The sequence below is a fragment of the Mus musculus genome, chromosome 12, assembly GCF_000001635.26.
Source record: "Mus musculus strain C57BL/6J chromosome 12, GRCm38.p6 C57BL/6J".
Classification (NCBI taxonomy): domain Eukaryota; kingdom Metazoa; phylum Chordata; class Mammalia; order Rodentia; family Muridae; genus Mus; species Mus musculus.
This window is the reverse complement of record NC_000078.6, coordinates 68,908,440-68,980,528: the sequence shown is the minus strand read 5'-3', so window position 1 is coordinate 68,980,528 and position 72,089 is coordinate 68,908,440.

The following is a 72,089-nucleotide window of genomic DNA, read 5'->3' as shown; positions in this document are numbered from 1 at the left end:
TCAGAGAACAGAAAAATAAGTTGCTATTTCAGATGGCCACTTAATCGCGTTTCTATTTTAAGGCAGTGTTTCTCAACCTCAACAGTATTGACTTTAGATCTAGATAAATCTTTGTGGTGGGCAGCTGTCCTGTGCTGTACAGGTTGCTAAGCAGCAGCCATGGTTTCTACTTGCCTGGTACCAGCAGCACTCTTTTGCCTCTCTATGACATCAGAAATGCCCCCAGATGTTGCCTAAAGTCTGCAAGAGAAGGGGTGGAGTCACTCCCATCTGAAAGCGACTGGTTAGACTGCTCTTCACTACTACCTTTGTTTTCTCTAAGACTTAAAAGGGCATTTAACACATGGTAGATACTTAGTAAATATTTCTTAGTAAATAATTCAATTAGTGGGTTGTATTTTAATTTCAACTGGGGGGTGCAACTCATCTTGAAGGGGGAAGTGAGGGAAAACTCTTGTTTGCTTTCCTTAAACACAGTTTCTGCCTTTTCTGTAGGTTCACTGTGCAGTGAGTGAATGCTCAGGCTAGTTACTGCTAGGGAGGAATTCTAAGGAGATTCTGAGCCCTGTCACTCAGCCTCTGTGGTGATTAACACAAAGTTGGCCAGCACAGAAAGAACATTTATGAGAAGGAACAACACGATAAATAATTTATATGCCGGAGACAAAATCCTGAGAGGTCAGGAGTCACCTGTAGATCTCTGCCATAGTCATGCTCCTTGCGTTGAGTGCTGGAGTGATTAGCAAGAGTGGAAAGGGATGAACAGGCAGGCGAAATGCCCCCATGGTAATAAAGTCACACATGCAACCATGCACCTTGGAAGACCTTTCTACAATGAGAGGAGCTTTCCTATGAAAGAAGAGGTTATCTCCACAACCCCCCTTAGTAGGAGTGGAGATTCCACACTAGCCAAGGAAAGAGATTGTACTTTTTTTTTTTCTGAGTCCTGTATGTCTGCATGTTAGAGGTAGGGAAGAAATTTGCAGCCATGTTGCTATTTATGTCTTATAGGAAATTAATCCTACCTCTTAGACACAATGGCAACCCAATTATGAAGGCAGACAGGCTAGCTGGGGATTAGCATGGCTTGTGTTCGGTGCCTCTCATTGTCTGGTTAAAGCGGAGGGAGGCACTTTTATCTTTAGACACACAACAGATAGCCTGTCATCTCAGGCTTTTAGAAATTTAAATATGCAAGCACTTGGCAGAACAGGTATCTCTGCAACCTTTCTTAATAACAACAGGCTGCAGTTCTGTGCCTGCGGTACAATTTAGCAGGTACATCTCATTTTGGCATATGTGTGAAAAGGAAAACCCTATGTAGTAGGATTACTTTACCAATATGATGTTTCAGAAATAGCTAAGATTTAAATTGCCATGGGGCTGTATTATTAAAGTGAGAGATTTATGCAGTGTACACTACAAATCCCTGGAGAGATAAATGTGCTTATATTATAGGTAAAATCCGAAAGGTAAATAGCAAGTCTGGATACCATTTTCTTTTAAGTGGTATTTTAGTTGTGTGAGGATTTCTTAAGGGCAAAAACAGACAGAGTAATGTTTAATCAGAATGTGAAAAATTAGACTCAGAGGGAGCCGAGAATTTTTAAAAGGAGATTATGTTTTTTTTTCCAGGCAGTAAGTTATAACTGCTGACCCTTGAATAGATAACTTTCTTACTGAAGAAGTTTTTAAGAGGTCTCTGTCTAGTTGTGTTGATGCTTTGACGACCGACCTCTTGGTTCCTTTTCTTGTGGTCATTATCACTATCAGTGAGGATCCCCCAGCCCAGGAATACTTAATTTCCAAAGGTATTAGTGGGTTCAACATGTCCCACATGAGTCTTCTTTTCAATTCTCACTGCCATGTGGAAACATTCTCTCTCCTGAGTCTCTCTACCCTGACTAGGCTCCAAGTCTATGGCACATACATGGGACAGTGGTTTGAGGGTGTACGGGCTGGAAAAATGCCGTGTGGAGTTTTCATTAAACCAAGAAAAGAGATGGTTGCAGGGTAGCTGTGAAACCTGCGATTGTGTACTGGAAAAGCATGTTTCTAGTCGTGGTATGGCTCAGACCTGGCACACACCTTTAATCCAAGAGCCTTCTGTTTATTGTAAATAGGATCGAATAAAGTCAACCATAGGTTAAGAGGCAGAGCAAGCAACCGGTTGACAGGGAAGGGACATAGGGAAAAAACCATAGAGAGTGAGAGGAAGTCAGAAGGATGGATAGAGAGATACCCAGGAAGTAAAAAAGGAGGGATGTTCAGTTGAAAGGGTTTTTAAGTCAGCGTGGAATGTGAGAACTGTTTTTTTCCCCTTTCTAGGCCATCAGTTGAGGAGGAAGGTCAGCTGGGGGCCTTCTTTGCCCTTAAGCTAGCAGGCTTTCACAACAGGGTCTGCTTCTCGAGTCTTCATGAAGACTGGTTTGGGAATTTTTTTTTTAACAAGAGATAGGGAAATATGTAAACTTACTCATAACTTTCACAAATAGTCCTTGTGTTTTTCCTATATAGTAAAGACAGAGCTCACAGGATGAGGTCGCCCAGCAGTATCTAGTCAGTGAGCTTAAGTCCAGAATCTGGGGTGCTTAAGGCATTTGCACAGATCTGACAATACTTAGGGGTGACCTGCCAAAGTGTCACCACTCTGGAGCAGCCTAGGGTTTCTTCCCTAGGGCCAAGATTATCCTCTAACAACTCGCAAACCCAATTGCTTAGCAGAGTGTGCTGTGCGCTGTTGATGTAATGCCTGACATCTCAGTGAGGGTACAAACAGCAGGATGTGCCCGGGGGCTGCCATTGCTGGCCATTCCATGGATGGAAAGTAGCAAACACCTTCAGCTTAATGACCTAAGTTGCAAGAGCATAGGTCCCTCCTGCAGACAGTGTACTCCCTGCTTCATCTGCACCTATCACATTCCTACCGTTAGCATATCATGCACATTCTTTTATTTCTAATCACTCCTCCAAGACAGACGTATCAAATTCCTTTTTTTTTTTTTTAAATAAAAAGGCAATTTGAGCTCTCTGGAACAGTTCCTTATTCTTCCTGCCAAGTATGTCCTAAGTCCACAGCAGGAAGTTCAATTAGCAAATCCATGAATCAGGGTTTTAATTATACATTTATCTGAAAGGAAAATACTGGCTTCACTTCTGTCCTATCCCTTGTTTTCGGGAACCTCAGCATGACTTTGACTGAGCCTGGATCCCTGTGGTGGAATGTGAGGTAGCAAAAGGCAAACGTGTTAGTGGAAATTCGTTCGCATCTGTCCAGGGGCATTTCTATATTTAGTAAGCAGCAAGACTTCTTAATTGTATGGAACAAAAAGTCAGAATTGATTCTAGAAGGTTAAGGAGGTACCCTAATTAAGAGGTTAGCTGATTGTCATTCCCTGCTGTGTCTATAGGTTGTATCTGATTTTTAAGTCATGACTAAGCATTTGAACAGCACACCTTGTTGAACACGTTCTCTCCTAGTCTTTTGCCTCCCCTGTTATATGTCTTGATTGCTGAGACTGGGATATATTTTTCTTCCCGTTCTCCCTCTTCCATTACCTTTCTTTCCTTGCTTTCTTTCGCCACTGAAGGTTTTGAGCCTAGAGGTCACCCCAATCAGTATCTCTCATCAGTATGTTGGGAAGAACTTGGCTTTTGACAGATCTGTAATTTGATATATCCAGGGTAGAGTGGAAGCCTTGGCAAAAGGCCTGGATGTGGGTGCTATAAGGTTGTGGCTCATACTGTCCTGGGTAGACACAGAAGCTCAATCAACTCTCAGAGACTGGGGGTGGTTCAGAGAATTACAGGCTTCTTAATGTATAGTAATTTCCTAAGCCCTTTTCAGCCACTAATAAACCTTTTCTTAAAAAATTGTCAATATTGTTGTGGCATATGAGATGCATAATAACCTTGACATTTTGGTTCTGTAATGTTTAATCTTATGGACAATCCCAAACCATGATTAGACTTCTTCAATCCTCATTTAAATAAAAAAGTCAGATTGTCTGTGTGGTAGGTGGGGGTGGAATATGGATATTACTGTCCTGTTGCCCTTTTTCTTCATTTACAAATATAGCTGGGCTGGAGGTTTGTTGGCAGATTGTTTTTGCCCTAAGGAAGAGCGTGAGCAAAGGAAATCTATTAATGGATGTCTGGCTACCCCGGCTGTTCTTTCCTGTGAGCTTCAGACATGCGTGGGAAAGAAGTGCAGTGAGCTGGGGGCTCTGGGTTTATAATTAATTTTATTTTACTATGGTAAGTAATAATACACCTCCATGTTGTCTAAGCATATCTATGGTAGGAAAGGATTTTGGGGCCACTGAAGAATTAGAATTACCATTTATAAAATGTGAGTCTGAGATGTTTAAGTAGAAATAAAAAGACACAGGAATTATAAAGTAATTTTAGGTGCAGCTCGGGGATAAGATTTAATCAAGACATTGTGAACCTTTAAGATATTTCTATTAAGGGCATTCAATATAGGCTCAAGGAAGTATACTGAAAAGAACGACCAAAAAAGCTTTGGAATTGGCTCAGGGTGTCTTCAAGCATTTTCTTCTTGTATTTTTAAAACATTAAAAGCATTCCTTCTCTTATTTTAAGTTCTGAAAAAAGTTTCATGCGTGTGGTATTTGTATGTGTTTGTGGGCATATGTACATGTGTGCTTATGGAGAGGCCAAAGATTGACAACTGGTATCTTCCTCAAATACTCTCTACCTTCCTTTTGAGACAGGTCTCTCACTTGAACTTGGGGTTCACTAATTTCTCTGATCTGGCTGACCACTGATCTGCTGGTCCCTTGCCTCCACCCCCACAGCACTGGAGTGACAGATGTGTGACATGGCATCCTACATTTCAAATGGGTGCTGAGTAATAAACTCAGGTGCTCATGTTTGCACAGCAGGGACTTTAAAGATAGAGCCATTGTGTTCCTAGCCCTAACTTACAGAAATTATACTATAGATTTAAATAGCTGAAATAATGTATATGTTGGTCAGTTTGGACTGTTTTTACAAAATACCATATGCAATCTGGGTGGTTTGACCAAGAGACATCAGGTCTGGAGTTTAAGGTCAAGGTAGATAAACATTTGTCAAGCTCATTACTTCCCGAAGGCTTATCTTCAAAAGCGCCAAGGACACAACCTTTTAATCTAGAGCATTGTAATGTACAACATATGTAAACATGAAAAATTTGAAATTAAACTATTACATTCCTGTTGTTAAATTATTTTATTACAACTCTTTTAAATGTACCTAGTAAGTTTGAGTCTAAATATCACGGCAACTTACACCAAAACTCAGTTGTCTTAACGTTTTTTCTTATTAGAAATCTCAAAATGTTATCACAGTTTTTAAAATACAGATATTCATTATAAGTTGGGCTAATTTATTAGATATTAAAAATAAAATTAGTGCCCCCCCAAAGCTCCCAGGGACTAAACCACCAAACAAAGAGTATACAGGAGGTACCCATGGCTCCAGCTGGTTATGTAGCAGAGGATGGCCTTATTGGCATCACTGGGAGGTGAGCCCTCTGGTCTTGTGGAGGCTTGATGACCCAGGATAAGGGAATGCTAGGCTGCTGAGGCAGGAGTGGGTGGGTGGGTAGGGGAGCACCCTTATAGAGGCAGTGGGAGGGAGGAGGGGATAGGAGTCTTGTGGAGGGGAAACTGGGAAGGGGATTGACATTTGAAATGTAAACAAATAACCAATAAAAATAAAAATAAAATCAGCTGGAAAATTTTTTGTCTTGTCACTCTGGATGACTATATATTATCACTTATATAGTTACTACAGATATTGTTTCACAGTGTTGGATTGAAGCCAGAGTTTCACACATGCTCCACAAACTCTGTACCACTAAGTCTCATGCCTGGTCTAGAACCACAGTGTCAGTATCTCATCCTTTTTATTTTTATGTTTGCAAGCACCCTGCCCACAGCCCAGTCATTGTTACTAGTCCCAGTCAGATTTCCAGAGATTACCCATAATCCTTCAGTGGAGCACAACTAAGAGTCTGCCTTCCTTCCTTCCTTCCTTCCTTCCTTCCTTCCTTCCTTCCTTCCTTCCTTCCTTCCTTTCCTTTTTTCTTTCTCTGTTCTTTCTCTCTCTTTCTCTGCTTTCTTTATTTCTTAATACCCCTCTCTCTGCCTTCTGTCTCCCTCCCTCCCTCCCTCCCTCCCTCCCTCCCTCCCTCCCTCCCTCCCTTTCTCCCCCCAGTGGATTCACTCTATTTTTACTTACCTAGAATAAAGCAACAGATTGGAAATCATTTGTCTTAGAAACGGTATGTGGCCAGTCAGACACTTTCTCAACAGCAGTGTTTGAAGTGCCTTTGTTTCCAGAGGTTTCTGCATTGCATAGTAGTGCAGGGTGTGAGATCCAGCAGGGATGGGGTCTGCCTTTCTTTCTGTCAGCTGGAAAAGGGCTTCTGTGAAAGGGGAGGAGGAAACAGAGACCAGAACCATTGGCCTGAGTGTAGTTGTTCTGGGGGGGGGGGTGTCAATTCAAGAAAGAGACCCTAAGGCACCAGAGGACTTAGAAACTGACTCCCCTGGGATTTTCAGAGAGCTGAGGGTAAAGTTTTATACACAGGCTACTTAGAAGACCACTCATTTAGAACAAGTTAAGTAGATATGATTATACTATTGGAAACAGACTCCTGGAATACAAATTTAAAGTTTTTTTTTTTTTTTTTTCAGTTATTTGTGAGAAAAGAGGAGAGACAGCATAAATGAGATGGTAGTATGGACGGTGGTGAGCAATTTCTCTTCATTTCATTGAAAACATAGGAAGAACCAGTGTCATGGATGTATAGGACCAAATCCTAAAATGTTCATTGGGATGTACCATCAGATCTATTTTGGACAGTGTGGAAAATTGCTAACTGGCTTTATGATTAAAATATTTAAAATTGAGAGGATAGTAATGATATACTTTCCTTTCTTTGATCAAGGTTGAGTTAGGAAAAAAGACATGAATAGGGTAAATATGTTTTTAATACATTCTTTTCTTGATTTAACTGTATGGAGAAAGGCTTTCTTGCTGGTGATAGCTACACAATGGGCTCTGTTTTCAGATAAGTTTGCTTTGGTCAGGTCCAGGTTGGACAGCCCTAGGAAATTAATTCTTCTCTAACATGTGAATGATGGCACATATTCCAAATGTCCCACAGGTGAGAATTACCAGCCAAAGACAACAGATTTTTAATGCAAGAGCCCCAGTTACTAGGGTCTATATGAAAGTAATGTTAGCCTTTGGCAACCTGTAAGTTTTCACATTTTAGTCAACTATCAATTATCTGGTGATTTTTTCCACATACAGGAGTGGATGTCATGGATATGGTGCTGAAACACACAGTAATGACCCGGTGACACTCAAAACCTCTTAAAGATTGCTGAGGATGTGTCACACTGGAGAGAGTGGTGGCGTGGTCATCGAGAGTCTGGTTCTGTCTTTTGTCAGGGACCAGGAATGGGTCATACTCAGGCCATTGGTCTCTTTGGATGTTAGTTCCATTTGCTAAGAAATGAAGCTTTTGGTCAAACCCAGCTGAGTGTGAAAGGCATAAGCTTAGTGTAAAAGTGCGAGGTTGTAGAATTTGGTAGTCGATGCCCTGGACACAGCCTTCAGAAAGCCTGAGCTTGGGCATTCATGTAGACAAAACACCTGTACACATAAACTAAATACATAAAAGGAACATGACCCCTGAGATGCTTTTCATTCTTAAAAGGAAAATAAAACCAACTGGATTTCATGTCCTCCTACATCTTAACCAACCAACCAATGTGAGAAAGAAGACAACTAAATATAAAAAGTAACAAGCTGTGTCAGCATGGTGGTTTGAAAAGGAATGGCCCCTATGCTCATAGAGACCAGGTCACCAGGGATTGGCATCATTAGGAAGTATGGCCTTGTTGGAGGAAGTGTGTCACTGAGGGTGGGCTTTGGGGGTTCACATTCTCAAGCCAGGCTCTCTGTCTCTCTGTCTCTCTGTCTCTCTGTCTCTCTCTCTGTCTCTCTGTCTCTGTCTCTCTCTCTGTCTCTCTCTCTCTCTCTCTCTCTCTCTCTCTGTCTCTCTTTCTGTCTCTCTCTGTCTCCCCTGCTGCACCAGATACAGAACTCTCGGCTCCTTCTCCAGTACTGTGTTTGCCTGTGTGCCACTGTGCTTATGGCGATAATGGACTAAACCTCTGAGCCTGTAAGCCATCCCCAATGAAATGTTTTCTTTTTAAGAGTTGCTGTGGTCATGATGTCTCTTCACAGTCATAGAAACCATAATCAAGACAGTCAGAAAAGGAATTAAAAAGATGCAGACAGCACTCTTTTTTTTTTTCTTCATTTTATGGGGAGATGAATCTTTCTAAAAGACAAAAATGGTTACATGAAGTCAACATTCAGAAAAACCAAGCCAGGCAGAAGGTGTTTATCACACTGTCAGAAGCCAGAGATGGAGCTCAGGGGTAGAGGGCATGTCTAGCAAGTTCCTAGGCTGTGGTTATAGCCAGAAGAACTGATGTGATCCTTTGGGATACAAATTTGCATTTGTTGAAGAAGCACTTCTTCAAGAATTCCATAGCATTCTGGTCTCTCTGTCCTCATTTTGACAGCTTATAGACCTGAGCCAAAGCAGGGACTACTAATTAGCACAGACACAAATCTTCACTGTATAACTCTCTCTGCTTAGAATCTTTGGAAGAATAAACTCAGGTCTTGGAATTCTACAGAATAATGTTACTACCTATTTTTTGTCAATAAAAAGTGGCTTAAGTTATCTTTCTGTTTCCTTGGAAATCCAAGTCATGGTTCAAGCAGCTGCCATCCTTTTGTACTGAGTGCTGGGTAAGATCGGCTGCCTCCAGTATGTTCTAGTTTTGTAGTGTAGAACACTGCCAAACCATCACAGCTCATCTAATGCCACATTAGAAAGCTGTAGTTTCCCTCACAGGGCAAAAGAGGAAGAGATGTGCTCATTAATCACTACACATGGCCTTTGACAATTAACTATATTCCAGAGGCAGGATAAACCTTTCCATGGGAAAATTGGGGGGTACATGTGCCTTATTAGCCAGGGTTAAATTATTTGGTATCAAATGGGAATCCAGACAGGTATTCCAATTATAATTCAAAAATGTTTTCCATTTTATATGGCAATAAAAATAACACTCTGTGGTGAACAGATCAGATATCGAAGAGCTTCAGGAAATGCAATGGGGACAATTACCAAGAAGCAAGAAGAAAGTTTTAAGTGGACGGGTGAAACCTGACCGGAATCAGCATTGCCTTCCTCTCCATAAATTGCCATGGAGATGGTTGTCATGAAGGCAGTGACACCTTTAGCCTTGTAAGTTGTGAACATTCCAGGAATGGCCCAGTTTTTATGACATTCATTTAATTGTGACTAGGGTAAGAGGGGACATTAAATCCTCTCTTAATTTACAGCATTAAAGGAAGTAAACTCTTAACTGATGTTAGCATAATGAAAATATTTCTTGAGGGCTTAACTTTATATAATAAAAACTGATGGCTTGGGATTTAGCAAGAGGAATACAAAATTACTCACACACTGGACACCATGTTACTCAAAAGTAGCCAGGAAGGCTAGAAGAATCCATTTACTGAGTAATAGAGTCCAGAGGTAGAGAAAGTAAAGTTGATCACATGTGGCCAACATGTATGAAAAGTCTCGGTATTTATAGAACACACACACACACACACACACACAAGTTCTTTATAAATATATATATAGCCACTTTAGAAATATAAGAAGAAGCTGTCTTAGTTAGGGTTTCCATTGCTGTGAAGAGATATCATGACCAAGGCAATTCTTATAAGAAACGTTTAATTGGGGCTGGCTTACAGATTCTGAGGTTCAGTCCAGTATCATCAAGGCAGGAAGCATGGCAGCATCCAGGCAGGCATGATGCTGGAGGAGGTGAGAGTTCTACATCTTCATCCAAAGGAAGCCAGGAGCAGACTTTTCTCAGGCATCTAGGAGGAGGGTTTCAAAGTCCACCCCTATAGTGACACACTTCCTCCAACAAGGTCACCCCTATTCCAACAAAGCCACACCTCCTAAAAATGCCCAGGCCAAGCATATTAAAACCACCACACAAGCAAATCCTTATTTATTTTTTCTTAGTATTCCAGTCTGGCCTCAAACTTACTGTATAGCTGAGGATGCCCTTGAACTTCTGATCTTCCTGCCTCCACTTCCCAATGCTGGGATTACAGATGGGTTCCATCATACTCATTTTATGTGGTACTTGGGATTGAACCCAGGGCTTTGTATACACTAGGCAAGCACTCTTCTAACTGAGCTACAATCCCAGTCCCATAAGTAGTATGTTTAATCTCACCAAACATATCAAGAATGCTATCAGCATCTGATCAATATAGAGTTGTTAATGAAATACCTTATATTGGTGGTAGGTATCGTCTTCCAAATCAGGTTTGTGTTTTACACATGGGCACTTATGTGTAATAGCTGTGCTGTGGCTTGTGGCCCCCTTGCTTGACAGCACAGCTCCCACCTAGGCTGCTGAGGTCAATAGCCTGCTGGCATGATCTGTTTGCCCACGGTATGGTGAGAGTCAAGCCTTGCTTATGCGGTTATGCTTAGGCTTGTGGGTTTTCTAGGAATTCAAGTTTCCAGTGAACAAATTCATTCCCTTCTAGAAGATTTGTGTGAGGAAATTAACCCAGTTTTAAAATTATTATTATTTTTTAATTCTTTTAAACTTTTTATTGATTCTTTGTGAATTTCACATCATGTATCCCAATCCAATTCATCTCTCTGTCCCTCCATATCTGCTCACCACCCTTGCAATCTCCTTTCTAAGAAAACAAACAAACAAGCAACAAACAACAAACAGAAGAATAATAAAAAAGAGGAGAAAGAGAAAAAAGTAACATTAAAATATTTGGCTGTGGAAGCTTCAGTGTCACAGTGTGTCCCACAGAGTGTCACAGTGTTGTCCCACAGGGTGTCACAGTGTGTCCCATAGAGTGTTACATTGTGTCCCACAGAGTGTCACAGTGTGTCCCACAGTATGCCCCTTTGCCCACACAGCTTTACTTGCAAATGTTCAATCTAATGATTCATTGATCTGGTTCGAGATATCTGACTTCTGCTACATCATCAATACTGAACCAGGACTCCTCTCAGTTGTCTTGTTGCCCTGTGTCATAGAGGTCCTGCAGCTTTGGTTCTGCAGTTTTTTTGCTTCAGCAGTTCATAGGTGTGGTAGATACTGGGGTGGGTCAACTCGAGGCCTGGACCTGAGCCTGGCTGGTGGCTGTGTTGTTCAGGCTGCCAGTGCTCTTGAACCCATGCCACTAGGGCCAGCTCCCTGATTTGTGCAGGTGAGGGGTGGGGTCAGTTTTCCTGCCTGTGGCAGCAGGCAAGAGACAGAACTGGCTCTCTTGCACTCATATATCCGGGTCAGCTCTCCAGCACTGCCTAGGTGAGGGGACTGGGCCAGTTCTCTCACATGCCACAGGCAGGGGGTTGGAAGATCTCTCCCACACTCCTGTTACCAAATGGCCAGCAGGGAGGAGGCCTCAGCTCGCCCACCCTCATGACCTCTTCAGTCAGCTTTCCCACTCTCATGACCTCTTCAGTCAGCTTTCCCACCCTCATGACCTCTTCAGTTAGCTTTCCCACCCTCATGAATTCTGCAATCAGCTCTCCCACTCTCATGACCTTTTCAGTCAGCTCTCCCACCCTCATGACCTCTTCAGTCAGTTCTCCCACCCTCATGACTTCTGCAGTCAGCTCTCCCACCCTCATGATCTCTTCAGTCAGCTCTCTCACCCTCATAACCTCTTCAGTCAGCTCTCCCATGTTGCCCAGGTAAAGGACAGGGCCAGCTCTCCTCTCATCCACTCTCTACATTGCCCAGGTAGGGAGGCTAGATTTTAAACTTTGAATCCAGCTTTTGTGCAGTGGTTGGTCTATTGCAAGGCTATCACCATTATCTCAGGCTCAATCCTTAGTGTAAGTAAGATGACCAGGTTTACTGCCCAGCCCACTTCACATCTTTGAGGCTTCTTCTAGGACTCATAATTTTAACTTTCTCCCTTTAGGAACTCAATATATTTTTAAAGTGACATGAGGAAGGTATTTGGATTTGATGGATTCCACAAACACTTACCAAGTTAGGTACAACCCCTGTGCTTAAGGAGCTCACAGCCCGGTGTTGGGTCCGAGAAAATGAATAATCAATAAAGTAATCTTGATTCTGTGTGTGGGAGACCAGCCAGGAGCAGGGGGACTAGCAAGGAGCACCAGGTAGAGGAAGGGTCTTGATGTACAGGGAGCGTCTTAGAGGGTGTCTCTCTGATGAGACCTAGGCAATACAGAACAGGAAAGGGTGTCCTGGCAAAGTGGGTTGTTTTCAAGGGATGGTAGAAATGAATTCACTAAGCTTTGGAGATGTCAGTTAAAGCCTACTAATGATTACGGTTGATAATGAACTATGCCCTTATGTAATTACTACAACATCAACTACTCTCTTTGTTTTGGATCAGGTTACCTATTTGTTTATTAGTTTGTGAAGACAAGGTCTACAGCTCAGGCTGGCTTGGTACTGACTGTGTAGCTCAGGTTTGCTCTGGACCCACATTAATCCTCCTTCTCCAGCCTGAGTGTTGGGATTACAGGTGTGAATCATCACCCAGGTGGCTCATGGCATTTGCTAATGATAGGGATGCCCAGCCATGAATATAAAAATCTTTCCTTTTGGGAGATAGTATGGAAGCTCATGACAATTCTGTCTCACAGGTGGCATCTGCAGTCATTGAACTCTGATTTTTTTTGTTAATTCCATTGTTTCCTAATCAGATGATGTTCTCTGTCAGGAGAGAAGTGACAGTGGGACATGGCAAATATGCAGAAATATGGTTTAGATCTTAAGTGGTATATACATACAATTACACTTCAGTATAATGACTATAATTTATGAAACTGGTTATTGAAGTTGTAGGACCTGAGAAGACTATTCAGGCAAGGACATGACCACTCATATATTTTCCAATCCAGGTATGGCCGACATTATTTAGATGTCCTTATCACATGCTTGGAGCACTCCTATACATTCCTACACACTAGCTTATTTAATTTACATCCTCTCCCAAGGGTGTTAGCTCTCTATTGCTGCTACAATGAATAATCACTAATATTGGTTAAACATACACACACCATCAAGTTGTGGATGCCAGAACTCCTCTAGGTTGGTCTTGCTAAAAGTCAAGGATTTTTGTGATTATACTGAGCCCATCCAGGTGATCCAGGATAATCCCCTATTTTAAGATCAGCCAGTTAGCAACATTAATTGCACCCATGACGTTAATTTACCTTTATCATGTGAGATATAACAGTTACCAGTTTAAGGAATTAGGATGTGGATATATATCTAGGTGTGTTATTCTACCACAGTAATAAGCAGTGTGGTTTCTTTTTTTTTTTATTAGGTATTTAGCTCATTTACATTTCCAATGCTATACCAAAAGTCCCCCATACCCACCCACCCCCACTCCCCTACCCGCCCACTCCCCCTTTTTGGCCCTGGCGTTCCCCTGTACTGGGGCATATAAAGTTTGCGTGTCCAATGGGCCTCTCTTTTCAGTGATGGCCGACTAGGCCATCTTTTGATATATATGCAGCTAGAGTCAAGAGCTCCGGGGTACTGGTTAGTTCATAATGTTGATCCACCTATAGGGTTGCAGATCCCTTTAGCTCCTTGGGTACTTTCACTAGCTCCTCCATTGGGAGCCCTGTGATCCATCTATTAGCTGACTGTGGGCATCCACTTCTGTGTTTGCTAGGATCCGGCATAGTCTCACAAGAGACAGCTACATCTGGGTCCTTTCGATAAAATCTTGCTAGTGTATGCAATGGTGTCAGCATTTGGATGCTGATTATGGGGTGGATCCCTGGATATGGCAGTCTCTACATGGTCCATCCTTTTATCTCAGCTCCAAACTTTGTCTCTGTAACTCCTTCCAAGGGTGTTTTGTTCCCACTTCTAAGGAAGGGCATAGTGTCCACACTTCAGTCTTCATTTTTCTTGAGTTTCATGTGTTTAGGAAATTGTATCTTATATCTTGGGTATCCTAGGTTTTGGGCTAATATCCACTTATCAATGAGTACATATTGTGTGAGTTCCTTTGTGAATGTGTTACCTCACTCAGGATGATGCCCTCCAGGTCCATCCATTTGGCTAGGAATTTCATAAATTCATTCTTTTTAATAGCTGAGTAGTACTCCATTGTGTAGATGTACCACATTTTCTGTATCCATTCTTCTGTTGAGGGGCATCTGGGTTCTTTCCAGCTTCTGGCTATTATAAATAAGGCTGCTATGAACATAGTGGAGCATGTGTCCTTCTTACCAGTTGGGGCATCTTCTGGATATATGCCCAGGAGAGGTATTGCTGGATCCTCCGGTAGTACTATGTCCAATTTTCTGAGGAACCGCCAGACGGATTTCTAGAGTGGTTGTACAAGCCTGCAATCCCACCAACAATGGAGGAGTGTTCCTCTTTCTCCACATCCTCGCCAGCATCTGCTGTCACCTGAATTTTTGATCTTAGCCATTCTGACTGCTGTGAGGTGGAATCTCAGGGTTGTTTTGATTTGCATTTCCCTGATGATTAAGGATGTTGAACATTTTTTCAGGTGCTTCTCTGCCATTCGGTATTCCTCAGGTGAGAATTCTTTGTTCAGTTCTGAGCCCCATTTTTTAATGGGGTTATTTGATTTTCTGAAGTCCACCTTCTTGAGTTCTTTATATATGTTGGATATTAGTCCCCTATCTGATTTAGGATAGGTAAAGATCCTTTCCCAATCTGTTGGTGGTCTCTTTGTCTTATTGACGGTGTCTTTTGCCTTGCAGAAACTTTGGAGTTTCATTAGGTCCCATTTGTCAATTCTTGATCTTACAGCACAAGCCATTGCTGTTCTGTTCAGGAATTTTTCCCCTGTGCCCATATCTTCAAGGCTTTTCCCCACTTTCTCCTCTATAAGTTTGAGTGTCTCTGGTTTTATGTGAAGTTCTTTGATCCACTTAGATTTGACCTTAGTACAAGGAGATAAGTATGGATCGATTTGCATTCTTCTACATGATAACAACCAGTTGTGCCAGCACCAATTGTTGAAAATGCTGTCTTTCTTCCACTGGATGGTTTTAGCGCCCTTGTTGAAGATCAAGTGACCATAGGTGTGTGGGTTCATTTCTGGGTCTTCAATTCTATTCCATTGGTCTACTTGTCTGTCTCTATACCAGTACCATGCAGTTTTTACCACAATTGCTCTGTAGTAAAGCTTTAGGTCAGGCATGGTGATTCCACCAGAGGTTCTTTTATCCTTGAGAAGAGTTTTTGCTATTCTAGGTTTTTTGTTATTCCAGATGAATTTGCAAATTGCTCCTTCTAATTCGTTGAAGAATTGAGTTGGAATTTTGATGGGTATTGCATTGAATCTGTAGATTGCTTTTGGCAAGATAGCCATTTTTACAATGTTGATCCTGCCAATCCATGAGCATGGGAGATCTTTCCATCTTCTGAGATCTTCTTTAATTTCTTTCTTCAGAGACTTGAAGTTTTTTTTTTTTCCTTTCCATTTTTTATTAGCTCATTTACATTTCCAATGCTATACCAAAAGTCCCCCATACCCACCCACCCTCAATCCCCTACCTGCCCACTCCCCCTTTTTGGCCCTGGCGTTCCCCTGTTCTGGGGCATATAAAGTTTGTGGGTCCAATGGGCCTCTCTTTCCAGTGATGGCCGACTAGGCCATCTTTTGATACATATGCAGCTAGAGTCAAGAGCTCCGGGGTACTGGTTAGTTCATAATGTTGATCCACCTATAGGGTTGCAGATCCCTTTAGCTCCTTGGGTACTTTCACTAGCTCCTCCATTGGGAGCCCTGTGATCCATCCATTAGCTGACTGTGGGCATCCACTTCTGTGTTTGCTAGGCCCCGGCATAGTCTCACAAGAGACAGCTACATCTGGGTCCTTTCGATAAAATCTTGCTAGTGTATGCAATGGTGTCATCGTTTGGATGCTGATTATGGGGTGGATCCCTGGATAAGGCAGTCTCTACATGGTCCATCCTTTCATCTCAGCTCCAAACTTTGTCTCTGTAACTCCTTCCAAGGGTGTTTTGTTCCCACTTCTAAGGAGGGGCATAGTGTCTACACTTCAGTCTTCATTTTTCTTGAGTTTCATGTGTTTAGGAAATTGTATCTTATATCTTGGGTATCCTAAGTTTTGGGCTAATATCCACTTATCAGTGAGTACATATTGTGTGAGTTCCTTTGTGAATGTGTTACCTCACTCAGGATGATGCCCTCCAGGTCCATCCATTTGGCTAGGAATTTCATAAATTCATTCTTTTTAATAGCTGAGTAGTACTCCATTGTGTAGATGTACCACATTTTCTGTATCCATTCCTCTGTTGAGGGGCATCTGGGTTCTTTCCAGCTTCTGGCTATTATAAATAAGGCTGCTATGAACATAGTGGAGCATGTGTCCTTCTTACCAGTTGGGGCATCTTCTGGATATATGCCCAGGAGAGGTATTGCTGGATCCTCCGGTAGTACTATGTCCAATTTTGTGAGGAACGGCCAGACGGATTTCCAGAGTGGTTGTACAAGCCTGCAATCCCACCAACAATGGAGGAGTGTTCCTCTTTCTCCACATCCTCATCAGCATCTGCTGTCACCTGAATTTTTGATCTTAGCCATTCTGACTGGTGTGAGGTGGATCTCAGGGTTGTTTTGATTTGCATTTCCCTGATGATTAAGGATGTTGAACATTTTTTCAGGTGCTTCTCTGCCATTCGGTATTCCTCAGGTGAGAATTCTTTGTTCAGTTCTGAGCCCCATTTTTTAATGGGGTTATTTGATTTTCTGAAGTCTACCTTCTTGAGTTCTTTATATATGTTGGATATTAGTCCCCTATCTGATTTAGGATAGGTAAAGATCCTTTCCCAATCTGTTGGTGGTCTCTTTCTCTTATTGACGGTGTCTTTTTCCTTGCAGAAACTTTGGAGTTTCATTAGGTCCCATTTGTCAATTCTCGATCTTACAGCACAAGCCATTGCTGTTCTGTTCAGGAATTTTTCCCCTGTGCCCATATCTTCAAGGCTTTTCCCCACTTTCTCCTCTATAAGTTTCAGTGTCTCTGGTTTTATGTGAAGTTCTTTGATCCATTTAGATTTGACCTTAGTACAAGGAGATAAGTATGGATCGATTTGCATTCTTCTACATGATAACAACCAGTTGTGCCAGCACCAATTGTTGAAAATGCTGTCTTTCTTCCACTGGATGGTTTTAGCTCCCTTGTCGAAGATCAAGTGACCATAGGTGTGTGGGTTCATTTCTGGGTCTTCAATTCTATTCCATTGGTCTACTTGTCTGTCTCTATACCAGTACCATGCAGTTTTTACCAGAATTGCTCTGTAGTAAAGCTTTAGGTCAGGCATGGTGATTCCACCAGAGGTTCTTTTATCCTTGAGAAGAGTTTTTGCTATCCTAGGTTTTTTGTTATTCCAGATGAATTTGCAAATTACTCCTTCTAATTCATTGAAGAATTGAGTTGGAATTTTGATGGGTATTGCATTGAATCTGTAGATTGCTTTTGGCAAGATAGCCATTTTTACAATGTTGATCCTGCCAATCCATGAGCATGGGAGATCTTTCCATCTTCTGAGATCTTCTTTAATTTCTTTCTTCAGAGACTTGAAGTTTTTATCATACAGATCTTTCACTTCCTTAGTTAGAGTCACGCCGAGATATTTTATATTATTTGTGACTATTGAGAAGGGTGTTGTTTCCCTAATTTCTTTCTCAGCCTGTTTATTCTTTGTGTAGAGAAAGGCCATCGACTTGTTTGAGTTAATTTTATATCCAGCTACTTCACCGAAGCTGTTTATCAGGTTTAGGAGTTCTCTGGTGGAATTTTTAGGGTCACTTATATATACTATCATATCATCTGCAAAAAGTGATATTTTGACTTCCTCCTTTCCAGTTTGTATCCCCTTGATCTCCTTTTGTTGTCGAATTGCTCTGGCTAATACTTCACGGACTATGTTGAAAAGCTAGGGAGAAAGTGGGCAGCCTTGTCTAGTCCCTGATTTTAGTGGGATTGCTTCCAGCTTCTCTCCATGTACTTTGATGTTGGCTACTGGTTTGCTGTAGATTGCTTTTATCATGTTTAGGTATGGGCCTTGAATTCCTGATCTTTCCAGAACTTTTATCATGAATGGGTGTTGGATCTTGTAAAATGCTTTTTCTGCATCTAACGAGATGATCATGTGGTTTTTGTCTTTGAGTTTGTTTATATAATGGATTACATTGATGGATTTTCGTATATTAAACCATCTCTGCATCCCTGGAATAAAACCTACTTGGTCAGGATGGATGATTGCTTTAATGTGTTCTTGGATTTGGTTAGCGAGAATTTTATTGAGGATTTTTGCATCGATATTCATAAGAGAAATTCGTCTGAAGTTCTCTATTTTTGTTGCATCTTTCTGTGGTTTAGGTATCAGAATAATAGTGGCTTCATAAAATGAGTTGAGTAGAGTACCTTCTACTTCTATCTTGTGAAAAAGTTTGTGCATAACTGGAATTAGATCTTCTTTGAAGGTCTGATAGAACTCTGCACTAAACCCGTCTGGTCCTGGGCTTTTTTTGGCTGGGAGACTATTTATAACTTCTTCTATTTCTTTAGGGGATATGGGACTGTTTAGAAGGTCAACTTGATCCTGATTCAACTTTGGTACCTGGTATATGTCCAGAAATTTGTCCATTTCGTCCAGGTTTTCCAGTTTTGTTGAGTATAGCCTTTTGTAGAAGGATCTGATGGTGTTTTGGATTTCTTCAGGATCTGTTGTTATGTCTCCCTTTTTAGTTCTGATTTTGTTAATTAGGATTTTGTCTCTGTGCCCTCTAGTGAGTCTAGCTAAGGGTTTATCTATCTTGTTGATTTTCTCAAAGAACCAACTCCTCGTTTGGTTAATTCTTTGAATAGTTCTTCTTGTTTCCACTTGGTTGATTTCACCCCTGAGTTTGATTATTTCCTGCTGTCTACTCCTCTTGGGTGAATTTGCTTCCTTTTTTTCTAGAGCTTTTAGATGTGTTGTCAAGCTGCTAGTATGTGCTCTCTCCCGTTTCTTCTTGGAGGCACTCAGAGCTATGAGTTTCCCTCTTAGAAATGCTTTCATTGTGTCCCAAAGGTTTGGGTACGTTGTGGCTTCATTTTCATTAAACTCTAAAAAGTCTTTAATTTCTTTCTTTATTCCTTCCTTGACCAAGGTATCATTGAGAAGAGTGTTGTTCAGTTTCCACGTGAGTGTTGGCTTTCTGTTATTTTTTTTTTGTTATTGAAGATCAGCCTTAGTGCATGGTGATCTGATAGGATACATGGGACAATTTCAATATTTTTGAATCTGTTGAGGCCTGTTTTGTGACCTATTATGTGGTCAATTTTGGAGAAGGTACCATGAGGTGCTGAGAAGAAGGTATATCCTTTTGTTTTAGGATAAAATGTTCTGTAGATATCTGTCAGATCCATTTGTTTCATCACTTCTGTTAGTTTCAGTGTGTCCCTGTTTAGTTTCTGTTTCCATGATCTGTCCATTGGTGAAAGTGGTGTGTTGAAGTCTCCCACTATTGTGTGAGGTGCAATGTGTGGTTTGAGCTTTACTAAAGTTTCTGTAATGAATGTGGCTGCCCTTGTATTTGGCGCATAGATATTCAGAATTGAGAGTTCCTCTTGGAGGATTTTACCTTTGATGAGAACGAAGTGCCCCTCCTTGTCCTTTTTGATGACTTTGTGTTGGAAGTCAATCTTATCAGATATTAGGATGGCTACTCCAGCTTGTTTCTTCATACCATTTGCTTGGAAAATTGTTTTCCAGCCTTTTATTCTGAGGTAGTGTCTATCTTTTTCTCTGAGATGTGTCTCCTGTAAACAGCAAAATGTTGGGTCTTGTTTGTGTAGCCAGTTTGTTAGTCTGTGTCTTTTTATTGGGGAGTTGAGACCATTGATGTTAAGAGATATTAAGGAAAAGTAATTGTTGCTTCCTGTTATTTTTGTTGTTAAAGTTGGCATTCTGTTCTTGTGGCTGTCTTCTTTTAGGTTTGTTGAGGGATTACCTTCTTGTTTTCTCTAGGGCATTGTTCCCGTTCTTGTATTGGTTTTTTTCTGTTATTAACCTTTGAAGGGCTGGATTCGTGGAGAGATAATGTGTGAATTTGGTTTTGTCGTGGAATACTTTGGTTTCTCCATCTATGGTAATTGAGAGTTTGGCTGGGTATAGTAGCCTGGGCTGGAATTTGTGTTCTCTTAGTGTCTGTATAACATCTGTCCAGGCTCTTCTGGCTTTCATAGTCTCTGGTGAAAAATCTGGTGTAATTCTGATAGGCTTGCCTTTGTATGTTACTTGACCTTTTTCCCTTACTGCTTTTAGTATTCTATCTTTATTTAGTGCATTTGTTGTTCTGATTATTATGTGTCGGGAGGAATTTCTTTTCTGGTCCAGTCTATTTGGAGTTCTGTAGGCTTCTTGTATGTTCATAGGTATCTCTTTCTTTATATTTGGGAAGTTTTCTTCAATAATTTTGTTGAAGATGTTTGCTGGTCCTTTGAGTTGAAAATCTTCATTCTCATCCACTCCTATTATGCGTAGGTTTGGTCTTCTCATTGTGTCCTGGATTTCCTGGATATTTTGAGTTAGGATCTTTTTGCATTTTCCATTTTCTTTGATTGTTGTGCCGATGTTCTCTATGGAATCTTCTGCACCTGAGATTCTCTCTTCTATCTCTTGTATTCTGTTGCTGATGCTCAAATCTATGGTTCCAGATTTCTTTCCTAGGGTTTCTATCTCCAGTGTTGCCTCACTTTGAGTTTTCTTTATTGTGTCTACTTTCCTTTTTAGGTCTAGTATGGTTTTGTTCATTTCCATCACCTGTTTGTATGTTTTTTCCTCTTTTTCTGTAAGGACTTCTACCTGTTTGATTGTGTTTTCCTGTTTTTCTTTAAGGACTTGTAACTCTTTAGCAGTGTTCTCCTGTATTTCTTTAAGTGATTTATTAAAGTCCTTCTTGATGTCCTCTACCATCATCATGAGATATGCTTTTAAATCTAGGTCTAGGTTTTCGGGTGTGTTGGGGTGCCCTGGACTGGGCGAAGTGGGAGTGCTGGGTTCTGATGATGGTGAGTGGTCTTGGTTCCTGTTAGTAGGATTCCTACGTTTACCTTTCGCCATCTGGTAATCTCTGGAGTTAGTAGTTATAGTTGACTCTGTTTAGAGATTGTTCTTCTGGTGATTCTGTTACCGTCTCTCAGCAGACCTGGGAGACAGATTCTCTCCTCTGAGTTTCAGTGCTCAGAGCACTCTCTGCTGGCAAGCTCTCTTACAGGGAAGGTGCGCAGATATCTTGTTTTTGGACCTCCTCATGGTCGAAGAAGAAGGCCCAAAACAGGGCCTTTCTCAGAAGCTGTGTTGCTTTGGCAGTTCCCAGAAGCTGTCAGCTTCTGTGGTGCAGACTCTCACCTGTGCAGACTAAATTCCTAAGCTCCAGGGAGTCCTGGAATTAAGATGGCGACCGCTGCTCCTGAGGCTGAGGCCTTTGGATTGGGGCAGGCGGACACCAAATAAAATATAAATTCCACCAGAGAACTCCTAAGCCTGATAAACAGCTTCAATGAAGTAGCTGGATATAAAATTAACTCAAACAAGTCAATGGCCTTTCTCTACACAAAGGATAAACAGGCTGAGAAAGAAATTAGGGAAACAACACCCTTCTCAATAGTCACAAATAATATAAAATATCTTGGCGTGACTCTAACTAAGGAAGTGAAAGATCTGTATGATAAGAACTTCAAGTCTCTAAAGAAAGAAATTAAAGAAGATCTCAGAAGATGGAAAGATCTCCCATGCTCATGGATTGGCAGGATCAACATTGTAAAAATGGCTATCTTGCCAAAAGCAATGTACAGATTCAATGCAATACCCATCAAAATTCCAACTCAATTCTTCAATGAATTAGAAAGGGCAATCGGCAGATTCATCTGGAATAACAAAAAACCTAGGATAGCTAAAACTCTTCTCAAGGATAAGAAAACCTCTGGTGGAATCACCATGCCTGACCTAAAGCTGTACTACAGAGCAATTGTGATAAAAACTGCATGGTATTGGTATAGTGACAGACAAGTAGACCAATGGAACAGAATTGAAGACCCAGAGATGAACCCACACACATATGGTCACTTGATCTTTGACAAGGGAGCTAAAACCATCCAGTGAAAAAAAGACAGCATTTTCAACAAATGGTGCTGGCACAACTGGTGGTTATCATGTAGAAAAATGCGAATTGATCCATTCCTATCTCCTTGTACTAAGGTCAAATCTAAGTGGATTAAGGAACTCCACATAAAACCAGAGACACTGAAACTTATACAGGAGAAAGTAGGGAAAAGCCTTGAAGATATGGGTACAGGGAAAAATTCCTAAATAGAACAGCAATGGCTTGTGCTGTAAGATCGAGAATCGATAAATGGGACCTCATAAAATTGTAAAGCTTCTGCAAGGCAAAAGACACCGTCAATAAGACAAAAAGGCCACCAACAGATTGGGAAAGGATATTTACCTATCCCAAATCGGATAGGGCACTAATATCCAATATATATAAAGAACTCTAGAAGGTGGACTCCAGAAAATCAAATAACCCCATTAAAAATGGGGCTCAGAGCTGAACAAAGAATTCTCACCTGAGGAATACCGAATGGCTGAGAAGCACCTGAAAAAATGTTCAACATCCTTAATCATCAGGGAAATGCAAATCAAAACAACCCTGAGATTCCACTTCACTCCAGTCAGAATGGCTAAGATCAAAAATTCAGGTGACAGCAGATGCTGGCGAGGATGTGGAGAAAGAGGAACACTCCTCCATTGTTGGTCGGATTGCAAGCTTGTACAACCACTCTGGAAATCAGTCTGGCGGTTCCTCAGAAAATTGGATATAGTACTACTGGAAGATCCAGCAATACCTCTTCTGGGCATATATCCAGAAGATGCCCCAACCGGTAAGAAGGACACATGCTCCACTATGTTCATAGCAGCCTTATTTATAATAGCCAGATGCTGGAAAGAACCCAGATGGCCCTCAACCGAGGAATGGATACAGAAAATGTGGTACATTTACACAATGGAATACTCCTCAGCTATTCAAAAAATGAATTTATGAAATTCCTAGGCAAATGGATGGACCTGGAGGGCATCATCCTGAGTGAGATAACCCAAACACAAAGGAACTCGCACAATATGTCCTCACTGATAAGTGGATATTAGCCCAGAAACTTAGGATAAGATACAATTTGCTAAACACATGAAATTCAAGAAGAACGAAGACCAAAGTGTGGACACTTTGCCCCTTCTCAGAAATGGGAACTATACACCCATTGAAGGAGTTACAGAGACAAAATTTGGAGCTGTGACGAAAGGATGGACCATCTAGTGATTTCCATATGCAGGGATCCATCCCATAATCAGCTCCCAAATGCTGACACCATTGCATACAGTAGCAAGATTTTGCTGAAAGGACCCAGATATAGCTGTCTCTTGTGAGACTATGCCGGGGCCTAGCAAACACAGAAGTGGATGATCACAGTCAGCTATTTGATGGGTCACACGGCCCCCAATGGAGGAGCTAGAGAAATTACCCAAGGAGCTAAAGGGATCTGCAACCCTATAGGTGGAACAACATTATGAACTAACCAATACCCCGGAGCTCTTGACTCTAGCTGCATATGTATCAAAAGATGGCCTAGTCAGTCGGCCATCAGTGGAAAGAGAGGCCCATTGGACTTGCAAACTGTATATGCCCCAGTACAGAGGAACCCCAGGGCCCAAACGTGGGAGTGGGTGGGTAGTGGATTGAGGTGGTGGGTATGGCGGACTTTTGGGATAGCATTGAAAATGTAAACGAGGAAAATACCTAATAAAAATAAAATAAAATTAAAAAAAAAAGAAAAGTAACTAATCATAGCAGTGAAAATTAACTATTACCAAATCGGTGTAGCATAACACATGATATTAAAACTAAGAAAAAACAATGTGACAAATAACAAATATTTTAGGTAAAATATTATGCTAACTTAATTTTTTATTGGATAATTTCCTAATTTACATTTCAAATGTTTCCCCTTTCCAGGTCTCCCCTTCGGAAATCCCCTACCCCAATCTTCCTCCACTACGTCTATGAGGGTGCTTCCCCACCCACCTACCCACTCCCATCCTCCTGCCCTGACATTCCCCTACACTGGGATATCAAACACCCTCAGGCCCAAGGGCCTCTCCTCCCACCGTTGTCCAACAAGGACACCCTTTGCCACATGTGCAGCCATAGTCATGGGTCTCTCCATGTGTATTCTTTGGTTGGTGTTCCAGTCCCCGGGAGCTCTGGGGGATCCGGCCTGTTGACATTGTTGCTCCCTCCATGAGACTGCAACCCCTCTCAGCTCTTTCAGTCCTTTCTCCAACTCCTCCATCGGGGACTTCTGCACTCAGACCAATGGTTGGTTGCAAGCATCTGCCTCTGTATTTGTCAGGCTCTGGCAGAGCCTCTCAGGAGACAGCCATACCAGGCTTCCATAAACAAGCACTTTCCAGCATCCACAATAGTGTCCAGGTTTGGCGACTGTATATGGCCTGGATCCCCAGGTGGGGCAGTCTCTGGATGGCCTTTCCTTTAGTCTCTGCTCTGCACTTTTTGTCCATATTTCCTCCTGTACATATTTTGTTCATCTTTTTAAGAAGCACTGAAGCATCCATATTTTGTAAAAGACAGCATTTTTAACAAATGGTGCTCATCCAACTGGTGGTCAACATGTAGAAGAATGCAAATTGATTCATTCTTATCTCCTTGTACATAGCTCAAGTCCAAGGGGATCAAGGACTTCTAATAAAACCAGATACACTGAATCTAATAGAAGAGAAAGTGGGGGAAAGCCTCTAACACATGGGCACATGAGAAAAGTTCCAATGGCTTATGCTCTAAGATTAAGAATCGGCAAATGGGATCTCATAAAATTGAAAAGTTTCTGTAAGGCACAGGACACTGTCAGTAGGACAAAAAGGCAACCAACAGATTAGGAAAAGATCCTTACCAATCCTACATCTGATAGAGGGCTAATATCCAATATATACAAAGAACTCAAGAAGTTAGACTCCAGAGAACCAAATAACACTATTAAAAAGTGGGGAACAGAGATAAACAGAGAATTCTCAACTGAGGAACATCAAATGGCCAAGAAGCACCTAAAGAGATGTTTAACATCCTTAGTCATCAGGGAAATGCAAATCAAAATGACCCTGAGATTCCACCTCACACCAGTCAGAATGGCTAAGATCAAAAACTCAGGTGACAATAGATGCTGGTGAGGATATGGAGAAAGAGGAACACTCCTCCATTTCTGGTAGGATTGCAAGCTGGTACAACCACTCTGGAAATCAGTCTGGCAGTTCCTCAGAAAGTTGGACATATTACTACCTGAGGACCCAGCTATACCACTGCTAGGCATATATCCAGAAAATGTTCCAATATGTAATAAGGACACATGCTCCACTATGTTCATAGCAGCCTTCTTTATAATAGCCAGAATCTGGAAAGAACCCAGATGTCCTTCAACAGAGAAATGGATAAAAAAATGGTACGTTTACATAATGAAGTACTACTCAGCTATTAAAAACAATGACTTCATGAAAGTCACAGGCAAGCGGATGGATCTAGAAAATTTCATCCTGAGCGAGGTAACTCAGTCAGAAAAGAACACACATGATATGTACTCACTGATAAGGCAAATAGCGTGGAATGCCTATGATATAACTCATGGACCACATGAATCTCAAGAGGAAGGAAGACCAAAGAGTGGATGCTACATAGAAGGGGGAACAAAACAATCAAGGAAAGTAGAGGGTGGGAGGGGTTTGGGAGGAAGGGAAGAGGGGAAGGGGAAAAAGAAGGGAAGAATCAGGTATGGGAGAAGATGGAGGGCATGTACAGAGGGTCAGAAAACTGAACAGATGTGTGTAACAATGGTGAATGGGGAACTGGAGGTAGCAACCAGAAAGTCCCAGATGCCAGGAAAGCAAGAGCATCCCAGGACCCCAAGGGCATGACATTAGCAGTATGGTTTCTTATGGTATAGGCAACAGGTAATTTGCAAGAAGTCGTATATCTTTGAAAGACCAGGTTAGGATTTGAGCTGGCATTAGAGTCTATTGTTACAGAGTTGTGACTCCCTGGAAAAAGACCATAGAATCATTTCAATTATAATTAAAAGATTTATTGATTATTTTTAGCAGGACAACAATTTCTGAGGCTAAGAAGATTGTGCTGTGAAGTGGAGTGAGGGAATGATATTTAAAGGTGGAAACTATTGGATGCAACACAGGGCCCCCAGTGGAGGAGCTAGAAAAAGTTCCCAAGGAGCTGAAGGGGTTTGCAACCCTATACGAGGAACAACAATATAAACTAACCAGTACCCCCAGAGTTCCTGTCTCTAGCTGCGTATGTAGCAGAAGATGGCCTAATCGGCCATCATTGGGAGGAGAGGCCCTTGGTCTTGCAAAAATTATATGCCCCAGTACAAGGGAATACCAGGGCCAGGAAGCTGGAGTGGGTGGGTTGGGGGAGGGTATAGGGGACTTTCGGGATAGCATTTGAAATGTAAATGAAGAAAATACCTAATAAAAATTGTTTTATAAAAAAGGTGGAAACTACAAGAAGACCTTGAGTATCTGTACAAGCAAGCCAGGGCTGTTCTGTCTGCCAAGATTAGGTAGTCAAGGTGACCTCAAAATAGTCCATGAATGTCTGCACAAGCAGGTTACAGAAGCCAAAACCCAGCTAATCCTATCATGACAAGTAGATGGCCACAGGCATACATTGTTTTGGGTGGGGTTCATTGGGTCGGGATTACTGGAAACTTATCTCCTAAGTCAGAGACACATGGCTAGTGTGCACCAAGATGGATACCTACCATAAAATGAAGATTTTTTTTTTAGTCATCCCAATTTTCATCTCTATATTACCCTATCTTTTTTCTTTTATCACACTGGGCCATGCAGTGTAAGTATGGCCCTTTTAATGTAATATATAATGCATATTTCCCTCCACAGTCTGCTGCTCCCCCTTAGTGCCCCATCTCTTCTATTATTATTCTTTATTCTCCTAGACATTGACACTTCTACTTTCTCTACATATATGATCTTAAGTACATATATGATCTGTATCTACAATGTCCTAGACCCACAGATGAGAGAACACATATCAACTTTCTAGGACTGACTTAATTTGCCTAGTCTGATTATCTCCACCTCCATTCATTTACTTGTATATGACATAACTTTATTCTTCTCTATGGCTGATATATCCTACATTGCATATATCCTACCTCTTTTGTTGTGATAGTAGCCGGTCCTGGCTCTTCTACTCTTGATCTTAGCCAGAAGGCCAAGAAGCAATATTACTGGCTGTTTCAAGCTCAGTGGTATCAACATTGCTTTTGCACACACTCTGGTTTGGATTCTCCAAAGGGTGATCAGGATGACGCCAATTTCTTCAGGATAGCATCTACCCACCTTGTTCAGAGCCTACTTCCTTCAGAGTAAGCTGCATCTTTCCTGCCTCATTTATGAAACACTGAGAATTTTATAGAAATCGTGCTCTGCTTTGAGGAATCCCAGACGACCAAACCATCACTGCTGAGTTCAGACGGGTCAGAGTTGCAGCAGAAGGAGACAAAGGACCAGATTGTTACAGAATTCTGTGCTGCGATGCCTGGTATCTTTTAATCTTGCCCCCACAGTGCATCTTGATGGTTCATCACCATAGCTAGCCTATAGCCCAGGCTGCCATTTCCTTTGTTATGTGGACACAACTTTCTTGTTTCCCCCTGATTTCTTATTTGGATCCATATAGCACAGTCTCTAATGTGCAGACCAATTCTTACTACCTTCCTGCTTTAAAAACCTTCAGGAAAATGGCTCCACCTGCCGACAGATACGATGGTTTAGTCTTTAGGAGTCACTTAGGAACATATAATCAGAGGTGTTCCTGTGGGATTCCTAACTGTGAGTGGAGGCTGTCTCTGGCTCTTGCCTGCTTGTGGGACCCTGTTCCTCCTAATGGCTGCCTCATCCAGCCTTGATGTGATGCTATGTACCGGGCTTTACTGTAACTTGTTATGGCTGTTTGGGTGGTGTCTCTGGGAGGTTTGTTCTTGTCTGAGGGGAGGTGGAGAAGGGGGGTGGTGGATCTGGGTGAGAGGGCAGGTGGGGGTGGGGAAAACTACAGTCAGGATGTACTATATCAGAGAAGAATTAAAATAAAAAAATAGTCACTTCAAGGGATGGAGGACAGGGTGGTAGAGGGGTGGCAAGAAGGTTTCTTCTAAGATGTTGTGGAAAGAGTGTAAACGTTTCCATTCTAACACACTGGGATCTAACTAGAGGTTCCTATGTACTTGTCTTGAGAAGACAATTTTATCATCCATAAAAAGTGTCCTGAAGGTAATATCCATAAAATGACAGTCAGACAACAACTTAGAAGAAACATCCATCTGGTTTTGTTTTTGTTTTTTGTTTTTGTTTTTTAACGCAGAGGAACTCGGTGGAGCTGTAGTTAGTTCCCCTCCCATATTGTTCTCCTCCCCTTGCTATGAGGCCAGTTTCACTCTGGCTCACTTTTCCCAGAAGGTCATCCACCCTAATTGGCTACAGACCACTGCTTACTTGGCTTTACAACACTTTTGCTTGTTAATAAACAGAATTAATCTTGATTAAGCCACTTTATTCAAATATTATCCCATTTCCTTTGGGTTTATTTCCTTAGGCCTGTATACATCTGTTTTAAATTCATTTTTTTTTCTTCCCTCCGAGGGCATCTGATTCTTACCACACTCCCATAGTAAGTGTTTTAAGTACTTAAAGAGGTTATGCGTGCAAATAAATGAGGCAAAAATCTAAACAACTTCTCTAGCTGCTTACATCTCCTTTCCCATTCTGTATTTGACTAGTATACATATATACATATTATAATATGTATGTCCTTATATATTATCATATATATGATAAAACTTTTTAATCAAACATATCTTAGTCATATATATATATTTCAGTCAAATATATATATCTTAGTCAAATACACACACACATATATACCTTAGTCAAATACTAAATACATATTCTTAGTCATATATATATATATCTTAGTCAAATATATGTATATATATGTATATATGCACACACACATATACATATACACACATATATACTGCAGAGCCTTGTTTCCTTGACTGGAAGGTAGCTTGTCATTCCGAAAAAGACTTGAGATATATATATATCTGTGTGTGTGTGTGTATGTGTGTGTATGTATGTATACACACATATATACTACAGAGTCTTGTTTCCTTGACTGGAAGGTAGCTTGTCATTCCGAAAAAGACTTGATACACACACACACACACACACACACACACACACACACACACACACACACACTACAGAGCCTTGTTTCCTTGACTTGATTGTTTTCTTTTTACTGTGAGATAACCCTGGCTCACCAGCCTATGGTCAAAGTGAAGCTTGTAAGTCAAAGCCTCCGTGTTGAAGGCAATGGGGATCAATTTCCAGGTCTAGCTTCATCACCTACAAGTCTCTGAAGGTACATTTTAGGAAAAAAAAAAGAAGAACTCTCTGGCAGAATTCAATCAGCTTCTTCTATAATTTATCACTTGTCTTCAGCATAAAGACAGGCTTGTTGATACTGTGGGTAGCTCTGGGTACTTTCTGCCTGACGAATGTTCTCTGGAGATGGTTGCTCACTTTGGAGGATGGGAAGAGTCAGTCTGTTCATACTATGGTCCCTTTTAACAAACTTTGGTGGCTTTAGCAGCATCTTACGTTTTTTCTTTTTTCTTTTCTCTGTTGCTGTGGTAAAATATTCTGACAAAAACAACTTACTAGAGAAAAGGTTTATTTGGCCCATGGTTCCAGGTTATAATCCATCATGGCAGGGAAATCCCACGGGTAGGAACTTGAGAGAAGTGGTCATTTTACATCCACAGAGTAGAGAGCAAAGGATTAACGTGTAAAGTAGTAGTGCTCAGCTAGAATTTTCCGCTTTTTTCCCCCAAGTTCAGAATCTTCTGTCTAGGGAATAGTACCGCCCATGGTGATGGGTCTTCTCACCCTTGTTAATGCAATCAAGAGAACCCCACGGAAATGCCTGAGGCTTCATGAGATCTAGACACTCCCTCATTGAGCCTTTGCTCCGGTAACTCTAGATTGTGCCAAGTTGATAATTAAATCATGACAATAGGCATATATCAGCCTCATCTTATCCCTGGAAGGATTAAATAAGTAAATGTTTTTTAAAAAATCTATTCAATATTTATTTAGTATTCTTTAGTAATCTGTTTTAAACTTGTTTTTAAATTATTTTTTACACTCCATATTTTATTCCCCCTACCCCACCCCGTCCACCCTCTGACTGTTCCACATCACATTCCTCCTACCCTCACCCCCACACTACCTGACCTCTAAACTCCCTGGGGCCTCCAGTCTCTTGAGGGTAAAAGTTTTTTTTTTTTTTTTTTTTTTTTTTTTTTAGATTTATTTATTTTATATATGTGAGTACAACATACCAGAAGAGAGATTCAGATCCCATTACAGATGGTTGTAAGCCACTGTGTGGTTGCTGGGAATTGAACTCAGGGCCTCTGGAAGAGCAGTCAGTGCTCCTAGACACTGAGACATCTCTTCAGCCCAAATAAATGGTTTTTTAAAGCATTTTATGAAGTGTAAAGCCATTCACTCTCACGTTTCAGGCCATTTTAGTTCTGGGGCTGAACAGAGAGACAGTTGGTTTGGATGGATCCATGTAAACACAGGTCTCACGCCCAGACTGATCCACTCAAATCGGACAGCCAAGAAAGTTGGGACTGAGGGGGAATGACAGGGACATAGCAGATGAGGAAAGTAAAAGCAGGCTTTTTGAGATGGGCAGCTTTTTGTTCCTGGGAGATGTGAAGAGAAATGGCAGGGAGGCACAAAGCAGGTTATCTTACAGGACCAATAAGAGAAGGGAAGGACCCAGAGGCCCTATAAACCACTCAAGCTGGAGTTTGTCCAGTGGACTCCTAACCTTAGGGCTCCTGGCATCCTTAAGGGAGAAAGTGCTCCTTTTGTTTTCTCAACAGCTCTCTTCCTCTTCTGTCTTTTCAAGAGGTCCAGTCATTGTCTGTCTGAACAAGCTCAGAAATTCCACAGACAACCACATGCAGCCCTGTTACTGCAGCATAAGGGGGCAGTGACTGGGATGTTGAATACTGACATCAGGATTGTGTGAGGGAGAGACTGCATCTGGGCTTATATGAATGCTAGTACCCAGTGAGAAGAGTGTTAGAGCTGCCGAAAGGGAAGACAATACCAGCCTAAGGGGATTAGAGGCAGCTCCAGTCGCTATCACTTGTGTCTGTTAGTACAGTTAATCTAGATAGATTTTCGTCTTAAATTGTGTGTGTGCACACATGACTGTGCATGTGTGTCTGAGAGAGAGAGAGAGACAGAGAGACAGAGAGAGAGACACAAAGAGAGACAGAGAGAGAGACAGAGAGAGACAGAGAGAGACAGAGAGACAGAAGACAGAGAGAGACAGAGATAGAGACAGAGAGAGAGAGGGAGAGGGAAAGACAGAGAGAGAGACACAGAGACAGACAGAGACAGACAGAGAGAGAGAGAGGGAGAGAGAGGGAGAGGGAAAGACACACAGAGAGAGGCAGAGAGAGACAGAGAGAGAGAGACAGAGAGACAGAGAGGGGGAGGAAAGACACACCAAGAGAGACAGAGACAGACAGAGAGAGGGAGAGGGCAGGGAGGGTGAGAGGGAGAGAGAATTTTAAAAGAAAGACTGGAGCTCACTAGTAAGCTTAGACAGTTTACTAGAAAGCTCTAGACACTCCCCTGTTTCTGCTCCCCAAAGTGGGATTGCATCTTGCACATCTGGCATTTTCCCCACACCCCCGGGGGAATTGAATTTGTCCCACAAAAGGTCAAATGTAAAACCCTGAAATTATTTAAGTCACCATGAGTTTAAGGGAACCAGGATTCAAAGAACTAAGTCTATGCTTTACTTAATTTCTATGTGTGGGATTAGAAGGAGAGTAACCAGTCATGGGTTGATTCTAAGAAATTTACTGTCAAGAACACTTATCAAGTGTATATTTAAAAGCCTATATAATACAATTGAAAAGATAGTTACAATTGAAGTAACAGTTATCATAGCTTAAAATTATTGATGACCTATGCTAGCACACATCTTAGTCACCTTCTCATTTAATCTCCGTAACAGTCCCAATGTTTGTGTAGGTTACAATAATTTTCCCCAAGTTATAGTAAGGTGGTTGAGTGTTATAAAGTATAAGTCACTTGCCCAAGGTGACACAATTAGTGGTTGGTGTAGCTGTGGATTGATCTAGCAGAGATACTCTCATGAAGTTTTATAGACTTATCTATAGCAGATACTGCTAAGTCAGTTGACAGCAGAACGACCTTGACAACTGGGTTGATAATTCCAAACAACCAGAATTCAATTGAACATCATTTAAATGTAGTTATGAGTTGTAAGGTCCTGTCAGATGTGAAGACTATGTAAAAAAATGAAAGTCTGTCATTTTTAGAGCTATTTAAAGGTAGACAAAAGGACATTTTGTGTGTCTGTATACGTGTGTCTGTCCGTCCATATGTATGTGTATATATGTTCATGTTCAAGGCCAGAGATCGGGCTCAGGTGCCATTCCTCATGATCTGTCCTGTGTGCTTTGTTGAGATAGGGGCTCCAGCTGTGACCAGAGGCTCATCAATTAGAATAGGTTGGCTAGCTAGTTTCAGGAGAATACAGTGGGTATCCATCAAGCAAGGGACAGCTAAGTAACTCGAGTATTTTACGTTAAGAGGAAAGAGCACTTGGGTTTTCAGCAGGATCCTGTAGTCATTTTGAAACTAGCTGGGGCAGCTGAATCTTTTGTGTTTGAGTTATTGGTGGGGAGGGAGAGATTTTTTTCCTCTACTGTGCCCTTTATCCCTTCTATTAAAATGACAGCAACAGTGGCCTGATCATAAATGTCAGTGGCATTCAGTTTTCAACCTCTGTCCTCTTCCTGGATGTTTGTGTGTTACCAATCTAGTTCACTTCCCTCCTCCTTTCTTTTCTTTAACTTTCTCTCCCCATCTCCTCCTCTTCTTTTCTTTCATTCTGCAGTGGAGAGTAGACACCAAGTGAAGGCTTTCATGCGGTGTCTTGGTCCAAAGCTGGAAAGGTGACATTCAAGGGGATGGAAGTTTTTATCCAGAAACTTAGAGATTGGATATTGAACACAAAGCTATAAATATCACACCTGAGAAAATCCTGACTTTGCACTAAATTATATTTTCTAAGAAAAGAGAAACGTGAATGTTACAGCTTGACAAGTTGTTTGCTACTATAACTTCTGTGGACTGTTAGCTGCAACGTTTAATTTAGCCCAATAGATTTTCCTTTGCACATGGAGGAGTGTGTGTACACGTGCTTGTGATCCAGAGGTCATTCATTTCTCAGGATCTCATTCCTCAGGATTGTAAACCCCCTGCCCCCTGTTTTTGAGATCATTTCTCCCTGGCTTTGAGCTCATCAAGTAGGCTAGACTGACTGGAAGCAAGCTCTAGAGAGTCACTTGTTCCTAACTCCCTTCCCAACAGTAGGGTTACATAAGATGTAACCTTGTCCAGCTTTTTATGTGACCCCTGTGGATGAGAACATAGGCCTATGTTCTTGAATGGCAAGAAGTTCACTGACTGAGCCACCTCCAGCCTCCCATTTTACTTTTTCTTATTTATGCTTCTCTCATGATGTCTTTTTACATTATGCACATAATATAAAACTTGTCATCCTGACATGTAGGTAATGTTGTTCAGGCATCATTACCACATCTCACAATGACTCCTCATCTCCTAAATCTGAACCTCTGTATCTCCCAAACAATAGCCTCACTTGTTAGCAACTACTACTTGTTGTCTTTATCTTTCTGCTGGGTCATCTATGTGAAAAATACAGTGCTTGCCTTTTTATGTCTGGTTTATTTAATCTCCCACAATGCCCTCAAGTTTCATCTGTGTTGTAGCATATGAAGCACAATTTCCTTCTCTCCCTTTCCTTTCCTTTCCTTTCCTTTCCTTTCCTTTCCTTTCCTTTCCTTTCCTTTCCTTTCCTTTCCTTTCCTTTCCTTTGTTCTTCTCTTCTCTTCTCTTCTCTTCTCTTCTCTTCTCTTCTCTTCTCTTCTCTTCTCTTCTCTTCTCTTCTCTTCTCTTCTCTCTCTCGCTCTTTCTCTTCCTTCCTTCCTTCCTTCCTTTCTTTCTTTCTTTCTTTCTTTCTTTCTTTCTTTCTTTCTTTCTTTCTTTCTTTCTTTCTCTCTTTCTTTCTCTCTTTCTTTCTCTCTTTCTTTCTCTCTTTCTTTCTCTCTTTCTTTCTCTCTTTCTCTCTCTCTCTTCCTTCCTTCTCTCTCTCTTTCCTTCTTTCTATTTCTTTCTATTTATTTTTTAATTTTATTTTTCCTTTTTATTGGGTATTTTCTTTATTTACATTTCAAATGTTATCCCCTTTCCCTATTTCCCTCTGAGAAACCTCTTATCCCATCCTCCCTCCCCCTATTTCTATGAGGGTATTCCTCCACCCACCCACTCACTTCCACCTCCCTGCCCAATTCCCCTAAACTAGGGCATCTATCGAACCTTCATAGGACCTAAAGACCTCTCCTCCCATTGATGCATGACAAGGCCATCTTCTGCTACATGTGCAACTGGAGCCATGTGAACTCCTTGGTTGGTGGCTTAGTCCCTGGGAGCTCTGGTGGGTCTGGTTAGTTGATATTGATGTTCTTTCTATGGGGTTTCCAACCCCTTCAACTCCTTCAGTCCTTTCTCTAACTCCTCTATTGGGGAACCCGTGCTCAGTCCAATGGTTGGCTTCGAGCATCCACCTCTGTATTTGTAAGGCTCTGGCAGAGCCTCTCAGGAGACAGCCATACCAGGCTCCTTTCAGCATGCACTTCTTGGCATCCACAATAGTGTCTGGGTTTGGTAACTGTCTATGGGATGAATCCCCAGGTGGGGCAGTCTCTGGATGGCCTTTCCTTTAGTCTCTGCTCAACACTTTATCTCTATATTTGCTCCTGTGGGTATTTTGTTCTCCTTTTGTTGGTCTTCACTCTTCTTGAACTTGTGATCTGTGGTCTGTGAATTGTATCTTGGTTATTTGGAGCTTTTGGGCTAATATCCATTTATCAGTGAGTGCATACCATGTGTGTTCTTTTGTGATTGTGTTACCTCACAAAGGATGATACTTTCTAATTCCATCCATTTGCTGAGGAATTTCATGAAGTCATTGTTTTAAATAGCTGAACTCCATTGTGTAAATGTACTACATTTTCTGTTGTACCACTCTTCTGTTGAGGGACATCTGGGTTCTTTCCAGCTATTGGCTATTATAAATAAGGCTGCTATGAACATAGTGGAGCATGTGTCCTTATTACATGTTGGAGCATCTTCTTTGAATATGCCCAGGAGTGGTATAGCTGGGTCCTCAAGTAGTTATATGTCTAATTTTCCGAGGAACCACCAAACTGATTTCCAGAGTGTACCAGCTTGCAATCCCACCAGCAATGGAGGAGTGGTCTACTTTCTCCAAACACTTGCCAGCATTTGCTGTCACCTGAGTTTTTGATATAGTCATTCTGACTGGTGTGAGGTCGAATCTCAGGGTTGTTTTTTTTTTTTTTTCTTTCCATTTTTTATTAGGTATTTAGCTCATTTACATTTCAAATGCTATACCAAAAGTCCCCCATACCCACCCACCCCCACTCCCCTACCCGCCCACTCCCCCTTTTTGGCCCTGGCGTTCCCCTGTTCTGGGGCATATAAAGTTTGTGTGTCCAATGGGCCTCTCTTTCCAGTGATGGCCGACTAGGCCATCTTTTGATACATATGCAGCTAGAGTCAAGAGCTCCGGGGTACTGGTTAGTTCATAATGTTGATCCACCTATAGGGTTGCAGATCCCTTTAGCTCCTTGGGTACTTTCTCTAGCTCCTCCATTGGGAGCCCTGTGATCCATCCATTAGCTGACTGTGGGCATCCACTTCTGTGTTTGCTAGGCCCCGGCATAGTCTCACAAGAGACAGCTACATCTGGGTCCTTTCGATAAAATCTTGCTAGTGTATGCAATGGTGTCAGCGTTTGGATGCTGATTATGGGGTGGATCCCTGGATGAGGCAGTCTCTACATGGTCCATCCTTTCATCTCAGCTCCAAACTTTGTCTCTGTAGCTCCTTCCAAGGGTGTTTTGTTCCCACTTCTAAGGAGGGGCATAGTGTCCACACTTCAGTCTTCAATTTTCTTGAGTTTCATGTGTTTAGGAAATTGTATCTTATATCTTGGGTATCCTAGGTTTTGGCTAATATCCACTTATCAGTGAGTACATATTGTGTGAGTTCCTTTGTGAATGTGTTACCTCACTCAGGATGATGCCCTCCAGGTCCATCCATTTGGCTAGGAATTTCATAAATTCATTCTTTTTAATAGCTGAGTAGTACTCCATTGTGTAGATGTACCACATTTTCTGTATCCATTCCTCTGTTGAGGGGCATCTGGGTTCTTTCCAGCTTCTGGCTATTATAAATAAGGCTGCTATGAACATAGTGGAGCATGTGTCCTTCTTACCAGTTGGGGCATCTTCTGGATATATGCCCAGGAGAGGTATTGCTGGATCCTCCGGTAGTACTATGTCCAATTTTCTGAGGAACCGCCAGACGGATTTCCAGAGTGGTTGTACAAGCCTGCAATCCCACCAACAATGGAGGAGTGTTCCTCTTTCTCCACATCCTCGCCAGCATCTGCTGTCACCTGAATTTTTGATCTTAGCCATTCTGACTGGTGTGAGGTGGAATCTCAGGGTTGTTTTGATTTGCATTTCCCTGATGATTAAGGACGTTGAACATTTTTTCAGGTGCTTCTCTGCCATTCGGTATTCCTCAGGTGAGAATTCTTTGTTCAGTTCTGAGCCCCATTTTTTAATGGGGTTGTTTGATTTTCTGAAGTCCGCCTTCTTGAGTTCTTTATATATGTTGGATATTAGTCCCCTATCTGATTTAGGATAGGTAAAGATCCTTTCCCAATCTGTTGGTGGTCTCTTTGTCTTATTGACGGTGTCTTTTGCCTTGCAGAAACTTTGGAGTTTCATTAGGTCCCATTTGTCAATTCTCGATCTTACAGCACAAGCCATTGCTGTTCTGTTCAGGAATTTTTCCCCTGTGCCCATATTTTCAAGGCTTTTCCCCACTATCTCCTCTATAAGTTTCAGTGTCTCTGGTTTTATGTGAAGTTCTTTGATCCATTTAGATTTGACCTTAGTACAAGGAGATAAGTATGGATCGATTCGCATTCTTCTACATGATAACAACCAGTTGTGCCAGCACCATTTGTTGAAAATGCTGTCTTTCTTTCACTGGATGATTTTAGCTCCCTTGTCGAAGATCAAGTGACCATAGGTGTGTGGGTTCATTTCTGGGTCTTCAATTCTATTCCATTGGTCTACTTGTCTGTCTCTATACCAGTACCATGCAGTTTTTACCACAATTGCTCTGTAGTAAAGCTTTAGGTCAGGCATGGTGATTCCACCAGAGGTTCTTTTATCCTTGAGAAGAGTTTTTGCTATCCTAGGTTTTTTGTTATTCCAGATGAATTTGCAAATTGCTCCTTCTAATTCGTTGAAGAATTGAGTTGGAATTTTGATGGGGATTGCATTGAATCTGTAGATTGCTTTTGGCAAGATAGCCATTTTTACAATGTTGATCCTGCCAATCCATGAGCATGGGAGATCTTTCCATCTTCTGAGATCTTCCTTAATTTCTTTCTTCAGAGATTTGAAGTTTTTATCATACAGATCTTTCACTTCCTTAGTTAGAGTCACGCCGAGATATTTTATATTATTTGTGACTATTGAGAAGGGTGTTGTTTCCCTAATTTCTTTCTCAGCCTGTTTATTCTTTGTGTAGAGAAAGGCCATCGACTTGTTTGAGTTAATTTTATATCCAGCTACTTCACCGAAGCTGTTTATCAGGTTTAGGAGTTCTCTGGTGGAATTTTTAGGGTCACTTATATATACTATCATATCATCTGCAAAAAGTGATAATTTGACTTCCTCCTTTCCAATTTGTATCCCCTTGATCTCCTTTTGTTGTCGAATTGCTCTGGCTAATACTTCAAGTACTATGTTGAAAAGGTAGGGAGAAAGTGGGCAGCCTTGTCTAGTCCCTGATTCTAGTGGGATTGCTTCCAGCTTCTCCCCATTTACTTTGATGTTGGCTACTGGTTTGCTGTAGATTGCTTTTATCATGTTTAGGTATGGGCCTTGAATTCCTGATCTTTCCAGAACTTTTATCATGAATGGGTGTTGGATCTTGTCAAATGCTTTTTCTGCATCCAACGAGATGATCATGTGGTTTTTGTCTTTGAGTTTGTTTATATAGTGGATTACATTGATGGATTTTCGTATATTAAACCATCCCTGCATTCCTGGAATAAAACCTACTTGGTCAGGATGGATGATTGCTTTAATGTGTTCTTGGATTCGGTTAGCGAGAATTTTATTGAGGATTTTTGCATCGATATTCATAAGAGAAATTGGTCTGAAGTTCTCTATCTTTGTTGGATCTTTCTGTGGTTTAGGTATCAGAGTAATAGTGGCTTCATAAAATGAGTTGGGTAGAGTACTTTCTACTTCTATCTTGTGAAAAAGTTTGTGCAGAACTGGAATTAGATCTTCTTTGAAGGTCTGATAGAACTCTGCACTAAACCCGTCTGGTCCTGGGCTTTTTTTGGCTGGGAGACTATTTATAACTGCTTCTATTTCTTTAGGGGATATGGGACTGTTTAGAAGGTCAACTTGATCCTGATTCAACTTTGGTACCTGGTATCTGTCCAGAAATTTGTCCATTTCGTCCAGGTTTTCCAGTTTTGTTGAGTATAGCCTTTTGTAGAAGGATCTGATGGTGTTTTGGATTTCTTCAGGATCTGTTGTTATGTCTCCCTTTTCATTTCTTATTTTGTTAATTAGGATTTTGTCTCTGTGCCCTCTAGTGAGTCTAGCTAAGGGTTTATCTATCTTGTTGATTTTCTCAAAGAACCAACTCCTCGTTTGGTTAATTCTTTGAATAGTTCTTCTTGTTTCCACTTGGTTGATTTCACCCCTGAGTTTGATTATTTCCTGCCGTCTACTCCTCTTGGGTGAATTTGCTTCCTTTTTTTCTAGAGCTTTTAGATGTGTTGTCAAGCTGCTAGTATGTGCTCTCTCCCGTTTCTTCATGGAGGCACTCAGAGCTATGAGTTTCCCTCTTAGAAATGCTTTCATTGTGTCCCAAAGGTTTGGGTACGTTGTGGCTTCATTTTCATTAAACTCTAAAAAGTCTTTAATTTCTTTCTTTATTCCTTCCTTGACCAAGGTATCATTGAGAAGAGTGTTGTTCAGTTTCCACGTGAGTGTTGGCTTTCTGTTATTTTTTTTGTTATTGAAGATCAGCCTTAGGTCATGGTGGTCTGATAGGATACATGGGACAATTTCAATATTTTTGTATCTATTGAGGCCTGTTTTGTGACCAATTATATGGTCAATTTTGGAGAAGGTCCCATGAGGTGCTGAGAAGAAGGTATATCCTTTTGTTTTAGGATAAAATGTTCTGTAGATATCTGTCAGGTCCATTTGTTTCATAACTTCTGTTAGTTTCACTGTGTCCCTGTTTAGTTTCTGTTTCCACGATCTGTCCTTTGAAGAAAGTGGTGTGTTGAAGTCTCCCACTATTATTGTGTGAGGTGCAATGTATGGTTTGAGCTTTACTAAAGTGTCTCTAATGAATGTGGCTGCCCTTGCATTTGGTGCGTAGATATTCAGAATTGAGAGTTCCTCTTGGAGGATTTTACCTTTGATGAGTATGAAGTGTCTCTCCTTGTCTTTTTTGATAACTTTGGGTTGGAAGTCGATTTTATCCGATATTAAAATGGCTACTCCAGCTTGTTTCTTCAGTCCATTTGCTTGGAAAATTGTTTTCCAGCCTTTCACTCTGAGGTAGTGTCTGTCTTTTTCCCTGAGATGGGTTTCCTGTAAGCAGCAGAATGTTGGGTCCTGTTTGTGCAGCCAGTCTGTTAGTCTATGTCTTTTTATTGGGGAATTGAGTCCATTGATATTAAGAGATATTAAGGAAAAGTAATTGTTGCTCCCTTTTATTTTTGTTGTTAGAGTTGGCATTCTGTTCTTGTGGCTGTCTTCTTTTTGGTTTGTTGAATGATTCCTTTCTTGGTTGTTCTAGGGCGTGATTTCCGTCCTTGTATTGCTTCTTTTCTGTTATTATCCTTTGAAGGGCTGGATTCGTGGAAAGATATTGTGTGAATTTGGTTTTGTCGTGGAATACTTTGGTTTCTCCATCTATGGTAATTGAGAGTTTGGCCGGGTATAGTAGCCTGGGCTGGCATTTGTGTTCTCTTAGTGTCTGTAAAACATCTGTCCAGGCTCTTCTGGCTTTCATAGTCTCTGGTGAAAAGTCTGGTGTAATTCTGATAGGCCTTCCTTTATATGTTACTTGACCTTTCTCCCTTACTGCTTTTAATATTCTATCTTTATTTAGTGCATTTGTTGTTCTGATTATTATGTGTCAGGAGGAATTTCTTTTCTGGTCCAGTCTATTTGGAGTTCCAGTCTATTTGGGGCAGGCGCTGTGTTCCACTCATCAGAGGTCTTAGGGTCCCGTGGGGAGTCCCGTGTGGGCCCTTGCGGGTGTTGGGCAAGACTTTCGTGACTTGAAGTTCTTATCATACAGATCTTTCACTTCCTTAGTTAGAGTCACACCAAGGTATTTTATATTATTTGTGACTATTGAGAAGAGTGTTGTGTCCCTAATTTCTTTCTCAGCCTGTTTATTCTTTGTGTAGAGAAAGGCCATTGACTTGTTTGAGTTTATTTTATATCCAGATACTTCACCGAAGCTGTTTATCAGGCTTAGGAGTTCTCTGGTGGAATTTTTAGGGTCACTTATATATACTATCATATCATCTGCAAAAAGTGATATTTTGACTTCTTCCTTTCCAATTTGTATCCCCTTGATCTCCTTTTGTTGTCTAATTGCTCTGGCTAGGACTTCAAGTACAATGTTGAATAGGTAGGGAGAGAGAGGACAGCCTTGTCTAGTCCCTGATTTTAGTGGGATTGCTTCCAGCTTCTCACCATCTACTTTGATGTTGGGTACTGGTTTGCTGTAGATTGCTTTTATCATGTTTAGGTATGGGCCTTGAATTCCTGATCTTTCCAAGACTTTTATCATGAATGGGTGTTGGATTTTGTCAAGTGCTTTCTCAGCATCTAACGAGATGATCATGTGGTTTTTGTCTTTGAGTTTGTTTATATACTGGATTACGTTGACGGATTTCCGTATATTGAACCATCCCTGCATCCCTGGGATGAAACTTACTTGGTCAGGATGGATGATTGTTTTGATGTGTTCTTGGATTCGGTTAGCAAGAATTTTATTGAGGATTTTTGCATCGATATTCATAAGGGAATTTGGTCTGAAGTTCTCTATCTTTGTTGGGTCTTTTTGTGGTTTGGTATCAGAGTAATTGTGGCTTCATAGAATGAGTTGGGTAGAGTACCTTCCGTTTCTATTTTGTGGAATAGTTTGTGAAGAACTGGGATTAGATCTTCTTTGAAGGTCTGATAGAACCCTGCACTAAACCCATCTGGTCCTGGGCTTTTTTTGGTTGGGAGACTATTAATGACTGCTTCTATTTCTTTAGGGGATATAGGACTGTTTAGATCATTAACCTGATCTTGATTTAGCTTTGGTACCTGGTATCTGTCTAGAAACTTGTCCATTTCATCCATGTTTTCCAGTTTTGTTGAGTATAGCCTTTTGTAGAAGAATCTGATAGTGTTTTGGATTTCTTCAGGATCTGTTGTTATGTTTCCCTTTTCATTTCTGATTTTGTTAATTAGAATGCTTTCCCTGTGCCCTCTAGTGAGTCTGGCTAAGGGTTTATCTATCTTGTTGATTTTCTCAAAGAACTAGCTCCTGGATTGGTTGATTCTCTGAATAGTTCTTCTTGTTTCCACTTGGTTGATTTCGCCCCTGAGTTTGATTATTTCCTGCCATCTACTCCTCTTGGGTGAATTTGCTTTCTTTTGTTCTATTGCTTTTAGGTGTGTTGTCAAGCTGCTAATGTATGCTCTCTCTAGTTTCTTTTTGGAGGCACTCAGAGCTATGAGTTTTCCTCTTAGAAATGCTTTCATTGTGTCCCATAGTTTGGGTATGTTGTGGCTTCATTTTCATTAAACTCCAAGAAGTCTTTAATTTCTTTCTTTATTCATTTCTTGACCAAGGTGTCATTGAGAAGAGTGTTATTCAGTTTCCATGTGAATGTTGGCTTTCTATTATTTATTTTTTTATTGAAGATCAGCCTTAGTGCATGGTGATCTGATAGGATGCATGGGACAATTTCAATATTTTTGAATCTGTTGAGGCCTGTTTTGTGACTTATTATGTGGTCAATTTTGGAGAAGCTACCATGAGGTGTTGAGAAGAAGGTATATACTTTTGTTTTAGGATAAAATGTTCTGTAGATATCTGTTAGATCCATTTGTTTCATAACTTCTGTTAGTTTCAGTGTGTCCCTTTTTATTTTCTGTTTCTATGATCTGTCCATTGGTGAAAGTGGTGTGATGAAGTCCCCCACTATTATTGTGTGAGGTGCAATGTGTGGTTTGAGCTTTACTAAAGTTTCTTTAATGAATGTGGCTGCCCTTGTATTTGGAGCATAGATATTCAGAATTGAGAGTTCCTCTTGGAGGATTTTACCTTTGATGAGTATGAAGTGCCCCTCCTTGTCTTTTTTGATGACTTTGGGTTGGAAGTCAATCTTATCAGATATTAGGATGGCTACTCCAGCTTGTTTCTTCATACCATTTGCTTGGAAAATTGTTTTCCAGCCTTTCATTCTGAGGTAGTGTCTATCCTTTTCTCTGAGATGAGTTTCCTGTAAGCAGCAAACTGTTGGGTCTTGCTTGTGTAGCCAGTTTGTTAGTCTATGTCTTTTTATTGGGGAGTTGAGTCCATTGATATTAAGAGATATTAAGGAAAAGTAATTGTTGGTTCCTCTTATTTTTGTTGTTAAAGTTGGCATTCTGTATTTGTGGCTGTCTTCTTTTAGGTTTGTTGAGGGATTACCTTCTTATTTTTTTCTAGGGCGTGGTTCCCGTTCTTGTATTGGTTTTTTTCTGTTATTATCCTTTGAAGGGCTGGAATCCTGGAAAGGTAATGTGTGAATTTGGTTTTGTCGTGGAATACTTTGGTTTCTCCATCTATGGTAATTGAGAGTTTGGCTGGGCATAGTAGCCTTGGCTGGAATTTGTGTTCTCTTAGTGTCTGTATAACATCTGTCCAGGCTCTTCTGGCTTTCATAGTCTCTGGTGAAAAATCTGGTGTAATTCTGATTGGATTGCCTTTTTAAGTTACTTGACCTTTTTCCCTTACTGCTTTTAGTATTCTATCTTTATTTAGTGTTTTTGATGTTCTGATTATTATGTGTTGGGAGGAATTTCTTTTCTGGTTCAGTCTATTTGGAGTTCTGTATCCTTCTTGTATGTTCATGGGCATCTCTTTCTTTAGATTTGGGAAGTTTTCTTCTATAATTTTGTTGAAGATATTTGCTGGTCCTTTGAGTTGAAAATCTTCATTCTCATCCACCCCTATTATCCGTAGGTTTGGTCTTCTCATTGTGTCCTGGATTTCCTGGATGTTTTGAGTTAGGATCTTTTTGCATTTTCCATTTTCTTTGATTGTTGTGCCAATGTTCTCTATGGAATCTTCTGCACCTGAGATTCTCTCTTCCATCTCTTGTATTCTGTTGCTGATGCTCGAATCTATGGTTCCAGATTTCTTTCCTAGGGTTTCTATCTCCAGTGTTGCCTCACTTTGAGTTTTCATTATTGTGTCTACTTCCCTTTTTAGGTCTAGTATGGTTTTGTTCATTTCCATCACCTGTTTGGATGTGTTTTTCTGTTTTTCTGTAAGGACTTCTACCTGTTTGTTTGTGTTTTCTTGTTTTTCTTTAAGGACTTGTAACTCTTTAGCAGTGTTCTCCTGTATTTCTTTAAGTGAGTTATTAAAATCCTTCTTTATGTCCTCTACCATTATCATGAGATATGCTTTTAAATCTGGGTTTAGGTTTTCGGGTGTGTTGGGGTGCCCTGGACTGGGCGAAGTGGGAGTGCTGGGTTCTGATGATGGTGAGTGGTCTTGGTTCCTGTTAATAAGATTCCTACGTTTACCTTTCACCATCTGGTAATCTCTGGAGTGAGTTGTTATAGTTGACTCTGTTTAGAGATTGTTCTTCTGGTGATTCTCTTACCGTCTTTCAGCAGACCTGGGAGACAGACTCTCTCCTCTGAGTTTCAGTGCTCAGAGCAATCTCTGCTGGCAAGCTCTCCTCTTACAGGGAAGGTGCGCAGATATCTTGTGTTTGGACCTCCTCCTGGCCGAAGAAGAAGGCCCAAAACAGGACCTTTCCCAGAAGCTGTGTTGCATTGGCAGGTTCCAGAAGCTGTCAGCTTCTGTGGTGCACACTCTCACTTGTGCAGACTAAGTTCCTAAGTTTGGCAGAGTCCCGGAACCAAGGTGGCGCCCGCTGTTCCTGAGGCTGAGGCCTTCCGAGCCAGGCGGACACCTGTCCTCTGGTCGGGATGGTGGCCGGCTCCCCATTTTTTAAATAGGGTTATTTGGTTTTCTGGAGCCTAACTTCTTGAGTTCTTTGTATATATTGGATATTAGCCCTCTATCAGATGTAGGGTTGGTAAAGATCTTTTCCCAATCTGTTGGGTGCCTTTTTGTCCTAATGACAGTGTCCTTTGCCTTACAGAAACTTTGCAATTTTATGAGGTCCCATTTGCCGATTCTTGATCTTAGAACATAAGCCATTGACTCGAGCCCCGGGCTACCTTGCCAGCAGAGTCTTGCCCAACACCCGCAAGGGCCCACACGGGACTCCCCACGGGACCCTAAGACCTCTGGTGAGTGGACCACAGTGCCTGCCCCAATCCAACCGCGCGGAACTTGAGACTGCGGTACATAGGGAAGCAGGCTACCCGGGCCTGATCTGGGGCACAAGTCCCTTCTGCTCGACTCGAGACTCGAGCCCCGGGCTACCTTGCCAGCAGAGTCTTGCCCAACACCCGCAAGGGTCCACACGGGACTCCCCACGGGACCCTAAGACCTCTGGTGAGTGGATCACAGTGCCTGCCCCAATCCAATCGCGCGGAACTTGAGACTGCGGTACATAGGGAAGCAGGCTACCCGGGCCTGATCTGGGGCACAAGTCCCTTCCGCTCGACTCGAGACTCGAGCCCCGGGCTACCTTGCCAGCAGAGTCTTGCCCAACACCCGCAAGGGCCCACACGGGACTCCCCACGAGACCCTAAGACCTCTGGTGAGTGGACCATAGTGCCTGCCCCAATCCAATCGCGCGGAACTTGAGACTGCGGTACATAGGGAAGCAGGCTACCCGGGCCTGATCTGGGGCACAAGTCCCTTCTGCTTAACTCGAGACTCGAGCCCCGGGCTACCTTGCCAGCAGAGTCTTGCCCAACACCCGCAAGGGTCCACACGGGACTCCCCATGGGACCCTAAGACCTCTGGTGAGTGGATCACAGTGCCTGCCCCAATCCAATCGCGCGGAACTTGAGACTGCGGTACATAGGGAAGCAGGCTACCCGGGCCTGATCTGGGGCACAAGTCCCTTCCGCTCAACTCGAGACTCGAGCCCCGGGCTACCTTGCCAGCAGAGTCTTGCCCAACACCCGCAAGGGTCCACACGGGACTCCCCACGGGACCCTAAGACCTCTGGTGAGTGGACCACAGTGCCTGCCCCAATCCAATCGCGCGGAACTTGAGACTGCGGTACATAGGGAAGCAGGCTACCCGGGCCTGATCTGGGAAACAAGTCCCTTCCGCTCCACTCGAGACTCTAGCCCCGGGCTACCTTGCCAGCAGAGTCTTGCCCAACACCCGCAAGGGTCCACACGGGACTCCCCACGGGACCCTAAGACCTCTGGTGAGTGGATCACAGTGCCTGCCCCAATCCAATCGCGCGGAACTCGAGACTGCGGTACATAGGGAAGCAGGCTACCCGGGCCTGATCTGGGGCACAAGTCCCTTCCGCTCTACTCGAGACTCGAGCCCCGGGCTACCTTGCCAGCAGAGTCTTGCCCAACACCCGCAAGGGTCCACACGGGACTCCCCACGGGACCCTAAGACCTCTGGTGAGTGGACCATAGTGCCTGCCCCAATCCAATCGCGCGGAACTTGAGACTGCGGTACATAGGGAAGCAGGCTACCCGGGCCTGATCTGGGGCACAAGTCCCTTCCGCTCGACTCGAGACTCGAGCCCCGGACTACCTTGACAGCAGAGTCTTGCCCAACACCCGCAAGGGCCCACATGGGACTCCCCACGGGACCCTAAGACCTCTGGTGAGTGGAACACAGCGCCTACCCCAATCCAATCGCGTGGAACTTGAGACTGTGGTACATAGGGAAGCAGGCTACCCGGGCTTGATCTGGGGCACAAACCCCTTCCACTCCACTCGAGCCCCGGCTACCTTGCCAGCTGAGTCGCCTGACACCCGCAAGGGCCCACACAGGATTCCACACGTGATCCTAAGACCTCTAGTGAGTGGAACACAACTTCTGCCAGGAGTCTGGTTCGAACACCAGATATCTGGGTACCTGCCTTGCAAGAAGAGAGCTTGCCTGCAGAGAATACTCTGCCCACTGAAACTAAGGAGAGTGCTACCCTCCAGGTCTGCTCATAGAGGCTAACAGAGTCACCTGAAGAACAAGCTTTTAACAGTGACAACTAAAACAGCTAGCTTCAGAGATTACCAGATGGCGAAAGGCAAACGTAAGAATCCTACTAACAGAAATCAAGACCACTCACCATCATCAGAACGCAGCACTCCCACCCCACCTAGTCCTGGGCACCCCAACACAACCGAAAATCTAGACCCAGATTTAAAAACATTTCTCATGATGATGATAGAGGACATCAAGAAGGACTTTCATAAGTCACTTAAAGATTTACAGGAGAGCACTGCTAAAGAGTTACAGGCTCTTAAAGAAAAGCAGGAAAACACAGCCAAACAGGTGATGGAAATGAACAAAACCATACTAGAACTAAAAGGGGAAGTAGACACAATAAAGAAAACCCAAAGCGAGTCAACGCTGGAGATAGAAACCCTAGGAAAGAGATCTGGAACCATAGATGCGAGCATCAGCAACAGAATACAAGAAATGGAAGAGAGAATCTCAGGTGCAGAAGATTCCATAGAGAACATCGACACAACAGTCAAAGAAAATACAAAATGCAAAAGGATCCTAACTCAAAACATCCAGGTAATCCAGGACACAATGAGAAGACCAAACCTACGGATAATAGGAATTGATGAGAATGAAGATTTTCAACTTAAAGGGCCAGCTAATATCTTCAACAAAATAATAGAAGAAAACTTCCCAAACATAAAAAAAGAGATGCCCATGATCATACAAGAAGCATACAGAACTCCAAATAGACTGGACCAGAAAAGAAATTCCTCCCGACACATAATAATCAGAACAACAAATGCACTAAATAAAGATAGAATATTAAAAGCAGTAAGGGAGAAAGGTCAAGTAACATATAAAGGAAGGCCTATCAGAATTACACCAGACTTTTCACCAGAGACTATGAAAGCCAGAAGAGCCTGGACAGATGTTATACAGACACTAAGAGAACACAAATGCCAGCCCAGGCTACTATACCCGGCCAAACTCTCAATTACCATAGATGGAGAAACCAAAGTATTCCACGACAAAACCAAGTTCACACAATATCTTTCCACGAATCCAGCCCTTCAAAGGATAATAACAGAAAAGAAGCAATACAAGGACGGAAATCACGCCCTAGAACAACCAAGAAAGTAATCATTCAACAAACCAAAAAGAAGACAGCCACAAGAACAGAATGCCAACTCTAACAACAAAAATAAAAGGGAGCAACAATTACTTTTCCTTAATATCTCTTAATATCAATGGACTCAATTCCCCAATAAAAAGACATAGACTAACAGACTGGCTACACAAACAGGACCCAACATTCTGCTGCTTACAGGAAACCCATCTCAGGGAAAAAGACAGACACTACCTCAGAGTGAAAGGCTGGAAAACAATTTTCCAAGCAAATGGACTGAAGAAACAAGCTGGAGTAGCCATTTTAATATCGGATAAAATCGACTTCCAACCCAAAGTTATCAAAAAAGACAAGGAGGGACACTTCATACTCATCAAAGGTAAAATCCTCCAAGAGGAACTCTCAATTCTGAATATCTACGCACCAAATACCAGGGCAGCCACATTCATTAGAGACACTTTAGTAAAGCTCAAACCATACATTGCACCTCACACAATAATAGTGGGAGACTTCAACACACCACTTTCTTCAAAGGACAGATCGTGGAAACAGAAACTAAACAGGGACACAGTGAAACTAACAGAAGTTATGAAACAAATGGACCTGACAGATATCTACAGAACATTTTATCCTAAAACAAAAGGATATACCTTCTTCTCAGCACCTCACGGGACCTTCTCCAAAATTGACCATATAATTGGTCACAAAACAGGCCTCAATAGATACAAAAATATTGAAATTGTCCCATGTATCCTATCAGACCACCATGGCCTAAGACTGATCTTCAATAACAACATAAATAATGGAAAGCCAACATTCACGTGGAAACTGAATAACACTCTTCTCAATGATACCTTGGTCAAGGAAGGAATAAAGAAAGAAATTAAAGACTTTTTAGAGTTTAATGAAAATGAAGCCACAACGTACCCAAACCTATGGGACACAATGAAAGCATTTCTAAGAGGGAAACTCATAGCGCTGAGTGCCTCCAAGAAGAAACGGGAGACAGCACATACTAGCAGCTTGACAACACATCTAAAAGCCCTAGAAAAAAAGGAAGCAAATTCACCCAAGAGGAGTAGACGGCAGGAAATAATCAAACTCAGGGGTGAAATCAACCAAGTGGAAACAAGAAGAACTATTCAAAGAATTAACCAAACGAGGAGTTGGTTCTTTGAGAAAATCAACAAGATAGATAAACCCTTAGCTAGACTCACTAAAGGGCACAGGGACAAAATCCTAATTAACAAAATCAGAAATGAAAAGGGAGACATAACAACAGATCCTGAAGAAATCCAAAACACCATCAGATCCTTCTACAAAAGGCTATACTCAACAAAACTGGAAAACCCGGACGAAATGGACAAATTTCTGGACAGATACCAGGTACCAAAGTTGAATCAGGATCAAGTTGACCATCTAAACAGTCCCATATCACCTAAAGAAATAGAAGCAGTTATTAATAGTCTCCCAACCAAAAAAAGCCCAGGACCAGATGGGTTTAGTGCAGAGTTCTATCAGACCTTCAAAGAAGATCTAATTCCAATTCTGCACAAACTATTTCACAAAATAGAAGTAGAAGGTACTCTACCCAACTCATTTTATGAAGCCACTATTACTCTGATACCTAAACCACAGAAAGATCCAACAAAGATAGAGAACTTCAGACCAATTTCTCTTATGAATATCGATGCAAAAATCCTCAATAAAATTCTCGCTAACCGAATCCAAGAACACATTAAAGCAATCATCCATCCTGACCAAGTAGGTTTTATTCCAGGGATGCAGGGATGGTTTAATATACGAAAATCCATCAATGTAATCCATTATATAAACAAACTCAAAGACAAAAACCACATGATCATCTCGTTAGATGCAGAAAAAGCATTTGACAAGATCCAACACCCATTCATGATAAAAGTTTTGGAAAGATCAGGAATTCAAGGCCCATACCTAAACATGATAAAAGCAATCTACAGCAAACCAGTAGCCAACATCAAAGTAAATGGAGAGAATCTGGAAGCAATCCCACTAAAATCAGGGACTAGACAAGGCTGCCCACTTTCTCCCTACCTTTTCAACATAGTACTTGAAGTATTAGCCAGAGCAATTCGACAACAAAAGGAGATCAAGGGGATACAAATTGGAAAAGAGGAAGTCAAAATATCACTTTTTGCAGATGATATGATAGTATATATAAGTGACCCTAAAAATTCTACCAGAGAACTCCTAAACCTGATAAACAGCTTCGGTGAAGTAGCTGGATATAAAATAAACTCAAACAAGTCAATGGCCTTTCTCTACACAAAGAATAAACAGGCTGAGAAAGAAATTAGGGAAACAACACCCTTCTCAATAGTCACAAATAATATAAAATATCTTGGCGTGACTCTAACTAAGGAGGTGAAAGATCTGTATGATAAAAACTTCAAATCTCTGAAGAAAGAAATTAAAGAAGATCTCAGAAGATGGAAAGATCTCCCATGCTCATGGATTGGCAGGATCAACATTGTAAAAATGGCTATCTTGCCAAAAGCAATCTACAGATTCAATGCAATCCCCATCAAAATTCCAACTCAATTCTTCAACGAATTGGAAGGAGCAATTTGCAAATTTGTCTGGAATAACAAAAAACCTAGGATAGCAAAAAGTCTTCTCAAGGATAAAAGAACTTCTGGCGGAATCACCATGCCAGACCTAAAGCTTTACTACAGAGCAATTGTGATAAAAACTGCATGGTACTGGTATAGAGACAGACAAGTAGACCAATGGAATAGAATTGAAGATCCAGAAATGAACCCACACACCTATGGTCACTTGATCTTCGACAAGGGAGCTAAAACCATCCAGTGGAAGAAAGACAGCATTTTCAACAATTGGTGCTGGCACAACTGGTTGTTATCGTGTAGAAGAATGCGAATCGATCCATACTTATCTCCTTGTACTAAGGTCAAATCTAAGTGGATCAAGGAACTTCACATAAAACCAGAGACACTGAAACTTATAGAGGAGAAAGTGGGGAAAAGCCTTGAAGATATGGGCACAGGGGAAAAATTCCTGAACAGAACAGCAATGGCTTGTGCTGTAAGATCGAGAATCGACAAATGGGACCTAATGAAACTCCAAAGTTTCTGCAAGGAAAAAGACACCGTCAATAAGACATAAAGACCACCAACAGATTGGGAAAGGATCTTTACCTATCCTAAATCAGATAGGGGACTAATATCCAACATATATAAAGAACTCAAGAAGGTGGACTTCAGAAAATCAAATAACCCCATTAAAAAATGGGGCTCAGAACTGAACAAAGAATTCTCACCTGAGGAATACCGAATGGCAGAGAAGCACTTGAAAAAATGTTCAACATCCTTAATCATCAGAGAAATGCAAATCAAAACAACCCTGAGATTCCACCTCACACCAGTGAGAATGGCTAAGATCAAAAATTCAGGTGACAGCAGATGCTGGCGAGGATGTGGAGAAAGAGGAACACTCCTCCATTGTTGGTGGGAGTGCAGGCTTGTACAACCACTCTGGAAATCAGTCTGGCGGTTCCTCAGAAAATTGGACATAGTACTACCGGAGGATCCAGCAATACCTCTCCTGGGCATATATCCAGAAGATGCCCCAACTGGTAAGAAGGACACATGCTCCACTATGTTCATAGCAGCCTTATTTATAATAGCCAGAAGCTGGAAAGAACCCAGATGCCCCTCAACAGAGGAATGGATACAGAAAATGTGGTACATCTACACAATGGAGTACTACTCAGCTATTAAAAAGAATGAATTTATGAAATTCCTAGCCAAATGGATGGACCTGGAGGGCATCATCCTGAGTGAGGTAACACATTCACAAAGAAACTCACACAATATGTATTCACTGATAAGTGGATATTAGCCCCAAACCTAGGATACCCAAGATATAAGATATAATTTGCTAAACACATGAAACTCAAGGAGAATGAAGACTGAAGTGTGGACACTATGCCCCTCCTTAGATTTGGGAACAAAACACCCATGGAAGGAGTTACAGAGACGGAGTTTGGAGCTGAGATGAAAGGATGGACCATGTAGAGACTGCCATAGCCAGGGATCCACCCCATAATCAGCATCCAAACGCTGACACCATTGCATACACTAGCAAGATTTTATTGAAAGGACGCAGATGTAGCTGTCTCTTGTGAGACTATGCCGGGGCCCAGCAAACACAGAAGTGGATGCTCACAGTCAGCTAATGGATGGATCATAGGGCTCCCAATGGAGGAGCTAGAGAAAGTAGCCAAGGAGCTAAAGGGATCTGCAACCCTATAGGTGGAACAACATTATGAGCTAACCAGTACCCCGGAGCTCTTGACTCTAGCTGCATATGCATCAAAAGATGGCCTAGTCGGCCATCACTGGAAAGAGAGGCCCATTGGACTTGCAAACTTTATATGCCCCAGTACAGGGGAATACCAGGGCCAAAAAGGGGGAGTGGGTGGGCAGGGGAGTGGGGGTGGGTGGATATGGGGGACTTTTGGTATAGCATTGGAAATGTAAATGAGTTAAATACCTAATAAAAAATGGAAAATAAAATTAAAAATAAGTAAAAAAAAAAAAAAGAACATAAGCCATTGGTGTTCTGTTCAGCAACTCCTCCCCTGTGTCCTGCATTCAAGCCTCTTCCCCACTTTTTTCTCTCTAAGTTTCAGCGTATCTGGTTTTTTTGTGGAGGTCCTTGATCTACTTGGACTTTAGCTTTATACAAGGAAATAAGAATGGGTTGATTTGCATTTTTCTACATGCTCACAGCCAGTTGAACCACCACCATCTGTTAAAAATGCTGTCTTTTTCCCCCCACTGGATGGTTTTAGCTCCTTTGTGAAAGATCAAGTGACCATAGGTGTGTGGGTTTATTTCTGTGTCTTCAATTCTGTTCCATTGATCTTCCTGCCTGTCTCTAAACCAATACCATGCAGTTTTAATGACTACTTCTTTGTAATACAGCTTGAGGTCAGGGATGGTGATTCCCCCAGAAGTTCTTTTATTGTTAAGAATAGTTTTCGCTATCCTGGGTTTTTTGTTATTCCAGATGAATTTGCCGATTGCTCTTTCTAACTCTATGAAGAGTTGATTTGGAATTTTGATGGGGATTTCATTGAATCTGTAGATTGCTTTCAGCAAGATAGCCATTTTGACTATATTGATCCTGCCAATCCATGAGCATGGGAGATCTTTCCATCTTCTAAGATCTTTGATTTCTTTCTTCAGAGACTTGAAGTTCTTATACAGTTCTTTCACTTGCTTAGTTAGAGTCACACTAAAGTATGTAATATTATTTGTGACTATTGTGGAGGATGTTGTTTCCCTAATTTCTTTCTCAGCCTGTTTATTCTTTGAGTAGAGGAAAACTACTGATTTGCTTGAGTTAGTTTTATAAGCAGCCATTTTGTTAAAGTCATTTATCAGCTTTAGGAGTTCTCTGATGGGATTTTTGGGGTCACTTAAGTATACTATCATTTCATCTGCAAGTAGTGATATTTTGACTTCTTCCTTCCCAATTTGTATCCCTTTGACCTCCTTGTTGTGTAATTGCTCTAGCTAGAACTTCAAGTATTATACTGAATAGATAGGGAGAGAGTGGACAGCCTTGTCTAGTCCCTGATTTTAGTGGGATTGTTTCAAGTTTCTCTCCATTTAGTTTGATGTTGGCTACTGATTTGCTGTATATTGCTTTTACTATGTTTAGGTCTGGGCCTTAAATTCCTGATCTTTCCAAGACTTTTAACATGAAGGGATGCTGAATTTTGTCAAATGATTTTTCAGCATATAATGAAATGATCATGTAGTTTTTTTTCCTTTAAGTTTGTTTATGTAGTGGATTACATTGATGGATTTCTGTATATTGAACCATCCTTGCATACCTGGGATGAAGCCTACTTGATTGTGGTAAATTACCATTTTGATGTGTTCTTGGATTTGTTTGGCCAGAGTTTTATTGAGTATTTTGGCATTGATGTTCATAAGGGAGATTGGTCTGAAGTTCTCTTTCTTCATTTGGTCTTTGTGTGGTTTAGGCTTAAGCATAATTGTGGCTTCATAGAATGAATTTGGTAGTGTTCCTTCTGTTTCTATTTTGCAGAATGGTTTGAACAGCATTGGTATTAGGTCTTCTGTAAAGGTCTGATAGAATTCTCCACTAAACCCATCTGGTCCTGGGCTTTATTTATTTATTTATTTATTTATTTTTGGTTGGGAGACTATTAATGACTGTTTATCTTTCTTTAGGGGTTATGGGACTGTTTGGATGGTTTATCTGATCCTGTTTCAACTTTGGGATCTGGTATGTGTCTAGAAAAATTTCCATTTCTTCCAGATTTTTCAATTTAGTTGAGTATAAACTTTTGTAATAGGTTCTGATGATTTTTAAAATTTTCCTCAGTTTCTGTTGTTATATCTCCCTTTTCATTTCTGATTATGTTAATTTGGATAAGTCTTTGTGCCCTCTGGTTATTCTGGCTAAGGGTTTATCTATCTTGTTGATTTTCTCAAAAAACCATCTCCTGGTTTGGTTGATTCTTTGTATAGTTTTTTTGTTTATATTTGGTTGATTTCAGCCCTGAGTTTGATTATTTCCTGCTGTCTACTCCTCTTGGATGTTTTTTTTTCCCTAGAGCTTTCAGGTGTACTGTCAAGCTGTTAGTGCAAGCTCTGTCCAATTTCTTTTTGGATGCACTTAGAGCTATGAGTTTTCCTTTTACCATTGCTTTTATTGTATCCCATAGGCTTTGGTATGATGTGTCTTCATTTTCATTAAATTCTAGAAAGTCTTTAATTTCTTTATTTCTTCCTTGACCAAATTATCATTGAGTAGAACGTTGTACAGCTTCCACGTGTATGTACGTTTTTCATTGTTTTTGTTGGAATATAAGACCAGCCTTAGTCCATTGTGATCTGATAGGGTACATAGGATTATTTCAATCTTCTTGTATCTGTTGAATCCTGTTTTGTGACCAACTATATGATCAGTTTTGGAGAAGGTATCATGATGTGCTGAGAAGAAGGTATATTCTTCTTCTTTTGGATGAAATGTTTTATAAATATCTGTTAGATCCATTTGGCTCATAACTTCTGCTAGTTTCACTGCACCTCTGTTTAGTTTCTGTTTCCATGATTTTTCCATTGCTGAGAGTGGGGTCTTGAAGTTTCCTACTATTATTGTGTGGGTGAAATTGTGTGCTTTGACCTTTAGAAAAGTTTTTTTTTTAAATGAATGTGGGTACCCTTGCATTTAGAGCATAGATGTTCAGAATTGAGAGTTCATCTTGGTAGATTTTTGCTTTGACCAGTGTGGACCAGTGTGAAGTGTCCTTCCTTATCCTTTTTTATAACTTTTGGTTGGCAGTCGATTTTATTCAATATTAGAATGCCTATTCCTGCTTATTTCTTGGGACCATTTGCTTGGAAAATTGTTTTCCAGCCTTTTACTCTGAGGTAGTGTCTGTCTTTGTTACTGAAGTGTGTTTCCCGTGTGCATCAAATGTTGGGTCCAGTTTATGTATCCAATCTGTTAGTCTATGTCTTTTTATTGGGGAATTGAGTCCATTGGTGTTAAGAGATATTAAGGAAAAGTGATTGTTACTTCCTGTTATTTTTGTTGTTAGAGGTGGAATTATGTTTGTGTGGCTACCTTCTTTTAGGTTTGTTGAATGATTACTTTGTTGCTTCTTCTAGGCGGTAGTTTCCCTCCTTGTGTTGGTCTTTTCCATATATTATCCTTTGCAGGGCTGTATTTGTTGAAAGATAGTGTATAAATTTGGTTTTGTCATGAAATATCTTGTTTTCTCTATCTATGGTAATTGAGAGTTTTGCTGGATATACTAGTCTGGATGACATTTATGTTCTCTTAGGATCTGTATGACATCTCCCCAGGATCTTCTAGCTTTCATAGTCTCTGGTGAGAAGTGTGGTGTAATTCTGATAGGTCTGCCTTTATATGTTATTTGACCATTTTTACTTACTGCTTTTAATATTATTTCTTTATTTAATGTATTTAGTATTTTGATTATAATGTGACAGGAGGAATTTCTTTTCTGGTCCAGTCTATTTGGAGTTCTGTAGGCTTCTTGTGTGTTCATGGTCATCTCTTTCTTTAAGTTAAGGAAGTTTTCTTCTATAATTTTGTTGAAGATATTTACTGGCCCTTTAAGTTGGGAATCTTTGCTCTTTTCTATACCTATTTCCCTTAGGTTTGGTCTTTTCATTGTGTCCTGGATTTCCTGGCTATTTGGGTTAGGAACATTTTGCATTTTGCATTTTCTTTGATTGTTGTGTTGTTTCTATGGTATCTTCTGCCCTTTAGATACTCTCTTCTATCTCTTGTATTCTGTTGGTGATGTTTGCATCTATGATTCCTGATCTCTTTCCTAGGTTTTCTATCTTCAGGGTTGTATCCCTTTGTGATTTCTGTTTCCATTTTTAGATCCTGGATAGCTTTGTCCAATTCCTTCACCTGTTTGTGTTTTCCTGTAATTCTTTAAGGGCGTTTTGTGTTTTCTTTTTAAGGGCTTCTAGCTGTTTACCTGTGTTTTGTATTTCTTTAAGGGAGTTATTTATGTCCTTCTTAAAGTCCTGTGTCATCATCATGAGATGTGATTTTAAATCAGAGTCTTGCTGTTTTGGTGTGTTGGGCTATCCAGGGCTTGCTGTGGTGGGAGAATTGGGTTCTAATGATGCCAAGTAACCTTGGTTTCTGTTGCTTGTGTTCTTACTCTTGCTTCCCATCATCTGATTATATCTAGTGCTACCTGCCGTCGCTATTTCTGACTCTAGCCTTTTCCCCCCCTGTAATCCTGGTTGTGCAGAACTCCTCTGAGTCCAGCTGTCTTCAGATCCTGTGATCCTGGGATTCTGGGTGTGTCAGAGTTCCTGGTAGTCAAGCTGTCTCTGGGACCCTGAGAACTTTGTGTAACCAAGTTTCTGGGATCCTATGATCCTGTGATCCTGGGTGTGTTAAAGCATCCAGAATTTGAGCCTCCTCTGGGTGCTGTGGGACTGGCTGCAGAGCTTGTGCCCAAGGTAAACCAGTGCAGACTGGAAGAAATCCAAACCACTGGTCCAGCAAGGTTCCTGAGCCCCTGGATCCTGCCTGTCTCAGTTACTCTAGGTGGTGTTGGAACAGATGTGTCCTACTTACCCCTGATCCTGAGATCCTGGGTGTGCTAGAGCATCTGGGAGTGGAGCCTCCTCTGGGTGCTGTGGGACTGGCTGCAGAGTTTGCCCCCACACAATTTCCTTCTCAAAGCTGAGCAATATCCTCTTGCGTGCATATGCCACATTTTGCTTGCATAAGGTTTTTGCTTTATTTTATTGTGGTACTGAGGGTCAAATTCAGAGCCTTGTATATGGTATGCAATTGTCTACCACTGAGTTATATCTTCAGCCTCTAGTGATTTTATTTATTTATTTTAAAAAATTTATTTACTTATCTACTTTTTAAAATGTAGGAGTGCTCTGTCTGCATGTAAACCTACATGCCAAAAGAGGGCATCAGATCCCTTTATAAATGGTCATGAGCCACCATGTGGTTGCTGGGAATTGAAGTCAGGACTTCTGGAAGAGCAGCCAGTGTTCTTAACCACTGTGCCATCTGATTTTACTTTTAAAGTGTGCTCTCTATATTATGAACATTGATGAGCAGTCCTGCAGGTGTCTAAACTTCTATTTGATGAGAGAGTGGACATGTTGGTAATATTGAAGAATAAAAATTTTTACTGAACTCTTCTTCACCCCAGAGCCCGACCCCTCCCATCTAGAGATTGTTCCCGGAACACTCCTAAACTCTTCACCCCAGAATGCATTCCTGAACTCCTCACCCTAAAGTTCGAACCCTCCCAACTAAAAACTGTTCCAAGAACATTTTTGAGATAAGGGCCTCCTGGAACAACCTCAAAATGAACCGGGTACATTGCCAAATGATAGGACATGACCCCTTAGTTACGTAGATTCCCTTGGCAGAACCCCTTGTCCCTTGGCAGAACCCCCTAGTGATGTAAACTTGTACTTTCCCTGCCCAGCTCTCCCCCCTTTGAGTTTTACTATATAAGCCTGTGAAAAATTTTGGCTGGCCGTCGATTCTCCTCTACACCACTAGGTGCATGAGTTTCGACCCCAGAGCTCTGGTCTATGTTCCATGTGCTTTCTTGCTGTTGTTCTATTAAATCTTGCCTTCTACATTTTGAGTACGGTCTCAGTGTCTTCTTGGGTCCGCGGCTGTCCCGGGGCTTGAGTGCTTGAGTGAGGGTCTCCCTTCGGGGGTCTTTCATTTTGGTGCATTGGCCGGGAATCAGCGCGACCACCCAGAGGTCCTAGACCCACTTAGAGGTAAGATTCTTTGTTCTGTTTTGGTCTGATGTCTGTGTTCTGTTTCTAAGTTTGGTGCGATCGCAGTTTCGGTTTCGCGGACGCTCAGTGAGACCGCGCTCCGAGAGGGAACGCGGGGTGGATAAGGATAGACGTGTCCAGGTGTCCACCGTCCGTTCACCCTGGGAGACGTCCCAGGAGGAACAGGGGAGGACCAGGGACGCCTGGTGGACCCCTTTGGAGGCCAAGAGACCATTTGGGGTTGCGAGATCGTGGGTTTGAGTCCCACCTCGTGCCCAGTTGCGAGATCGTGGGTTCGAGTCCCACCTCGTGTTTTGTTGCGAGATCGTGGGTTTGAGTCCCACCTCGCGCCTTGTTGCGAGACCGTGGGTTCGAGTCCCACCTCGCGTTTGGTCACGGGATCGTGGGTTCGAGTCCCACCTCGTGCAGAAGGTCTCAATCGGCCGGCCTTAGAGAGGCCATCTGATTCTTTGAGTTGCTTGTGGTCGACGCAGAGTCACCGCCGTTTCTGGTTTCTTTTTTGTCTTAGTCTCGTGTCCGCTCTTGTTGTGACTACTGTTTTTCTAGAAATGGGACAATCTGTGTCCACTCCCCTTTCTCTGACTCTGGAGCATTGGAAGGAGGTGCGGGTCAGAGCCCACAACCAGTCTTTGGAGGTCAGAAAGGGTCCGTGGCAGACCTTTTGCGCCTCCGAGTGGCCAACGTTTGGAGTGGGCTGGCCACCTGAGGGTGCTTTTGACTTGTCACTAATCGCCGCCGTCAGGCGAATTGTTTTTCAGGAGGAAGGGGGTCACCCTGATCAGATCCCCTACATTGTGACCTGGCAGAATCTCGTCCAATTCCCACCTCCATGGGTCAAGCCTTGGACCCCAAACTCTTCGAAGCTGACGGTAGCGGTTGCCCAGTCTGATGCAGCCGGAAAGTCCGGCCCATCAGCACCCCCCAAGATCTATCCAGAGATTGACGACCTCCTCTGGATGGACTCCCAACCTCCCCCTTACCCCTTGCCCCAACAGCCACCTGCAGCTGCCCCACCACAGGGACCAATAGCGAGAGGGGCTCAGGGACCGGCAGGGGGGACTCGGAGTTGCCGAGGCCGAAGCCCCGGGGAGGAAGGGGGGCCAGACTCAACAGTTGCCTTGCCACTCAGAGCACATGTAGGAGGGCCAGCACCAGGACCTAATGATCTCATTCCTTTACAGTATTGGCCTTTTTCCTCTTCTGATTTATACAATTGGAAAACTAACCACCCTCCCTTCTCAGAGAACCCCTCTGGACTTACTGGGCTCCTTGAGTCACTTATGTTCTCCCATCAACCCACTTGGGATGATTGTCAGCAGCTTTTGCAGGTTCTTTTTACCACAGAAGAAAGAGAAAGAATCCTGATGGAGGCGAGAAAAAATGTTCTGGGAGAGGACGGCACACCCACTGCCCTCCCTAACCTCGTGGACGAGGCTTTTCCCTTGAACCGCCCCAACTGGGACTACAACACCGCGGAAGGTAGGGGACGCCTCCTTGTCTATCGCCGGACTCTAGTGGCAGGTCTCAGAGGAGCCGCTAGACGGCCCACCAATTTGGCTAAGGTAAGAGAGGTCTTGCAGGGGCAGACTGAACCACCCTCAGTCTTCCTTGAGCGTCTAATGGAGGCATATAGGAGATACACCCCTTTTGACCCCTTGTCAGAGGGGCAGAGAGCCGCTGTAGCCATGGCCTTCATTGGTCAGTCCGCTCCCGACATTAAGAAAAAGCTGCAAAGGCTGGAGGGGCTCCAAGATCATACGCTCCAAGATTTAGTAAAAGAAGCAGAGAAAGTCTATCATAAGAGGGAAACAGAAGAAGAGAGGCAAGAGAGAGAGAAGAAAGAAATAGAGGAGAGGGAAAATAGACGGGATCGCCGTCAGGAGAGAAATCTGAGTAAAATTTTGGCCGCAGTTGTGAATGATAGACAGTCAGGAAAAGGTAAAATAGGGCTCCTGGGCAACAGGGAAGTGAAACCGCCAGGTGGCAGAAAGATACCACTGGAAAAAGACCAATGCGCCTATTGCAAAGAGAAAGGACACTGGGCTAGAGATTGCCCTAAAAACCGGGAGCGATCCAAGGTCCTGACCCTAGAAGATGATTAGGGAAGTCGGGGCTCAGACCCCCTCCCTGAGCCTAGGGTAACTTTGTCCGTGGAGGGGACCCCTGTCAACTTCCTGATAGACACCGGAGCAGAGCATTCAGTACTCACTAACCCCCTAGGCAAGCTGGGCTCCAAAAAGACCATGGTAATTGTAGCCACTGGTAGTAAATTTTACCCCTGGATGACCAAACGAGCTCTTCAGATAGACAAGAATATAGTGACCCACTCCTTTCTGGTGATACCTGAGTGCCCTGCTCCCCTCTTGGGGCGCGATCTGCTAACCAAACTAAAGGCTCAAGTCCAATTTACTTCAGAAGGCCCACAAGTAAGCTGGGGAAAGGCCCCTGTTGCCTGCCTTGTCCTCAACACAGAGGAAGAGTACCGGTTGCATGAAGAACAACCCAAAAATGCAGTCTCTTCAGGTTGTCTAACTGCGTTCCCCAATGTCTGGGCAGAACAAGCAGGAATGGGGTTGGCTAAACAAGTGCCTCCGGTTGTGGTAGAACTTAAAGCTGATGCCACCCCCATTTCGGTAAAACAATACCCCATGAGCAAGGAAGCTAGAGAAGGCATCCGGCCTCATATCCAGAGGTTGCTGGGCCAAGGAGTTTTAGTGGCCTGTCAGTCCCCCTGGAATACACCACTTCTGCCGGTTCGAAAACCAGGGACCAATGACTATCGCCCGGTACAAGACCTCCGGGAGGTTAACAAAAGGGTCCTGGACATTCACCCCACAGTCCCGAACCCGTACAATTTATTAAGCTCTCTCCCACCTGAGAGAACATGGTATACAGTTCTGGACTTAAAAGATGCCTTCTTTTGCCTGCGTTTGCACCCTAAGAGTCAGCTCCTGTTTGCTTTTGAATGGAGGGACCCAGAGGGCGGACAGACTGGTCAACTAACTTGGACTAGGCTACCACAGGGGTTCAAAAATTCCCCCACCCTGTTTGACGAGGCCCTCCATCGGGATCTCGCGCCTTTTTGCGCTCGAAACCCTCAGCTTACCCTACTACAGTATGTGGATGATCTCTTGGTTGCGGCATCCTCGAAGGAGCTGTGTCACCAGGGAACTGAGAGGCTCCTCGCAGAACTGAGTGACTTGGGGTATCCAGTTTCGGCTAAAAAGGCAAAAATCTGTCAAACTGAGGTAACCTACCTGGGGTATACCCTCCGAGGGGGCAAAAGATGGCTCACAGAGGCCCGGAAGAAGACTGTTATGATGATCCCATCGCCAACTACCCCACGGCAGGTACGTGAGTTTCTGGGGACTGCTGGCTTTTGTAGACTCTGGATTCTAGGCTTTGCAACCCTAGCAGCACCTCTATATCCTTTGACTAAGGAAGGGGTTCTTTTCGAGTGGAAAGAAGAACACCAAAGAGCTTTTGAGGCTATCAAGTCGTCTGTAATGACTGCCCCCGCGCTAGCATTACCAGACTTGACTAAGCCTTTCGTCCTATATGTGGACGAGAGAGCGGGTGTAGCCAGGGGAGTGTTGACACAAGCACTGGGACCCTGGAAGAGACCTGTAGCCTATTTGTCAAAAAAATTAGATCCTGTTGCTAGTGGATGGCCCACATGTCTGAAAGCTATTGCAGCAGTAGCCCTGTTGATCAAAGATGCTGACAAATTGACAATGGGACAACAGGTGACTGTTGTGGCCCCTCATGCCTTAGAAAGTATCGTGCGGCAGCTACCTGACAGATGGATGACAAATGCCCGAATGACACACTATCAGAGCCTGCTGCTAAATGAGCGTGTAACCTTTGCGCCCCCTGCCATCCTCAACCCAGCTACCCTTCTCCCTCTAACAAATGATTCCGTCCCAGTACATCAATGTATTTACATCCTCGCTGAAGAAACTGGGACCAGAAGTGACCTGACTGACCAACCCTGGCCTGGAGCTCCCAGTTGGTACACGGACGGCAGCAGTTTCCTGATAGAGGGGAAGCGAAAGGCTGGAGCTGCGGTGGTAGACGGGAAAAAGGTAATTTGGGCAAGCGCTTTGTCTGAAGGAACGTCGGCACAAAAGGCTGAACTTATAGCGCTTATACAAGCCCTCCGAGAGGCTAAAGGTAAGATCATTAACATCTACACTGACAGCCGCTATGCTTTTGCTACCGCACACATCCATGGGGCCATCTACAAGCAGCGAGGGCTATTGACCTCGGCTGGTAAAGACATTAAAAACAAAGAAGAAATTCTGGCCCTGTTGGAAGCCATACATGCACCTAAGAAGGTAGCCATCATCCACTGCCCCGGCCACCAAAGAGGAGAAGACTTGGTGGCCAGGGGCAACCGAATGGCAGACTCAGTAGCAAAACAAGTTGCTCAAGGGGCCATGATCTTAACTGAAAAAGGTGATCCGCCCAAAAGCACTGAGGACGAGAGGTATAACATAAAAGAGCTATGGTGGACCAGAGATCCCTCCCCATATTTTTTTGAAGGGAAAATAGAATTAACTCCAGAAGAAGGAATAAAATTTGTGAAAGGACTACACCAATTCACCCACCTGGGAGTTGAAAAAATGATGAGACTAATTAAAAATTCCCGATACCAAGTCCCCAACCTGAAGTCAGTGGCTCAAAAGATTATAGACTCCTGCAAACCATGTGCATTCACTAATGCAACTAAAGCCTACAGAGAACCTGGAAAGAGACAACGGGGAGACCATCCTGGAGTGTATTGGGAGGTAGACTTTACTGAAGTTAAACCTGGAATGTATGGTAACAAGTATCTGTTAGTATTTGTAGACACCTTTTCAGGATGGGTCGAGGCATTTCCCACTAAAACAGAGACTGCCCAGATTGTGGCCAAGAAGATCCTTGAAGAAATCCTGCCAAGATTTGGAATCCCTAAGGTAATCGGGTCCGACAATGGACCAGCCTTTGTTGCCCAGGTAAGTCAGGGCTTGGCCACTCAGTTGGGCATCGATTGGAAATTACACTGTGCTTACTGCCCTCAAAGCTCAGGACAGGTAGAGAGGATGAATAGGACCTTAAAAGAGACCTTGACTAAATTAGCCATTGAGACCGGCGGGAAAGACTGGGTGGCTCTCCTCCCTCTTGCGCTCTTCCGAGCCCGGAACACTCTTGGACGTTTCGGGCTCACTCCTTTTGAAGTTCTGTATGGAGGACCTCCCCCCTTAATGGAAGCTGGTGGAACATTAGTTTCCGACTCTGACCCTGTCTTACCCTCCTCTTTGCTTATTCATTTAAAGGCCCTAGAAGTGATTAGGACCCAGATTTGGGACCAACTGAAAGCAGCCTATACCCCAGAGACCACCGCAGTACCCCACGGGTTCCGAGTTGGAGACAAAATCTTGGTCAGGCGGCATCGAACCGGCAGCCTTGAGCCACGGTGGAAGGGACCCTATTTGGTGTTACTGACAACCCCTACTGCGGTAAAAGTTGACGGAATCGCCTCCTGGATCCACGCCTCCCACGTCAAGAGGACCGCCAGCCAAGATGAAGAAAACCACGACGACAATTGGACAGTGGCAGCCACTGACAATCCTCTTAAGCTTCGTCTGCGTCGCAGGCGCCACTCTAGACCTAGGGAACCTTTGTATGGGCAACCACTGCAGTCCATCCCCTCTGGACTTGGTGGCCTGATCTCACGCCTGACGTCTGTAAGTTAGTGGCAGGATCCCCCAATTGGGACCTCTCAGATCATACTGATCTTAGCAACCCACCCCCTGAGGAGCGGTGTGTCCCAAATGGGATAGGGAGCACATATGGGTGTTCGGGGCAATTCTACCGAGCTAATCTTAGAGCTGCACATTTTTATGTTTGCCCTGGTCAGGGTCAGAGCAAGAGGCTTCAACAAGAATGCGGGGGGGCATCAGATTACTTTTGTGGTAAATGGACATGTGAAACGACAGGGGATGCTTACTGGAAGCCCTCCTCTAAATGGGACCTAATCACGGTAAAACGAGGTAGTGGCTATGATAAGTCAAACGAAGGAGAAAGAAACCCCTATAAATATCAAGAGAGTGGGTGCGCTTTTAAAAACAGAGCACCCTCAGGACCATGCAAAGATAAATACTGCAACCCCCTACGTATAAGGTTCACCGAGAACGGAAAACAACACCGTCTAAGTTGGCTTAAAGGAAATAGGTGGGGTTGGCGAGTATACATTCCACTAAGAGATCCTGGGTTCATTTTCACGATCAGACTGACAGTGAGAGACCCGGCAGTGACACTCGTAGGGCCCAACAAGGTCCTTATAGAACAGGGCCCCCCAGTCGTACTGGCTCCCCCAAAGGTCCCGACTGTACCAGCTCCACCAACTCCACAGCCCAACACAGTGGTACCCTCCCTAGGAACTAATACTCTCCTCATAAAGCCTACCTTGGCTTCCCCACCGCCCCTAGGAACAGAGGACCATCTGGTCAGTCTAGTCCAAGGAGCTTTTTTAGTTCTGAATAGAACTAACCCTAATATGACTCAATCATGCTGGTTATGCTATGCCTCTAGCCCCCCTTATTATGAAGGAATAGCTCAGATCAGGACTTATAATACTACTTCAGATCATTCTCAATGCCTTTGGGGAGAAAACAGAAAGCTGACTCTAGCAGCAGTTTCAGGAAGAGGGCTTTGTCTGGGCCGGGTACCTCAGGATAAAGGGCACCTCTGTAATCAGACCCAGAACATCCAGTCTAGCAAAAGTGGTCAGTATTTGGTACCTCCCCTAGACACAGTGTGGGCTTGCAATACCGGTCTCACTCCTTGTGTGTCTATGTCTGTTTTTAATAGTTCCAAAGATTTCTGCATTTTGGTTCAGCTTATTCCCAGACTCTTGTATCATGATGATAGCTCTTTTTTAGATAAATTTGAACATCGGGTCCGCTGGAAAAGAGAACCCGTTACCTTAACTTTGGCAGTTCTATTAGGATTGGGAGTAGCAGCTGGAGTAGGTACAGGGACCGCTGCCTTAATTAAGACCCCCCAATACTATGAAGAACTACGTGCAGCTATGGATATTGATCTTAGAACTATAGAACAGTCTATAACCAAATTAGAAGAATCTTTAACTTCCCTGTCCGAAGTGGTGCTGCAAAATAGAAGGGGATTAGACTTATTATTCCTTAAAGAAGGAGGACTCTGTGCTGCCTTAAAAGAAGAATGTTGTTTTTATGTTGACCATTCAGGAGTAATCAAAGATTCTATGGCTAAACTTAGAGAACGCCTAGATATACGTAAAAGAGAAAGAGAAAGCCAACAAGGATGGTTTGAAAGCTGGTTTAATAAGTCCCCTTGGCTCACCACTCTCCTCTCCACTATAGCAGGACCTTTAATTACACTTATGCTTTTGCTTACTTTTGGCCCATGCATCCTTAATAAGTTAGTAGCTTTTATTAGAGAAAGGATAAACGCAGTACAAGTTATGGTACTAAGGCAACAATATCGGGTCCTTCAGGAGGTTGAAAACTCGCTCTAAGATTAGAGCTATCTTCTAGAAGAAGTGGGGAATGAAGAATAAAAATTTTTACTGAACTCTTCTTCACCCCAGAGCCCGACCCCTCCCATCTAGAGATTGTTCCCAGAACACTCCTAAACTCTTCACCCCAGAATGCATTCCTGAACTCCTCACCCTAAAGTTCGAACCCTCCCAACTAAAAACTGTTCCAAGAACATTTTTGAGATAAGGGCCTCCTGGAACAACCTCAAAATGAACCGGGTACATTGCCAAATGATAGGACATGACCCCTTAGTTACGTAGATTCCCTTGGCAGAACCCCTTGTCCCTTGGCAGAACCCCCTAGTGATGTAAACTTGTACTTTCCCTGCCCAGCTCTCCCCCCTTTGAGTTTTACTATATAAGCCTGTGAAAAATTTTGGCTGGCCGTCGATTCTCCTCTACACCACTAGGTGCATGAGTTTCGACCCCAGAGCTCTGGTCTATGTTCCATGTGCTTTCTTGCTGTTGTTCTATTAAATCTTGCCTTCTACATTTTGAGTACGGTCTCAGTGTCTTCTTGGGTCCGCGGCTGTCCTGGGGCTTGAGTGCTTGAGTGAGGGTCTCCCTTCGGGGGTCTTTCAATATGGTTTCTAAGCAAGTAAACAGCCTGATATGCTGGCTTCTCACAAAGTTAAGACCTAAAAGGCCATTTAAATGATTAAAGATAAGAAATAGAGTTTGTTATCTGTTGTCTAGAATGACAACAAAACTGCTGTCTATGGAATTTATGTTAGATGTAAGGAAGCAGCTTCAGGTAGTGTTGAAACACTGGATTAAAAGATTTAAGAATAGATTAGATACCATTCACCCACAATGCCAATGAAGTAAAAGTAGTGTCTCTCAGAGTCAGAGGCCTCAATTTTATTTCAGGAAGATTAACATTTCCCTTTAGGGCCTTCGGGGACAGATGAATCTCTTTGTCTGAATACTTATGTTATAATTAGAGTGACAGGACTTTGGTCTGCAGCCTTTCCACGATGGAGCTGTTGGCAGAGCCTGGCTCCTATGATCAGAGCTGCTGTGTGAAGTTGGTAGGCTTCCTAGTGAGGTTATTCCAGCTGTGAGTTTTAGTGTTCAGGATACCTTGGTCATTGAATATAATTACTGAAAAAGCACACCATGCTAATGTTCTTAAAGCCCATGCATTGAATAAGTCATTCTGAAAAAATAATTTATGTAGGTACTCCTTTCCTATAGAAAGAGTGCTATTTCTAGTTAAATATTTGATGTTTTCTATTTTTATTACTTAGGAATAAACATAATGTGAACTTTGAAACAGTAGCCAGCACATGTTATCTTTTGCAGAATCCAGTATGTTGATGTTTAGATGGGGTTTCCCCAAAGCAGAGCTCCAGATAGGGCCTAGGAAAGTCAAATGATTTATTGGTAGGGAGGAGCTTTCTCCTTAGAATGCGATGAGAGGAAAGAAAAAGGCAGGGAAGGGGGAAATCAGGAAAGGGGATAACATTTGAAATGTAAATAAATAAAATATCAAAAAAACCACCCCAAAACATGATCCTGGTGATAGTTGATATGGTTTCCTAGCCAAGGAAATCCCCAATTAGGGCAAGGCCATTTCTCTTCAAAGGAGGTTGCCCTACATTGTCTTCTAGGAGAGAGTAGTAGTGTTGGTAGGAGAGAGTACTGGTACCCAGCAAGGTACTGGCATCCTGCTTAGATTTCCTTGCTTGCCACAATGAATTGACTAGTCCATTTAGAGACACATTCAGAATTTCTAGGATCACAATGTGTGAGAAATCTTACAAAAGGAAGGTTGTCAGACTAGCATGATAGACTTAATTCTTTTCTGTTGTGATTTGGTCCTGATGTAACTCAGAGTGGTCACAACCCCTTTCCTCCTGTCCTCCCCAGAGTCCTCTGGATGTAATAATGTTTTAGGGTATAGTGCGTGGTCCCACTTAGAAGCAAGTGTCTGCTGGAGACATTTCTGGTGGTTAGGAGGGTAATTTAACATAGACCCCCATCTCTTCATGGTTTTGAGCCTTGGATGGATGCTTCCTTGTGCTTGCTTTGATCTGTCCATTACATAGAAATACTTAGCTGGGTCAGTTGGAGCCTCTCATGCCAAGCACCTTTCTTCATGCCACAACCTGGTACTGTAGTGACCCTACCTGCGATGAGATTATGATGACAATTTCCCTTCACATTTGTTAGGTATTTGCTTTGCTACTGACCCATTTTTCTAAGGGTTCCAGAGTGACCAGGCAACAGCTGTAGCTTTAGTGACACTTTAACCTTTCCTCTGTTGGAAAGATACCTACTCTAGAGACCAAGATCTTCTGCTCACAAGAGTAAGGTAGTGGAATAGAGAAGCAAATATTTAAGTTGGTTAGGAGGAGCATCTACAGATAGAGTATTTATTATATCACTTTTTCCTAACGAACTTATTCTGATTATTGAGACAGTGCCGAATCCTGGCCATTGTGTTAAGATAATCTGTATCTTGATGGATAATACTCTAGTCTTTCGAGGGTTTTGCTTTTAAGTGGGTCCATCAACTATACCTTTAAAAACTATTACATCATTGTATGAGGTTTAGAATTTCTGAGTGGTGTGATATGTAAGAGGCCAGTGAATGCTGTGATTGTTTGCTTATGCCACTTCAGCACTGCTGTTAAGTGTCCCTTGGGCTGAGATGATGGTGTGTATTGTGTATTTGTTGTTACATGAGACCTCTGAGAGTGCTGAGAGACTCTGTGGGTACTAAAAGCAAACTCAAATCTGGAATCTGTGTCTATGATATGACATAATAAGAAATACATATCTGCTTTCTGTTTCTGGTTCCTGCCAAATAGTTCACCTTCGTCTAGGTTCCTGACCAGGCTGCTAAATGCCTGTGCTCATTCTTGTATTAGGCTCCTTCTAACTCCAAACAAGGTAGTTGACTGGGTGTTCCACTCACTAGGCAAATCCTGTGTTCTACCTTTCTGGTCAATGGATATGATTGTGGTGCTGCTGCAGCTCACATCTCTTTGCATCCTCACACTGAGCTGACCCACCTGGGACTCAAGGTTGTATACCTTCTTTCTCTGTCAGGTGGCCATATGGGACAACAGACTCTCTATGAGGTGAGAGAAAGGCACCAGAGCAATCAGAGGAGGTGACATGGGGTTTTGGAGCACTGGTTGGTAACTGGAACCTTATTATTTTGAATGTGCTGCCTCCTTTTGTTATGATTATTGCCAGGTCTACTAGGTCTTATGGCAGGTTGGCTACAGTGATGACATAGAAGGCAGGACTATTTGGGAGGACATAACTGCAGCTGTATAAGAAAAGGAATGGAGATACTGTACCAATCCGTAAGATGTTCGGCTAGAGAAAAGAAAACCACTTAATAGAAACTGTTCAAATGGATAACTGAAGAAATTTAATATGTATATATTTGAATATGTAACAGAAGACATGATTTGTCATTGAGATCTACAGTGGTAGCCACCAATGTAACTAGAAGCAGAGTGTTATCAAGTGGGTTTATCTGAGAATAGAGGCTAGTAGATCAGAAAAGGCAAGACCTGCTACTTTTTATTCAGTAGCTTTCTGTATCTTTCATTTTTATTTATTGTTCTCTTTTTCGTGTAGACTCAGACTCCAACAGGAAAGCCTTTGACGCTGTGCTCTTCCTGAATGGTTTTGGCAGGGCATCCAGCAATGATGTCTCCGGATGCCTCAGTCTTAACCCTTTCCTCACAGGGCAGCCTGAGTATTCACAGGCCCCGATCTCAGCCCAGATCCTTCCATTGATTTCTTCTGCTGGGAGAACAAGCCGTCATACACGACCAAATCCTTCAGGTGCAGGGGGAGGTGTGGGAACTTCATCCAGGGTAGTGTATTGGCAGAATGTGGATTTGCTCTTTCAGTTACTCAAAGAAAAAGCACTGTCGTCATGAGGTTATTTGGATTCTCTGTCTGATCTCCCTTTCCCTGCAGCCTTTGCTGGGCTGACCTTATTATCCTCAAAGCCTCAGTGTTCTGTAACCACTGCTGGAAAGCAGGTTTGCCCTTCCCCTCCATCTACTGGCAAGTTTCCATTTCATTCTCTTATTTCTTTTACTTATCCACTTATTTTTTATATCAGTTAAAAATCTAATTTTCAGTTAGAGGCTGTAATTTACGTGATAAATATATGTCCAATGCAAATTTGTGCAGATTCCTTACTTTTCTTTTTCCTTCCTTTAGTCATCAATGAAATAAAAGACTTTAAAAACACCTTGGCAACATTTGCATTAAATGATTAAATGCTGAAGTCATTTCTATATTTCTTGTGCACATATGTGATATATTCCATTAGTGATAGTTAAATACTTCCAACAGTCCATATTAATATGGTCTAGAAAACATACATTTGAAACAGTGAAAGTGGATCAGTTTGAAGTTGTGAGGTTGAAAGTACAGACATTTATGATTTGGGTTTAGGTGTGGCTGAGAATAACAGTAAACAACTTATAATGGCTCACACAGGAAAAAATTTTATTTCTTTTTCATATTAGTATCTAAAGGAAAGTGTATGAGAACTGGGACACCTTTGTTTCTGACATGTGGGCTTCTGTTTTGTTTCTCTGCTATGTATTCAGACTCCCCTCGTAAGACCATCTCATGGGCTGGGACATCACTTCTGTCCCAGACATCCCATTTGCCCTCCATCAGTAGAAAAGAGAGAGAGGGAAGCTGGAAGGTTGTGTTTTCTTCCATTAAGCATGCCTCTGAGAAGTTTCAGGTGGTATCTTATTTTTATATGTCATCGTTCACAATTTAAGCCATATTGATACACTTCCCTTCAGTGATGGCTGGGGTTCAGTGGCTCAGTATCTCTATTCTGAATATCATTAACCAATTAAAATAGGGGTTTCAATGGCTGCAATAGAAGAGAAAAAGCCAGGAATGGCTACCCCTTTGGGGCTTGCAGAGGAGGACTGAGAGTTTGAGGTCATCCTGAGCTACATGTTGAGAACCTTATAAAATAAAACAGAGACAGACAGACAAGATGGAGAATGGCTACTTTTTTAAGTGCAACTAGCATCATTGCCATATTACATATGATAATTCATTTTTGTAACTGTTGCCTCTATTTTTTTATGCAAAGGGTTTTGGATACTTTAGAAATTCTTTATGTCTACCCTGTGACTTAAAAAACAAACCCTGCAAAGAACATTGAATTTCCTATGTATTCCCCATGGTGTTTCTTTCCTACATTTCCTGGCTTGTGATTTTATTTTATAGCTTTTTTTTTACCCTATATTTGGTAATATATATTGTAGATGTAATATCTGTCAAGATATAGTTGAAACATATTTAGTCTTGGAAATTAACATTGTATGATATTTTTCTGCATGTTATCAAGGTTAGGAATGCTAACCAGGAACATTTTCACTGCCCTGTGCCAAAGTTTTAATTATAAAAATCACATTACTACCACTCTATTACAAAACACAGGGTTGCTATGTTACCTCTACCCCATTCTCTTGTTATTAAAATAAGAATGAAAATAACTTAGCTTAATTGTATTTCTCCACAATTTGTCTTTATTGTAGCAAGTTAACTATGGTTTCTAACTGCATTTCCTAATCATTGAGAAAATTTAAACAGTCTGAAGTAATTATAACATGCCCAAGCAAGGAGTAATGAATAATGTCTCGGTTGCTGAGAGCAGCATCGACTTTTCATAATGGCAATTTAAAGCAGACAGTAATTCCCAACTCATGAGACATGATTCCCCCAGGAATGGAGAATGGAGTTAGCAAAAGTCTGCTCACCAGGATGTGGCTCCAGTGTGTGTGTACAGAGCCTTATTTACAAAACAGAACAGTGCTCCACCCTGAAAGCATGGATTATTGAATGAAAATATTAGTGGCAGTTTGGGATACTTCTCTGTGTGTTGTCAGGGAAGCCCCAAAGGCTTCCCGAAAACACAAGACATTGCCATTGTTCTTGGTTGCTCATGATAAGAAGATGGAAAAAGCCTCATACTGGGGGTA